The following is a 71,280-nucleotide window of genomic DNA, read 5'->3' as shown; positions in this document are numbered from 1 at the left end:
TCTCCAGTTGATGGACGCTCCTCCTTGACCTTCCCATTTTCTCCTTCACTCCTCCAGTCTCTTCCTTGCCCTGACGAAGAGAGATGGAAAAGGGAGAAGACCTCCATCCAGGGTGGCCTTCTCTCCATTCCAGCCCAAGTCATCTCTCTGGCTTGCATGCCGGACACTCCGTTCTCAGTTCCTCCTCTTCTCTGCCCCACAGCCATTCTTTAATGCTTGCTGCTCCGTCTTCTCTCTTCTCCTGTCCTGCTGTCATACTTGGAAATGTCTCAGCTTACAGCGCTGCTTATGGTGATCGTAAAGATGAGTTTGGGGTGCAAGGAGGGGCCATTTGGTGACACTGGAATGGTTGTAAAAGCATGGAGTTGTGAAACAAGTTTTAATAAGGTAGGGTCTCCTATAGAATCATAGAATGATGGAGTTGGAAGGGGCCCATAAGACCATAGAGTCCAACCCCCTACTCAAGGCAGGAATTCAAATCCAAGCAGATCTGACAATTGGTGGCCCAATTTTCTTTTGAATGCCTCCAGCATTGGAGCGCTCACCACTTCCCAAGGTCATGAGGTCCATCGTCGTACTACTCTAACAGTTAGGAAGTTTTTCATGAAACTTGTGGGGCCAGTTGTCAAAGATGAAGGGTATCTAGTAAGAGTGAGCTTTCCCCTCAACTGCCATTTTTGGAACTGTGGACCTAATCCACCCCACCCACATCAGCCTTAAAACCTATAGCGCTGGAAGGGACCCAAGAATCGACAGTCCAACGTCCTGCTGGTGGAGATGACCACGGCCAAAGTATTCCTGAGAAATGGCCATCTAACCTCTATTTCAAGATTTCTCTTAAGATTTCTGCCATCTTCCAGAGCAGCCAGCTCCACACTGTAACAGCTCTTACCATGAGGAAATTCTTGCTAAGGTCTAGTCATCAACTCCTTTCTTGTCTTTTGATTCCACCGGCTGAGGTTCTATCCTCTGGAGCATCATTGTTCACTGCATACTCCATCAGATATCTGAAGATGGCTATCATATCCCCTCTGCGTCTCCTCTTGCTCTGTGCATTGATGGTTTCAGCCTTGAAGAATAGTGTCTTGCCTCAGAATTTCATGGAGGACATTTCTCCCCTCAACCCGTATTTTGAGATGCTTCCTGTCTCTTAAAATGTACCGTTTGAAAACCACTTTGAGAGGCACCCCAGATAACTAAGTTCCAAAGCATCTAGAAACAGGCCACTCATGTTTTCCAAGCCCTAACAGATTCTGACAACCCCAGTAATGAAACCAAACTAAGATTCTTTGCAGCTTCTCTTCTTATTCTGAACTCATAGGTTAACCAAGATGTGCTCTACTACAAATCCCACCACCTGGCCCTCTGCCGGTTCTCCTGTCCATTTTGTCCATGGTTCAGAAGGACCTGCAGACTCTTCTGCTCCTCTCCAGGGCCTGGAATCTCCTTGGTATGGAATGAGCTGGGGCCGGTATTATGTCTCTCTCCGCGAGAGTGTTAGCAACCCAGCCCGGCTTCAGGTTTCCTCAAGTCTGTTCACTTTCTAGGACAAGACGTCTCTCTTGGAGGAGAAGAATCTGGGACACTAGAGTGTGTAGGGTGGAATGAAAGTCTATGTGTGTGGGGGGGGAAGATCAAGTATTTTAGAGAGATTCAGAAAGCTGTAGTTCAAAAGGATAACTTTTTCAAACTCTGAATATACTGTATTTGCCATCGCTGATCCCCTGCCCGGAAACCTTCCAGCATATTTCTGCCCTGAAATGCTAGGGATACCACATGAGATTTTTGGAATGTTTTGGACTTCCTATCCCATCAGATATCAGCTAGTATTGGGTAGCTTCCTTTCTGCACAGGAAGCTAAACCTATGTGAGGCCTCTGAATCCTTCCCAGCTAGGCCTTTTCTCCAGGTGAGCCAGATTTAGGTGTCTGTAGGAGTAGTTCTGTCCGGTGGAACTTCCAGAATGAAGAATTATGAGATTTATAGTCCAAAAAACCATGCCTTCTTGAGATGCCTTCTAGGATGCCTGTTCTCCTACTGCAAAAAGCTGATGCAAACACACCTGTAACGATCTCCATAACTAATGGCCCAACAAGGCAGTGGCTGCCGTGGGCCCATGAGAACTCTGGGGGCTACAAGATCTGCACAGCAATGACTCTGCCCTGGGTTTTAGCCCAAACTTTAAAGACCCCTGTCCAAGGTGCTGAACTTAGTTGGAGAGTTGGCTTCAGCACCTTGGATAGCTCCTGTGAAATTTAGACACTAATCTGGTGCGTATTCAGTGGCCTGCTGACTGAGAGCCTTGATGATGATGATGATGATGATGATGATATGATGATGATACATAAGGACTAGCATCTTTTTTTGCTTAGCTACCTGCTTCTTGGTATGTGTCTCAATACCCACTTCTCTCCCTGGTTTTGTCCACCATTGACTGCTCCACCTTCCACTCTAGTGGGCACCCACTGCCACGGCATGTGATCGCCATATTGTGAGATGCAGGCATGGGATCCCACAATATCACAATAGCAGCTTTCTTGTTTGTATCGCCCACCGGTTTCCCAACCTTGGGTCCCCAGATGTTCTTGGACTGCAACTCCCAGAATTCTGGGCCAGCGCTGCTCATGGCGAAGGCTTCCGAGAGCTTTTGTCCAAAAACATCTTGGGGACCCAAGGCTGGGAAACCGGTGGGCAATACAAACAAAAAGGTGCTATTGAGCTCATGTCTTGCTGTGAACTTCCAGGATGGCTCTGGTCTACCAGAATGTTGGATTAAATGGGTCTTTGTTCTGATTCAACAGATCATACAGTGGGGTCTTGACTTGAGAACTTAATCCGTATTGGAAGGCGGTTCTCAAGTCAAAAAGTCTGTAAGTCAATTCTCCATTGAAAACCGATTAATCCTGTAACAGGCCATTTTTGTTCCATTTTGGGTTTTTTTCTGGTCTGTAAGTCAAATCCCAGTCTGCAATTCAAACCTAAATTTTGCGGCCAGAGAAGTCTGTAACTCAAAAAGTCTGTAAGTCAAGCCGTCTGTAAGTCAAGGGTCCACTGTACATTCTTCTTACCAGATACAATGCAGATTCTTACTTTTACATATTATTCTATGTTGTTTGCTTTGATTGGAGCATTTTTATTTTTAATTCAAACCATCCCACTTCCTTAACTCTCTTGACTGGGCGATTCTAGAGTTTGCCATCCTTGAAAGGAACTTTTCTGGCTTCAACATTTGACCAGAACCTACTCCTCAAGGTTCAAAGCAACCAGATCTTTCCTCGAGAAGCGACCTGAGATACATTAAGTTTGAAGAAAGTCTCTCCAAGACACCATTGCTGTCTTAAAAAAAACAACACCCAAATGTTACACAAATTGGGGAGTGAATATTTATTTCAAGTACCAAGAGAGCTTCGCTACATCATGTGTTGTCATGACCACTGTTGCTTGTACAGATGTGCATGGCGACAGTCCGGTGTCAAGATCAGAGCCCACGGTGTCTTGCTTCTACTCTTCTCCTGGACAGCAGGAGGGGGAAAGCCCACAGACTCCTTTGCAAGCCGAGCATGGCAGGTGAAGCGAACGACTTTTGCTAATCCTAGCTGGCTCCACGGCTGGCGCTCAGGTTACAGCAACCATGAATGAGATCTATGTTGCAAAATGTCCAAGCTTCCTGGAATTTCAGGCGGACTAGTTATCTGTTCAGCGGCTTAGAAGCAGAATAAGCTGGCATGGAGCAGGTCCAGATTCTGCCAGACGTTGCAGCCTCCTCATAAACATCCTCAGAAGATAGGTGGCTGGCTGAGAGGGAGAGGGGGGAAAAATCCTCAAACTCATATTGCTAACAGGTGGCTTCCTATTGAGAAACGCTTACTAGCACTTCAGCACTAGAGGGGACGTTTAAAATACCCGTAGCAGGTTCACAAGACCATAAGAACTTGAAAAGGGCAGGATTGGCTCAAACTGAAGAGCTATCTAGTCTGGTATTCTGTCCACAATCTGGCCAGTGTGGACAGAATGGGAAGCCACCAGTAGAGACCTGTATTGTCTATCTCATATTCCCAACAACTGATATATAGAGCTGTTCTTGCTGTGATATTGGACATGGTATATAGGCACGCAGACTAACAGTCATTGATGGCTTTAGCCCTCACAAATGTGGCTTCTCCCTTTCTGATTGTAGCCATTGCTATCAGCACTTGGAAAGCAGTTAAATATAATTGGTTACCTACTAACTACTTCCCCTTTTTACCTCCTGGCACCCTGATGATGCAGCTACGCCTGAAGAAGGTTGACGAGGCCATCAGCAGGGAGAAATATTCAGAAATCAAACACTTCCTACTTCCGTCCCACAGCTCCCATGCCTAGCATATAATTCCTTTCATCCCATGGAAGCCATGGGGGCTGTGGGATGAGAGGAGGAAGTCTTTCATTACCAAAAATCACCCTGTACTGATGTCATCATTAGCATTCCACAGGCCTAGTTATGCCAGCTGGATTTCAGACAATAAACGTAACCCATTAATTTTGTTGGTTAACACATATCCACTTTTAGAACTTGGAAAGAACGTCCTAAAATCAACTTGCTTTATGTTAACTCATTTTTGTCTGCTATTAAATAGTGTTAACTATAATCCACGTTTTTCAATTTCCACAGGGAGACTTGGAACCAATTCCCCATGGATACCTGGGTCCAACTGTACCATACAGTATTCCGTGAAGTAGACTGTCCTACATTGTGCGCATCATAGGAAGGCAGGACTCTCTGGAAAAGACAATAATGCTAGGAAAAGTTGAAAGCAGCAGGAAAAGTGGAAGACCAAAGACGAAATGGAGTGACTGCCTAAAGGAAGCCATAGGCTTGAGTTCACAAGAGCTGAGCAAGATAGGGCAGGACCTTTCAGAGACTGCATCTTGGAAATTGTTCATTCATAAGGCCGGCATAATTTGGAGGTGACTTAGCAGCACATACTGTAACAATAACAAGGTCCATGAATACCACCTCATCCGTTTAGTGGGAGCTAAGAAAGAAATGCCAAAGCATGTCTTGTACTTACGAACCTCTTGTTCTTAGAGAAACCAGTTTTCTCTGGTCTGATCAGAGAAGTTTGGGGGAGAAATGTTAACACAAGCATGACAAATGTGCATCACTCAGTAATAGATACTGGAGTGGAGAACAACCCAGATTCAGTTGTCTGAATCTCTGAGCAGAACCAAGAAAACATTCCATTGAAACACCAGCTTGGTCAGTGGGGCAATATTTTCACCTAAGGATGACTGCCCCATGCTTTCTCCCCCAGCCCTCCGTCTTGCAAAAACATACCAAAAGTATTTTTAAAAGGCTATCAGTCAAAACACTGCAGGGGAGGCGCATGGTACCGATATCAACCGCAAAGCTGCTCTGGGTTTTAGTCCAAACACGACGGGACCTTTAAAAGGCCCTGGAAAAACCCTACACTCCAAAAACATTCAGCACATTGGATAGCTCCAGGAATGAGTGGATTAAAATCTAGAGCAGGTTCTCTGGCTTGGTGATTCTGGAGTCCCTGCTCTCAAATCCAGAGCTGGCATGACCCTTAAGCAGAAAGAGTTGGTCACGTTACTCTAGGCCTTCAGGAATGGCTGGTGCACCTCTGCTTTCTTGATCATTGCTATTGAATATTAGAACTAGCTACTACCTGTACGTATGGAAAGCTGCAATGTAGGGAGCCATCGGGAAAAATCACCCCTGCCTTGGCAAATGTGGCTTCCTGGATCTTTCTCATCATAAGGATATCTCCAAGAATAGACACATATGCTTGTGTATAGTTCAAAAAGAGAAGGGAGATCTCACTCTCAATGTCCCTCCAATATCTCACCAGTAGAGGGAGCTGTTGAGCTGTTGTTCCCTGTGCCAAGTGATCCTATGGGACATTGAAAGGCCATAATGCAGGGACAGGCTCAGCGGTCATCAGGTGACATCAAGGAGCCAATGGGATTACCTCTACTTGTATATAAAACCTGAGGCTCCAACTCAGCTGTTCAGTCCAGTCAACCTGTCTGTAGGATGAGCGAGGATGAGTTTCCAGTGAGACAGCCCTGGGAGTCCACCTTTTCCCCCTAATACGCTAGCTTTCTATGTGCAGGAGCTGTTTGGGCTTTTCATATTTGGTCATCTGTCAGCTTGGATTTGATTATTGTTGGAGCTGATTATAATTTGGTTTAGAGATGTCTGGATAGCTCAGCGGTTTAGGTCCATGGCTGCAGAGCCTGAAGTTTGGAGTTTGATTCCCCCTCTATGACTCCAGAGAGAAGAGCCAGCCTGGGTAGCCTTGGGCCAGCTGCACAGTCCCACAGCACCCCTAGTGGAAGGGAAGGGCAAAGCACTGCTGAGTCTTCTCTACCTGGAAAAAAAATCTGGAAAGGTTCACCATAAACCAGAATTGGATTAACACCACATGATTATTCTTTTACTGCATTTTCATTTTTTCTAAATGACCTTTTACAACGTCTGTTTTGTAACTCAGTCAAGCCTCCAGCTGTGGAAACATGTGGTTGTGAAACATACATGATCTCCAGATCTAGTGTAATGAAAGGTGGAAAGAGGAAAAATGACACATGACATGAAGTTGTCAAAATGTCTTGAAGCTGTCCACAATAGAATGTGGAAGCAATGTTAAAATAATGTCATTAATCAATGGCACATTGGTTTAAGGGTAACAACAGGGCGACAGTGTACCCCCAATATTTCAGATTCAAAAGCACAAGCTTTAAGTACAGTAAGACCCACCCACCCCAATTATGGGGAATCATTATCTGTTGGTTCATTTATCTGTTGTCCAAAAATATTAATTAAAAAAACCCAGAAATACCTATTTATATGCATTTCCAGGGTGGATTTACCAGAACTGGCCACTAGAGGGGGCCAAAGGCCATGAAATGAGTAGCATTCAACACTTCTGCATTTTTGGTGCCCATGGGGGCGGGGCTTGGAACTGCTCTCCCACGGATACTGCAGTCGTCCCTTATTAAATAAGATCATTAAAATATAATATAAAAGGTTCCAACTATATGTTATCTACGCAAGTGTTAAGATCAATGTTTCAGAGAGGTAGCTGTGTTAGTCTGTTTTCGCAAAAAGCAAACAATGATCCTTACAATGAGAAAGACGCACAAGGATGGTGGTGGCTTTAAGACTAGTACCATATTTTCCATGTATAAGACGCCCCCATGTATAAGACACCTCCCACTTTTCTAATCCAAAATTAAGAAATCTAAATGGGGCTTAGCAAGTGTAGGGGAAAAGGGATCAAAGCGCTGCAGGATTGCTTTGATCCCTGCTTTCCCCTCCACTTGTTCTCTCCTCAGCTTACCTCCGTGTATAAGACGACCCTCAATATTTAGTCTAAAGATTTTAGACAAAAGTATAGTCTTATACATGGAAAAATACGGTACTTATGTTTCAGTGTGAGTTTTCAGGCACTGCAATCCACTCCCGATTGTTGTTAAATTAGCAGTTGATGTGAACATGCTAACCATTGAGGGTAATGTTCCCAGACTCTACTCAGAGTATACCCTGAGTATATACCTTTCAAGTGCTACCTCTTTGTTTAGATAACTCCTCTGGGTTGTCAGGAGACCAGAGTAGGATTACTCAAGAGAGGAAGGGACCTGAAGTCCATACCTGTGGGCTGCCGTTGAGCGAATGTGGACATACAGATTCGATCAGGGCTATTTGTTCAGTCTTGGAGCAACCGTTGGGCAAGGCAAGGGGCCCCTGGCCCCATACAGTGGAGTGGTACCCCATGGATCTCTTGTGTCCAACCTGGCATTCTCGCGGTCACAAACAGAAAATAAAAGCATGCGCTATGTAAGGAAGGTAAAGGTTCCCCTTGACATTTGTAGTCCAGTCGCGTCCTACTCTAGGGGGCGGTGCGCATCCCCAGCTCCAAGCCATAGAGCCAGCATTTGTCCAAAGACCATTTCCGTGGTCACGTGGCCAGTGCGACTAGACACAGAACACCGTGACCTTCCCACCAAGGTGGTACCTATTTATCGACTCACATTTTTACGTGCTTTCAAACGGCTTCGTTGGCAGAAGCTGGGACAAGTGACGGGAGCTCCCTCCGTCGCCTGGATTCGATCTTACGACGGCGGGTCTTCTGACCCTGCAGCACAGAGGCTTCTGCGGTTCAACCTGCAGCGCCACCCACGTCCCCTCTGTGAGGAAAGGGAACATACAAATTAATAAACGATCAAAGGAAAACTGAGCTGGCTCCAAAGGGGAAGAAAAGTGGCAACTGAAGTTTTCATTCAAGTTGAGACATGAGCAGTTGGTTGGGGTATAATATAGGGCAACGGTTCCGGGGAGGGGGGGTTGTCACCATATTTTTCCGAATGGACCAGACTCCCCTGGTTGCAGTGAGAATTTGGAATGGATGTGTCTTTGACCTCACTTTGTCATATCCCCCCCCACCTTAAATCTCATGTCCTTTTAGTCTTCTCCAGAGAAGCATTTCCAGATCCGTGCTTATCAACAACTGAACCAAAGCAAAATCGCAGCCCTAGGCGTGGGTCCTGATCCTTTCCTAGTCCGCGGAGGACCAGACTTGACTCGTCTGCCGTACCATGGTTACACATCTCTTCTTCCAAGCCTTCGGTCCTCATGTGCTTTTCCTCGTCTCCCACCCCGGAGCCTCGCCCTCTTTACCCCTCTGTCTATTTTGCTGTGACTTGTTCAGGTGAACGGGGGGGGGGGGGGGAGAACTGCTGCAGGTAACATTCCAGGCTGCAAATATTTGTGTAGTGTAGCTATGGGTGGAGGAAGGAGGAGGGGGGGAAGAGGTTGAGCAGGAGAAATACCTTTCTGACTAATTCCATACAAATAGGCTAATATGCTAAGGAATGTCACTATGGAAGGGGGGGTGGAGAACAAAGAGCAAATATTGGAATGTCTACCGTACTGACGACGGGCAGAGACCAAATTACAGGTGAGCAGTGCAAGTCGGTGGACGGTGTTTCCGGGTAAAGCTTTGCACTGGCTCCAAAATACATCCCCAAATTTGGGAGGTTTCAAAAGCAGGACTCAGAAAAGGGACAATGCACCTGGGGCCCTCCCCTGCCAAGATGGGAAACAGAACCATAGAATAACGGAGTTGGATGGGGGCGTAGAATGCCATCGTGTCCAACCCAAGTCAAAGCAGATCTGACAGAGGGTGGTCTGCAGTGATCACGGAGCCCAAGAAAGTAAAATCTGTCACTACCTCCATATCTTCCCCTTCTATTTGCCAGGAGGTGATGGGACCACTAGGGCTTGGAACTAGGGCAAACCAACTGGGGTTTTGCTGCAGGGCAGAAAAAATTAGACTTCACTGAAATCTAAAAGTGAATCTGTACAGAAACTGAATAGCGACATATAAGTGTTTACTTCTTCCACCATTTTTTTTTTGAAAGCATAACTCTCTTCTTGAGGGGACTGGACCACATTCTTCTCTCTCTTGTTCATACCCATGCCTCTGAGACTAATGGACGGGAGACAAAATGGCTAGTTACCAGGGATGGGATCTTTGGATTTTTCTGGACTATAAAATCCCATAATATTCCATTCTGGAAGTTCTACCTAATGGCAAGGCACTTTACAGACAGCTCATTGTGGCTCGCCTGGGAGAAAGGCCTGGATCGGAAGGCTTTGAGGCCCAGCTAGGCCGAGCTCCGTCCAAGGTTTCCTCTCAGAAAGTAAGTTCCCAGCTAGCCCTGGGGCAGGAACAGGAAGCTAAGGTGGATCTAGGCCAAGCTCAGGCTCAAACCCTTCCAGTTTAGCCCTTTTCTTCCAGGTCAGCTAAATTTTTTTTGCTAGCTCAATATAAAGCTTACATAAACATCATAGAACGACTGGTTTGTTGAGGGGTTAAATGGGATGTTTTGAGCTTTTAGAAAGAACACCAACATTACATATGAGAAGCATCTGGCCACATAGGATCCAGACAGGCGAAGGTCCTTTATTCGTAATCGAGGGTTGTACAACTTAAAATTATGGATGTCTATGAAATATAGGCAAAGCTAAAAAGAAATTAAAATGTTGAGACTATTAGGCTATTTTTTTTTTACACTAAAAAGCACTTCGACGGCATTATCTTGGCTGTTTCCTAGATGTTCTGGTGGGCCATACATCGCGTGCGCATGAAGTGCTGCATGGATTGAATTTCTTCAGTCACAGAAAAATTGTCCTGTATCCAAGTAGCGCCATTTTACTCGAGTATTCTCTGATCTTCCTACTTCGCTTGAAGTCTACTAGGTGGCCCAGTTAGACCAGTGGTTCCCAGCTTTGAAACCCTAGATGTTCTTGGATTAAAACTCCCAGAAACCTTCACCATGAGCTGTGCTGACCAAGATTTCTGGGCGCTGTGGTCCAAGAACAGCTGAGGACCGATGGTTGGGCACTACTAAGCTAAAATACTGATCTCACAGCATGGTTGCTAAGATGGGAGTCCCATAGTACCAGCATCACCCCCATGTCTTAAGGCAATGAATGGAGGACCTCCGAGGATTACATCTCTTCTGTTTCCCTTCTCAGCCCCTTCCACTCTTCTGCTCGACGTCCTGGAACCGTCTGCAGGGATCACCCCTGGTGGCCACATCAGCCTGCACGTTGCCTCCAGGGCATCTCCAAAATAGCCTCACGAAGGGTCTTCCTTGACAACAAAGAAGCCGGGCAGACAGATAACAGGCCCGGTTGGAAAACAAGTGTCGCTTTGATCAGCATTTCCTGTTACAACACAGCAGAACCCATATTCCTGCCAGACTCTTCAGGGAGCCAAGACCCAGGTTTTGAAAAACAATGTCGCGTGGGAGAGAGAGAGGGAAAGAAAGAGAGAGAGAGAGAGAGAGACCTTGTCCTGTCTTTTTTTTTTTTCTTTTTCACTCGGCTCTGGCAGCAGCAGCCATAACAGGATGAGCTTCGCTCCCTCATAAATCAGGAGGCAAAAGAGACCAGGTTCCTGGAAGGATGGAGCCCTGAACCATATTTTTTTGCCTGCGGTTCTCTTGAGGCGCATTCCGAATTCTGCTGCACGGAAAACTGTATACTTTTTAAAAAGCCAGGAAACTTTATTCCACTTTGACTACAATTCCAAGACTTCCTAGCCATCAAGGTAGCACCCGGTGTGTATATATTGGCGGCTCAAGGATTCATAGCCCAAAGAAATACATTTCCCACTTCTTAGGAAGACACCCTGTAGACCTGGGATCCCTTAAGTTATTTGAGTTTTGTCACACCTATTTTTTTTAAGCCGGACAGACACTTTAGGAGGTTGAAAAGGGAGAAAACCTTTTTTAAAAGGGGGATGGGGGGAATGAAACTGATAAAATTACTCCTGTGGGAAATTTACTCCCAGACTTTAGAAACTATTTTGAGAGTTGGATACACACACACACACACACACACACACACACTCCTTTTTCTCTTTAAGTTGGCACTGGCTGTCTCAATAACTTACTCTGAGTCAATAGTAAGAGAAAAAGTAAAAGGTTTCATCAATAACAATTGAACAGATCAAGGAGAAAACCAACAAACATAACTGTTTCGGCATGAGAGATCTCAACAGACTGTAGAGAAGGAAAATAGATATAGCAGAGAAGGAGGGCCCTCTTTGAACTCAGAGGCAAAAGGGAGCCATTGGTTAGTTTTGGATAGATTGACAGTCACCCTGGCCCAGAAAGATCCCTCCTGGCCAAACTTGCTAAAGGCAGCATGCGAGGTTGGAAAAACTCCAGCAACTTCTGGATTATGGGAAAAAATTACTTTCTTAGATTACAACTCCCAGAATAAGTTCCAGAAGATGGGGTGTAGTTTGAGAGCTTGGCTGGAATTTTCCAGGTGGGTCATTCCTGAGTTGCCTATACCGGTTGGGGATTTTGGGTATTGTAGTACGAGGGAAATGGAATATTCTCAACACATTGGCCAGGTGAGGGGGGATCACCATGGCCAAAATCCTGTTGCATGGTGTAGTAAGTCACAACTAGAGTAGTCCCATTAAATCAATGGATTTTACAGAGGAGCTGACTCACCAGATTGCTACTGATTCAATAGGCCTGCTGTAATTGGGATTTACTACACTAAGCAACAGGATTTCTGACCAGGGATGATGGAGGGATAGTGATGTTTTAACCCCTGCCTTTCCTCCCTTGCTTTAACAGTGTCTTACTCCAAAGGAGGTCTCCCTGGGCATTCCTGAGGGTGGGACTGACAAAACCCATTGACGTCAGACCTAACTTTCTTCCTAAGCAAACTCTGCCCTGGCTGATGGTCGAGGAGCCAGGGTGCACAGCAAGGAACGTGTTTTTGGCCCATCTTGGAAGACATTGCTAAGCCTTCATATTGGAAAAGAAAGCACCTGAACGGGGGATGAGGATCCCACTGGGAGAAGGGGTGAGTTCGATTAAGACCCTTTTTAGTGAAGCCTCTCTCTCTACAGTGTCTTCAGAACAGCTAGAGAAGAGCTCCAGATTAGCAAATAATCCTGTTAGTCTGAACAAAAGGTGAGCATCACTCATTCTCCGTTCCCCGCATTCTGCTAGGATGGCAGAAACCACAAACCAGACAATAGTTGAGCTCAGCATGGAATCAAGGGGTTCATCACACCCTCAGACCCCCCCCCCAGGTTCCTACAAGTCCTCTGCCACATCAGGCGTACCAGCGCAGGGGTGGAACCTCTTTAGAGAAACAAAGGTGTGATTGGGGAGAAGCCAGGCACACCGAACCTATGCGCACATTTTAAAATGTGTGTAGCTCGTCTTGTAAAACAGGAGGGGGGCGGGAATGCAAACGCACAATTTAGCCTGAGAGGAAGGAGTTGGGCAAGAACTGCTGGTTCGGCAGTTCGTGCCAGTTCATTTATCAGCCAAACAGGTGTTTGCTACTTTCCCACCCTGCCTCCTCCAGCAGGCGCCCATTCAGGGGCAGTGGCTGGGGGAGGCGGGGCATAAATGAACACCGGCAGAAACCGCCAAACTGGTGGTTCTCTAGGTCAAATGTGTAAGTTAGGCAAATAAATGTGTTTGCTGAGGGAGCAAGAGAGGTCCTTCTCTGTGGCGGCACCAAGACTTTGGAACTCCCTCCCACTGGAGGCCAGGCTGGTCTCATCTTTGCTGTCCTTCCGCAAGCAGACAAAGACCTTTCTCTTCAGGCAGCCTTTCCCTCAGTGACTGGCTGACTTGAGTGGGGTTTTTTTGAATGGATGGTTGTTCCTTGTTGCTTAGAATCTGTTTTTGGTGTTGAGTTTGTTTACCCTTTTTCAGAGTGTTTTTTATTCGATCCTTTTTAATATGTGTACACTGACTGTCTTTCGTGTTAAATACTGTCTTTTAAAGATGTACGCCACCTTGGATCCTTCTTAAGGAGGAAGGCAGGGCAACAATATTTTAAATAAATAAATACATCCTGAGATTTTTGAGCCTTAGAAGCCAACTCACGTGGCTAGCTTTAAGGGGTCCTGTCGATCTGAGCTGTCGGAAGGCACCCTTGACAGGGAAATGTTGTGAGCAAATATGTGTACACATGCACACAGACACACACACAGAGAGAGACAGACAGACAGACAGACACATCACTTAACTCAGATTTAGGGATGAGAGACCCCATCACACCACTCTTAGGTCTATTAAGCCACTGTCCCCCAATTCCATGACAAACTAGGTCAGAGCAGGCCATCATTTGTGCTGCTCGGACAAAGCTTTCTCAGCTCCCCAATGACTCATTACCACCCACCGCTGTTTAGTGTCAGCCAGCTGCTCACCCCAGGCTTCACTTGGCAGAAAGATCAAGGCATTTCGTGGGAGGAAGCAAACAATGCCGAGCTGCTGCGGAGGAGAAAGAGGTTCGGGGGACGCCGGAAAAGTGAGGCGGTGCCATCAAGGTTGACTCGGGGCTGCGCTGGAGAAGAATCCAGCTGTGCAAAACAAGGAGAGGTGGGAGTGGGTAGGCCAGACAACCGCCTCAAGAATTGCTTAGGATGTCCAGATTTCAGCTGAATGTGAAGAAAAACTCCTCAACTGTTTGAGCAGTAAGACAATGGAATCCGTGACCTCGGGAAGTGGTGAGCCCTCCAACGCTGGAGGCCTTCAAGAGAACATAGGACCGCCCTCTATCAGATCTGCTTTGATTTCGATCCATGCATTGATCGGGGGTTGGACTTGATGGCCTTATAGGCCCCTTCCAGGTCCATTATTTTATGATTCTATGAAAATACTATTTCTGGACATACTAGGGGATTCTGGGGCTTAAGGTTCAAAAGAAAATGTGACTTTACCAAGCTGTGGCCTTAGGGAAGCTTCTGAGCTGCACTTTTGACAGGCAAATCTACTCCTGTCACATCGTTAGAAGCCCGCCTGTCAGGTCTGCTTTAGCCGTGGATTTCCTGGAGGTTGGGCATGGTGAGCTTTGACATCTCTTCCAGGTCTACAGTTGCAGGATTCGATCACTGCGATCCGAGTCAATCTGGTGTACTGGACAGAGTGAGGGACTCGGGGGATCCTGGGTTCAAACCCCTACTTGGCCATGGGAATTCTCTGAAGAGGTGGTAAAAAGCCTTCCTTAAATATTTCACATATCTTGAAAATGAACAGAACTGTAGCAAGTTGGATGCCACTCAACAACACACAGCAACCGCAAGGATTGTGAAGGAGAAGCATTATATTCATTTTTTCCCCTAACTCCTGCATAACTAATCAGAAAGGGATACCAGTAGCTTGGAAGAATCTGAGTAAATGAGGATCAACGCATTCTGATGGCTAGTTGCTATTGGTGAATGCCCACCTTAGGTACGCAGGTTGGGAGGGGACCAAAAATGGTATTTTGAAGCTATGTGGGAACAAGAAGGATCCTTTGAGGAAATGGATCGGGTTTTTATAAAATTTCACACTTTGCCCCCCCACACACACACACACATACCCCAATGTGTTGGAGTTTTTACAACCTTGCGTGCTACCTTTAGTATGTTGGCTGGGAGGGACCTTTCTGAGTGACTGCCAATCAATCCAGCACTAACCAATGGTTTCCTCCTGCCTCTGAATTCAAGGAGAGGCCCACATCTCTCCTCTGTGCTTTTTTCCCTCTCTAGAGTTGCTGGAATTCAGTGAATCTGTTGACGCCGGTTGCTGAAAGCAGTCATGTCTGTCAGTTTGCTGTTGGATCTGTTCAACTGAAAGTAAGTGAAAACTTTTTTTATTCTTTCTCCTGTTCATGTCTCAAAGCAAGTTATTGAGACTGCAAGCTCCAGCTTCATAAGGGAAAAGGGGTGAACTACTTTGGAGGACTTGAAACTCTTTTGTTCTGTGTATCCCTGCAATTTTGCTCTGAATCTAGTGGGATTTAATGAGACATCCCAATCTCTGCCACCGCATGGGACTCCTCTACCATGCACATCTCTATTTTTTGAACAAACCAACTCTACAAAAAATGGCAAAAGTCTTCAGTACTCCTTGAAAGAAGATTGTGTTTTTAAAAAATACGGATTGGGGACCCTTCTATATTCCAGAGACAAAAGGGATCTGAGGTTGAGTTCTTATTACAGATGGTGATGGGGAGTTCCTTCAACAAGAATGTCAGGTCAGATGGAGGTTGCTTTGAATTTCTCCGAACTGTGGCTCCCTCCATGTGAAAATCTGTTTGGCTGCTGCAACCTACCAGCTGAATCAAATGATGATCTCCATGTGACCACAAATCTGTTCTTTTTTTTTTAAACCAAACCAAAAGAAAAACAAAACAGGGATAACAAAACAGTTCTTGCAATGTAAAGCCATTTAGCGCTGAAATTTAAAGCAATTTTATTGGACCCGGACAAGCTTTCAAATAGAGGGAGGCTTCAGTCTTTAATCAAAATGGAGAACGTAACGAAGGAATCGAAAGGAGATTGAGACTTGGGTGGTGTGGCATGAAAGAAATAGAAAAGATTCTTAAGAATAAGGATTTGTCATCGGAGACCAAGGTGAAGATCAGTGGTTCCCCACCTTGGGTCCTCCAGATGTTCTTAGACGAAAACTCCCAGATGCCTTCGCTACTTGCTGTGCTGGCCGGGATTTCTGAGAATGGTAGTCCAAGAACATCTGGGGACCCAAGGTGGGGAAGCCCCAATCAAGATGGGTTCCGACAATGGGTCTTGTCTGATGACAAGAGATGGATGTGAGATGGCTGATTGGGATCGACACACTGACTCTAATACAGCTGAAATGTATTAAAGAAATGTCAGCTGCACACCCCTCCCCCCCCCATGATTTTCCACGGTTGAGTGGGGAATCGAACCCTTGACTTCCTAGTCCGTCACCGTTTGAGGCATCTGGCTGCAGTCCCAATGGTTGGCAGCTCAATTCCCCACTGTGCTCCCTTGACAGGGGCTGGACCCAGTGATTGCAAGATGATGGCGTTGGCCTTCTCTTTAAATTAGCCTTCATTTCTGAATTGGAATCTAGATGTGTAAATCTCCATGTGCATTTTTAATGCAAAATCAAGTCCCCTGTTGTTGCTGTCTTCATAAGGCATTTCTCTCTCTCTCTCTCTCTCTCTCTCTCTTTCTCACTCACTCACTTCCTTCATTCCCCCAGCCCGCCCCCTCCAACAAACGAATGGCAACTGCAGTCCGAAAGCAACCCTTACCTCAGTAGGCGCCTGAAGCGCAAGAATGAACACATTTGTCAGCTTGGCTTTCTCCCATTCTCATTTACTTAAACGTTTCCATCTCGGCGCGGCAGAAATTAGCCGATCTGATTAAGTGCTTATCTGATTATCTTCTCCTAATCGGAAGAAAAGGAAAGCTGAAGAACTATAGAAACCCTACCCTAGAGGGGAAGGGTTGAGATGGGCGTGAATTGCCGGTTCAGCAGTTCGTGGCAGTTCGCTTAGCGGCCGAACAGGTGTTTGGCACTTCGAAGTCCCACCTCCTCTAGCAGGCACCCACTCCGAGGTGGCGCCCCAGCTTCCCTGCCCTGCCTCCTCTGTGCTCTGCCTCTAAGTGGACACCTGTGAGAGGAGGCAGGGTTTGGAAGCACCAAATATCGGTTTGGCCGCTAAACGAACCAGCACAAACTGCCAAGCTAGGAATGTTTCCTCAGAAGCAAGACCTACCAGGCTCTCACGAGGCTTGCTCTCAAATAAGTACATACTGGGCCATGGTAGAAGTGACACGAACCTGCTCTGAAAAACCTTTGTTTTTAAAGGATTCGGCCAGACCAAAGATCTCTGCCCCACCGAAAACACGGCTCAATGCATGATGCAAAGAAGTTCATAAGATAGTGGCGTTGGAAGAGGCCCCGAGGGTTGTCAATTCAAACACAACATCCACAGCTGAAGTATCCCTAGCAAGTAGCCTTCTGAACCCTCTTTAGAAATCTCTGCGGAAGCTGAACCAAGCAGAGTCCACCAGAATGTGGTCCATTCCACTGCAAACATCTGAATTCTTCCTCATGTTCAGTCACAAGCTTCTCTCTTCTAATTTGGAAACACTGGCTTGGGACCGACCTCCAGAAATGGAGAAGAAATTCTGGGCACCCTTTCCATAAGAAAGACCTCCATAGATCTGGGTGGCTACCCTGTTGTCTTTCAATCTTCAGTCTTCTTGCAACTATTTCTATAGGGCCCGGCTTCCTGTCCTTCTCTCACCTTGTTGGCCTCCTCTGGGCGTGCTCCATCTTCTTAACATCCTATTTAAGCAGTGATACCACACCTGGGCACCACATCACAAGTCAGCTCTGCCCAAGGCAAAACTGAAGGGTACTATTACTTCTTAGGACCTGAACTTATGTCTCTTGATGCAGATCAGAATTGCATTGGGCTTTTTCTGCGGCTGTATCAAAGTGTTGGGTCATGTTTAGCTTGAGGTCTAAAGCCCCTGATCCCGAAAGAGCCTTTTCATATGTACTACTGCCATGCTGGTGGTTAACCGTCCTGCATTTGTGAGTTGGGCCTAATCCGAGATATAGTTTTGAGCTCCATCTATGAAGCAACCCACCCACTCACCCGATCCTCCCAGGGTTCAACATGGAATTGTTTGCGCTCGGCAAGTTCAAGGCACTTTGCTGGAATGCGGCTTTCTCTTTTACAATAAATAAATAAATCAACAAGGAGAACAGCCGGATTGCAAAGAGGAAACGTTGAGATAAAAACCCAAGAAAGATGGAGAGAGGGACGAGGATTAACAACTCGGGAAAACAACGTCTTCCTTTTATATAATCATCTTAGAATGGCAGAGCTGGAAGGGGCTCTCTGGATCATCAGATTCAACCCCCTCCCCCCCCCCCCCGTTAAGAAGGCACAAGTGGGGAATCGAACTCCCAACCTTTGGCTCCATAGCCAGAGATCTAAACCACTCAACGACCCAGAAGTTCTCTAATCCTAGAATAGCAGAGCTAGAAGGGAATCCTATAGATCAGTGGTCCCCAACCTTGGGCCTCCAGATGTTCTTGAACTACAACTCCCAGAAGCCTTCACCACCATCTCTGCTGGCCAGGATTTCTGGGAGTTGAAGTCCAAGAACATCTGGAGGCCCAAGGCTGGGGACCACTGCTATAGATCACAGAGTCCAGCCCCGGTCAAGGAGGCCCAATGGAGGGAATCGAACTCCCAACCTCTGACTCTACAGGCAGAGACCTCAACCATCGAGTTATCCAGCACAGAATGTCTAGAGACCAGAACCCTTGCAGCGTAGAAACAGGCACAAAGCGTTTTAAAAATGACTTTTCATGGAAAACCATTCCCAAAATATTCCAGAGCCATCCTTCCTAAGTGGCTCAAAGCTTGTTCAGACTACATACTCCAGCATCCCCCTACGTTATATGCTCAGCGTGGCTCATCATTGGAGGGAACGGAGAAACCGCGATCTGGGGGGGGGGGGAAGGACCTTTCTCGTCTCCTGCAGAATTGGTGGCTGGTCGGTGTCTCGGCCATCCGTGCGCCAAAGGAGGGTGGCCTCTCTCCCCCCCCCCACGATCCCACAAAGTCAAGTATCAAAGGAAGGGCACAGCTGGGATGAGAGAGGGCTGTTTGGGGACCCACGAAGGGTGGGGTCTTGTTCGGAAGGATTAAGCCTCAGCCCTGGATGAGTGCGAGCGCCTTAGCTCATGGCTGCTGCCCAACGAGCAGACGGACCCTTTGCCGCCACCTGTTTCTGATAAGCTGGCTAATCCCACTCCATAATTATTCTTTATTAATGGACGCCCCTGTCTTCATTACATGCCTTAATTAGTGTTTGGTGAGCAAATACAAAAGGGGAGAGCAGCGTGTCACATTTTCCAAAGAGGAAAGTTTACGCAGCGCTACCAAAATAACTTTGTCTGGGAAGTCGAAGTTCCTGTTTCATGTCGCACCTCCCCACCCACCCCCACCACCCCTGCGCTCTCTACATCCCCCCCCCCTCAAACACGGGCCGCAGTTGTGAGAAGCGATCCGACTTAATCCTTCCAGCCGGGCGAGGGAGACTGGTGCGCACGGCTGGCCCGAGGATCTCCCGCCCTTCCCCTGGAGTCCTTGAGCTCAGCAACGCATTTCTGTCGTGCATAGACTTGAAATGAGGTTTGCTCATGGCGAGCGACAGAGAGCGAGCCACGCCGGCTGCGAAGACACGGCCTCCTCCCGGCTTTGCATGACTTCACCTGCCAGGTCGGCCTCCGCATCGAGGTGTGATGCCATCACAAAATATGCGGTGTCTGCCCGGCTCTCACCGTCTTGCCTACAGCTGGTTGGGGGCGTGAGAGAGATTCAAGAGCATTTTGAACTCCTAACCGGCTGCCACCCTAACACCCCATCGCCATGTTACACTTGAGCTCACATATCTATGTCATAGACCCCAGTCAATCTGATTTATACCATGGCAGGCCTTTGTCCGGCCTACAGCTCTCGCTTATTTTGAAATAAGTCAATTTCTGAGATGGCAGACGTTACTGTTTGGGGCCAGTAGCTACTCACCTCCCCTGCCAGTCTGCCTTCTGGGGGTTGTGGTCCAAGAAAGAAACAGCTCCCATCACTGACCATTATTTATTACTACCTAAAGGACCTCCTCCCAGTAAGACAAAATTTAGAGTCTACGCTTCACAACGGTGGGGGGAGACTGCTGTTTTCAAAGAGGCTGGTATGTGCCATTCTTCTGTTCTCCTAACCTTTCTTCTTCCGTTCTGTCCAATTTATGACAACCGTGGTAAGGTTTAAGGATGGGAGTTTTGGGGTTTTCTGAACTACAAACACCATCCTTCTTCATTCCAAGAGTTCTACCTCCCAGACAGGTGCCATGGGATTCGCCATGAAAGAAAACCTAAATTTAAAGGCTTTAAGGATGAGCTAGGCCAACTTCCGCCCAAGTATCCCGGTCAGAAAGAAAGCTCCCAGCTAGCATTGGGGCAGGAAGAGGAAGTCTGGGCACAGCTAGGCCTAGCTCAGCCTCAAAGCCTTCTGATTTAGGCCTTTCTCCCAGGTGACTATAAGCTAGGGAAAATGCCCAGAATGGAGAATTATAGTACAGTGGTGCCTCGCTTAACGACAGTAATCCGTTCCAGGAAAATCGTCATTAAATGAAAACATCATAAAGTGAAAATAAAAACCCAATTGAAACTCATTGAAACTCATTCAATGCGTTCCAATGGGGTAAAAACTCACTTTCCAGCGAAGATCCTCTATATGGCAGCCATTTTCGCTGCCTGTATAGCGAGGAATCCGTCCCTAAACACAGCGAGGAGCCATTTTAATCACCCAGCGACCATTTTGAAACCGCCGATCAGCTGTTCAAAAAACGTCGTTTTGAGAAGAATCGGTTCCCGAAGCAGGGAACCAATCATCGCAAAGTGAAATTCCCCCATTCAGACCATCATTTTGCAATCGCAATTGCGATCGCAAAAAGATCGTCATTAAGCAGTTTTGTCGTAATGCGGGGCAATTGTAAAGTGAGGCACCACTGTATTTGTTCTTCAAAAAAGAAAATCCCTAGTAGAATTCTGGGGTATATCAGATGTCCAAAGAGTAACTTACTCTTGCCACTGGTTTACATGAACAATCAGAGGGCTGAATCCAGGTGTCTTGAGTTGTAGCCTGGCAATTCATCTCCTATGCCACACCAGATCTAAAAATAGGGGGGTTTGAGGTCTGTGAGAGGTTCAAGGAATAGTTAAGCGTTGCCACCCTCAGTGTGCTACCATGGCTGAATGGGGATTTGAACACAGGTATCCTGAATCCTAGTCGGACACGCTGCCCACTGGCTCATCACCTCCCATTGAGAGTATGAAAAAACCGCCCTGCACTTCAAGATTACGTCTTCACGCCCCATGATTGTAATCCTGCTTTTTCAATTCAGTCAAGTGAGCCTCGTTTCATCACCTTTTATCCTCAGTTCTGGGAAGAAGAAGAAGAAGCGGGTGGAACTCCCATGAAGTGCCCTTCTGACCTGTCCTGGATAAAAGGTTGCCCGAGGCATGAGGGGGAAAGCTCATGAAGAAAAGAGAGGCACTAGATTGGCGAAGCTGGGCGCAGCACGAGACTTTTCTCCCTCCCGCCGTTAATGATTGCAAGTCTTCACAGACGGTTCCAGCCTGCTGCCCGCTGAGAAAAGGCAATTAATTCAAGACTAACAGGATTTCACTGTTGAGGCAGCCTAGAGGGACTCAATGGGCGAAAAAGGATGGGATTTATTAAATATAAGAGAGCAGGGGAATGGGAGATTCTGGGTGGCTTCCGGAGCAAGGAAGAGGAGCACACCGGTGTTGATGGCACATAGAACAACGCCACCAAACCCTCACTCATCCATGCGTCTTCCTTATATGTTTGTCCAACGGTAGTTATGGGATGTCTGATGCAGCCATGGCCGTCTTTGCTTTGGATCAAATCCATCCTCTCTTGCATTGTGATCCTGCACCGTGGCTCTGTTGTTTTCAAGGAAAGCAACAAGAGGTCTTGCAGAGGCTTAAGGGCTCACAAGTTGCATTGGGTGTAAGCCTCCATGGACTTACTCCCACTCTTCCAGATGGGAAAAAGAAAGGTTTCTTGGAAGGGATCCCCCTACTCCATTTTCTTCTTTGAAGATGGAAGAAATCTGTTTGAAGGCCAAAAATATTCTCAAAATAATGGTCAGTGGGAGGTATAATTGAACGAATCAGCCAGACAGACAATTAAAAAATCTCGTAGAACCACAGAATAATGGAGTTGGAAGGGGCCTATAAGGCCACTGAGTCCAACATCCAGCTCAGTGCAGGAATCCACATCACAGCAGAGGGTTGTCCAAATTTCTCTTGAATGCCTCCAACGTTGGAGTGCTCACCACCTTCTGAGGTCATTGGTTCCCTTGTTGTACTGCACTAATAATTAGGACGTTTTCCTGATATTTCTCCAATACTATTTTTGAGAGATCCACAGACCTCCCCAGAGTTAATGCTTTTCCTAGTTCACATCCCCCTTCAAAACACAGGGGGATAGTGTCTTTAAAACAGTGATTCCCCACCTTAGGTCCCCAGATGTTCTTGAACTAAAACTCCCAGAAGCCTTCGCCACTACTTGTGCTGGCCAGGATTTCTGGGAGTCGTAGAAGTCCAAGAACATCTGAGGACCCAAGGTTGGAAACCATTGCTTTAAAATCTAAGAGAATCGTGTTTCCTCTATAAAACAAGCCATCCTTGTTCCTTGACTCCAAGACAATATATGATCTAACCTTCTGAAACCTCAATTCCTGCTTCTAGGAAGATCCATAGGGTCCCTTCCAACTCTGCAGTGCTAAGATGACGGCTGTTTGGGTGTCTGTAAGGTATCCATGTGTCAAGTAGAACTTCCAGAATGAAGAACTTTTGTAGTCTATAAAATTCCAAAAAATCCCACCCCTACACTCCGTCACTGAACTATGAGCTTTCTCTGAGAAAGCAAGGGTTATTTGGAGATAGAGGAGTCAAGTACACATCAACAAAGGACCCCAGGGTCTTCTCCTCCTTCTCCCTCCTAAATAAACATGTCCATGTTCAGCCTGGCATTGAGTTGCCTTCCCAGACGACCCATTCATCCTTGCGGCCTTCAGGAACCGACAGCTATGCCAGTGAATGGAGCAGCTTTTTCATCCATATTCTTCATTCCTTTCTCCTATGACCTCGGCAAAGTAGGGGAGGTTTCCCACTCTCTGTTCCAGCACTTTCCCCTGAGCTCCCGAATTATCCAGAGTCTCCATCATTTCTCCCCTCAGCTACAAACTCAATGGAAAGAACACCCTTGCTCTTTCGCATGCTCTCCGTACAAAATCTTCCTTGCACCCCTAGGAAGCTTTGCAAGCAATGGGAGAGTGATGACGATGATGACGACGATGACGATGACGATGACGATGACGATGACGATGACGATGACGATGATGATGATGATGATGATGATGATGATTATTATTATTATTATTATTATTATTATTATTATTATTATTATTATTATTATTATTATTATTATTATTATTATTATTATTATTATTATTATTACTTAGATGGAGGGAGGCTGGCAGAAGTCTTTCCAAGACAAGGCAAGACATTGTGTTGGGTTTCAAATACTCGGAGGGTGTTCAGGGCCCCTCCCTCCTGGATGGAGCCTTTGTTTTGGAAGGCAAATACATGAAAAGGAACCCCAACAGGGGAGGGTTTGGCTTTTCGGAACCCCAAAGATGCTGTCGAGCTTGGTTTTTGCAAGACAGAAGGTTAAGAGATACACAGAAGTGAAGCAAAGAAAAAAAAAGGATGCCCCCTACTTACCCCCAGACACATTCCAATTTCAGTAAAAGTTTCATAAGTGCCTCCTAAGCTAATGTTGCTGTGTTTTTGTCACCAGCCGGATGTTTTCATTTTGTTGACCGTCCTAACTGGCTTCATGATAGGGATCAACTAGCTTCATTCCTGTCGTTCGGGAGTTAATGACTGCTCTGGACAGCAAGATTTTATTTCTTATTTTGGGGTTGTTACATTTATTTATTCATTTATTTATTTACAATATTTTTTAGCCGCACCATTGCCAGTGGCTTCTGGGCGGCGTACATCTGTACTGCCCATTTGACAAGACACGTGTGTTCTTACAATGCTGTGTCATATTGTTTAATTCTGATTTTGATCTATTTGTAGGATAAACTACAATCCCTAGAGAAATCAGGCATTTAATGGAGTTTCTACAACCTCGTATGCTGCCTCTAAGTAGGTGTGGCTGAAGGAACTGTCAATCTATGCAGCACTAACCAATCGTTCCTTCCTGCCTCTACATTCAAAGGCAGCCCCACCTCTCTGCTGAGTCCTCCTTTCCCTCTCTTAAGTCTGTTGAAATTTGTTGAAGCAGTCTAGTCGTTTTTCAGTTTGCTGTTGGATCTGTTCAATTATAAGTAATGAAACCTTTTATTCTATTCCTATGGAGGGATTTAAGCCAAAATTCAAAACTGTGCAACAGCACCTGCCCAGATCTTAAAATCACCCCACACAATAAAACCAAACCCTCTCCTCCTCCAGTGATTACACTTGTCTCCTTGGAGATCTGCGAAGGCAACCCAGTTTCATGAAACTTCAGCCAACGCCCTAAGATCTGACTCCTCTCCTCACTCACACATGCGGCATCCCTTCAATCTGATGGTGAGCCTTCCAGCCTGCTCCAGCCTTTCAAGCCAGATGGGAGTCTCCACTCTTCAAGGGTCCCAATGACGAGGCTCCCAAACTTGACTTCCCCAGATGTTCTTAGACTGCCAGTCCCAGAAGCCTTCATCACTAGCTGTGCTGGCCAGGAATTCTGGGAGTGGTAGTCCAAGAACATCTGGAGGCCCAAGGTTGGGACCCACTGCTTTAACTCCCAGAAATCCTGACCAGTGAGGAAGGCTTCTGGAAGTTGTAGTCCAAGAACATCTGGGGACCAAGGTTGGAAAGCCCTGGGTAGGTGCACCTCATCCGTTTCACTCAGGTGCACCTCATCCATTTCAAACTGTAGGGAAGAAAAAATAATAATAATAATGAACGTGGGAGGCAAACAAAATCTATCCACCTGGTTTTTGAGAGGCAGGCTTTGGGCAATCACGTGACCTTCCCAATCAGGTGACATTCTTGCACGGGCTGTTAAGAAATAAGAAAGGGTTCGTCGCTCTGGCCATGTAGGCGGATGGCGTTTCGTTTGGTTTCCTTGTGTTTTATTTCTGCCGGCTTCCTGTTATTTTACAAACATCCTCTCCACCCTCAAGTTCAGGATGTCGCAAAGCGTGCCTCAGCCGTGGGGCAGAAAAAACCTAAATGGGTCCCATTTTCAGGCCCTCTCCCACCCCCGACCCACTCCACCCCTGGACATTCCGGTTTTGGTCTTTGTTGCTGATGGAATAATTTTTGTACGCTCCTCCCACCGCTTGGGGGGGCGGTCTGGAGCGCAGTCTCTCTTTTTTATCCAAAGCTCTCACAAAGGTTTCCGAGCAATGATTAATCTCGCCATCAAGTTGTGAGATCCCTATGACTCCTTCTCTGTTTCGTGGGGGAGAGTGACCTGCTGATGGTCTCCAAACCTCTCCGTTTCCTCCTCTCGTTTTTCAATTCCTCGTGTGTTCGTAGCATCGAGATGGTCAAGTACAGTCTGCACAGCGTATGCATCTCCTGGTGGACATAGCCTGTTGTTAGGGACTATCATCGCCCCTGACCTATGGTGACCCCGTAAATGATCAATCTCCCCAATGTCCTGTCCTCAACAGCTCTTGTGACCTCAAGCCTGTGGCTTCTTTGAGGGAGTCAATCCATCTTGTATTGGGTCTTCCTCTTTTCCTGCTGTCTCTCCCCCATAACTGGGTTATTGAGACCTTATGTGCCAGTGAATGAGAAAGGGGTGGACTACATGGGGAACTTGAAGCTATTCTCCTCTGTCACAGAAGTTTGGTAGACCTTCATAATAGAGAAGTTTTGGTATTTCCATCCCAGGAAATCCAAAGATTCCCACCCCAGCTTACAGACTGCCATACGTTGGAGGTGATTGGAAAGCAACCATAAAACTACCAGCTCAAAACCTAGGCAAGTCCACCCCCAGCTTCTTTTTTGCTAATCTCCTACCAAAGGCCAAACATCCTCATGGCTGTTCTGACCTCCCTCAACCAAGATGAGCTCCCAAAACTCCTCAGATGATCCGCTGTAACAATCTTCGCCGGTCCTTTTCCTTGGCAGGCCCAAAGTACCTGAAGCTTTCTGCCCTGTGCCGGGTTCAAATGACGTCTTAGGCCTTGAGGTGTTTGTTCTCAGCTGGGTGCAAGTCGCTTCCCAAAAATCAAGGATGCTGGCAAGCCTTCTGGTCCGAGTGCGAGTCTTTCGTACCAAGTACCAAGTCTGAATCAAGCTTTTTTTCCCCCCAGAAAAAAAAGGAGGGGTGGGTGGTTCCCCAGTCGAATCTGAGTCATGGGGGGGGGGGAAAGGAAAACGAAGTCCAGTCGCTGGTGCGAGTCCTGAGTCTCAAGTCCCCACCACTGGCAAAAAGCCGTTTCCTTCTCAGCTCTGAGTAACCGTGCCATCTTCTACATTCCTACTTGGGAGTAAATCCCAATGGCGCTCCCTCCCAGAAGACTTGGTTTGAGCCTGTGACGTATTCGATTCTTAGCAAGGAAGCATGTCCAGATGCTCTGCAAACATATATTTTCCTCTTCCTCCTCCTCCTCCTCCTCCTCCTCCTCTTCCTCCTCCTCCTCCTATTATTATTATTATTATTATTATTATTATTATTATTATTATTATTATTATTATTATTATTATTATTATTATTATTATTATTATTATTATTATTATTATTATTATTATTATTATTATTATTATTATTGCTGCTGCTACTGTTGTTGTTGTTACTGTTATTGTTATTGTTGTTGTTGTTACTACTACTACTCCTCCTCAAGCTGAAGAGCTTGAAAACCTGGTGATCGTGATCCGATTTCCTCGCCTTACTCTCTCCTTCTCCCCCCCCACACACACACACTTCCAACCTACTGAAGCAGCCTCTTGCTCCCCACCCAAACTATTTTGGGAGACTTTTAATAGCGGCGATGTGTTTATGGACACAGTAAACAGCCCATGTGGGCCGAGGCCTGAGCGAGGGTATCTGCGGCCGGCAGAAAAAGCTAATTGGGCCGGTCGCCATCTGGAGAGAGGACAGCGCCCCTGGAAAGCTGTGTGAGCATCTCTTTTCCAGAGGTTACAGATGTGTGCAGGACATTATGGGAGCAGTCTTTTTTCTCTGGGTAGTTCTTTATTTTTTTATTTTATTTTTTTTAAAACAAGAGTAATTGGTTTATTCCTGAGGTAAGCTATATAAATAGGAGGGGAGAAAATGTTTCCTGTTCCAAGGCAAATAGCGAACTGGCAGTCGCTTGGCCTCGGTCCAGCGAAAAGTGAAAAAGGCCAAGAAGGAAGAGCAAACGTTCGCTCTTCCTTCGCCTCTTGCTGGCTGGCGGCAGGACAGAGCCTTCGGTGACTATAGGCTCCAGCATGCCCAGACTAATAGGATCGCCAGCTGGCGGAACTTGGGTTTTGTACTCTTTTTTTAAAAAATAGATAAATTTGGTGTTTTTTCCCTTCAGCTTCTAGAGTCACCAGAGTTCCACCCATTCAAGGCCAGCGTCCGAAAGCTGGAGAGGTCCCCGGGGACTTCAAGGAAAGTCGATCTAGGGGGTGCGCTCTTCCGTATTTCTAGACAGTAGCTGCCAGGATCCTCCGAGACTTCCCCAGGCAGAACCCTGAGAATTGTCGTCCAACAATATCCAACCTGAAGACCTCTGCATTTGACACCTTAGAAAAGAACCATGTGGTCATCTGCTTCCAGTTCTCACTTTATTTCCTTCCGCTGCCCCCTTTCCTGCTGTGATACTTCCTGGGAGTTCTAGCACTTTGAGAAGCATCCTCGACAACACCTAATGGGCTGTGACTCCCAATGCCTAAGAGACTCAAGCTACAGGGCGCCAGATTTCAGCAGAATATCAGGAAGAACGTCCTGACTGTTAGAGCAGTATGACAACGGAACCGGTGACATCAAGAGGTGGTGAGTGCTCCAATGCTGGAGGCATTCAGGAGAAAATTGGACAACCCTCTGTCAGTTCTGCTTTGACCTGAATTCCTGCATTAATTAGGGGGTTGGACTCAATGACCATTCCAACTCAATTATTCTCTTATTCCATGACTCTCCTTAAATATCTCACTTACCTTGGAAGATCCATTTTAAGCTGGTCCCAAGGCCAATCACAACAATAGCTTCCATTAGAATACTAATATTGCAGGTTTTGGAGGCTCCGTTGACACTATTTCTGGAATCTGCAACTGCTTATAACACAGTGTGAAATGATATTGTTCCTAATGGGCTTTGGGAACAATATCATCCACATGATATTGTGTGTTTCATCCACAAGCGAGATGTTCTGATTGCCAGGTCTCCGTATTAAGTTATGCACCTCAAAAAGGCCTGTGTCCATGGAGGGGAGGATGATGATAGTTTTTTTCCAATTCTTTATTTCCAACTCTGGCATCCCCTGGAATTGCAACGTCAACGATCCAGACCTTTCTTCGTCCTATTACTACGATGTCTGGTGTGTGATGTTCAAGGTGTCTGTCCGTTTGCATCCGGAAATCCCACAGGATCTTGATTTTGTCATTTTCTGACACCTTCTCTACCTGGTGCTCCCATGGGTTCCTGGAGGCTGGCTATGAGGACGATGATCACGATGACGACGACCTGCTGGATAGCTCAGTGGTTTAGCTGTAGCCAGAGGTTGGGAGTTTGATTCCCCACAGTGCCTATTCGAGAATCCATAGGGTGCCTTTCCACTCTCCCGCTCTGAGAAATTAAAATTATTTGGGATGCACGTTTGTTTTTTAAACAATCTGTGCATTATTTAAGACATACTTTCTCTCTGCACCTCCTTCCCTGGAGGGAAGGCGGGCTGGTGTGTCTACAACAGAGGGAATGCAGATCTTCTCCAGGTGGACTTAAGATTGTCTACGAAAGTGCAGAGAGCCGCCACTGCGAGCGCCAACTGGGGAAAAGGATTGGGCTGTAGGACAGGTCATGGCCTGCCTCGTATTCCAGCCCGCACCAGTTTCTTGTTCTACCTCCGGCTATACCCAGCTTAGCTGAATCCTGCTTCTTTTGCATAAACTGCTGATCCGGCTGATCTCGGCTGGGCTGGGCCACAAAACTATTCTGTCTGAACTCTGGCATGTTCAAGAAGCATTTCTGAGTTTGCATTTTATGCCCTGCATGTACTTGCAAATCTTTTTTTAAAAAAATTAAACTTTGGGGGGGGGCTCAGGAGGACTAGAAACTTGGTACAGAAATAAATACATCACTCGATAAGGATTTATTCTCAGGCCAACAATGCTAGAATACCCGAAATTTTAACAGCTGGTTGTAGCAGCAGCCGAGGTGTGGCAGACCCTAAAGGTCACCTCAAGGATTCTGATGCCAGATGTCTTTCTAAGAGCTTTCTGGACCTCTAAGGGAAAAAAATCAGAAGCTTGTATTCCTCACAGGTGACAGAGGGAAGCCGGTTTGAATTCCATCTCTGGCTAGAGAAATATATATACACATGCACACACATCTATAAACATATCGATACATAGATGTATATGCAGTATAATATCATCTTAAAACTGCAGAACCAGAGGGGACCCTTTGGATCATCTAGTCCAGCCCCTGTCAAGGAGGCCCAGTGGGGGAATCGAACTCCCAACCTCTGGCTCTGTAAGCTAGAGACTTCAACCATGGAGCTGTCCAGCAGTTTTTATATACATATATATAGATGCAGATATAGATGTATGTTATACACACACACACCCTCTCTCTCCATAAATACATAAATAAAGAGAGAAGGAGACCTCTAAATCTTTATCTCTGGCTTTACCTTTGTGGCTTGGGGCAAATATGTCTATATGTGTGTGTATACACAAATCTATATATCTATATCTATCTGTCCGCACACTTATACACCCAAATAAACGTGTGTGTGTTATATATACATACAAATGTACATATTCATATGCATTTACAGATGGATGGACACACGTACAACATTTATATATATATTGTTGTTTAGTCATTTAGTCCGTGTCGGACTCTTCGTGACCCCATGGACCAGAGCACGCCAGGCCCTCCTGTCTTCCACTGCCTCCCGGAGTTGGGTCAGATTCATGTTGGTCTTTTCGATGACCCTGTCCATCCATCTCGTCCTCTGTCGTCCCCCTCTCCTCTTGCCCTCACACTTTCCCAACATCAGGGGCTTTTCCAGGGAGTGTATATATATAAGCATTTGGGTTTTTTAATATATATATTTAAAAACCCGATGCTTGCTCCCGAATTAGGTGCGCCTAGGCTCCCAGCCTCAGTTGTGGGGAGGAACTCGGAGGGGCGCAGGGTTTGGACCAGACCCACTTCGAACCGTCCTCCCAGGGGACCTCCTTCCCAGCCGCAAGAGCTTCAGGCGCGCGTGGTGGGATTTAAAGAGAGAAAAAGACACGAGCCCCACTTCCACCTGGCCAAGGGACGCGGCCAGCGAGAGCGCAGGCTGGGCCACCTTCCCAAGCTCCGGAGAGGAGCCGGGGAGGTTTGCCTCCGGGGATGCGCGTCTCCTCGGAGGTAGGGGGTTTGGGGTCGGGCGGGGCTGGCTGGGGCAGAAGAGGCCGTCCTCCCCCCCTTGGCCGCCCGAAGCGCGGCGCTTCTACTCGCGAGCAAGCGGCGAGGCTGCCTTTCCCCCCCCCCCCCCGTCCCCGGAGGCAGGTCCCCTCCTCTTGGGCGCGCAGCTGGGGGGGCGCACGGGGGAGAGGTGGCAAGGGCTGGGGGGAGGGAGGGGAAGGAGACGTTTACTCGGGAGTAAGCAAGGCGGGGGGGAAGGCCCGCCGGGCTTCCTCGCGAGCAAACTCCCCGGGATCGAGCAGGGAGGCGGAGGGGGGCGGCCGGCGGGGGCGGCCGTGCGCGCTCCGCCTCCGGGGTGTCCCCGTCCCGCCCCGCGAGCCGCCTCCCGGGGGCCGCCCGCGCTCCGCCCGGCCGCTCCTCGGGCTGCCTCCCGGCAGTGCGGCTCGGCAGCAGCTGCGGGCCGGCCGGGCCGAGCCGAGCGGAGCGGAGCGGGGGAGCCCGCCCTGCCAGCGCCGCCCGGGGGCCGGGGCCGCGCCGTCCACGATGAGCCCGCGCTACTTCCTCCGCTCCCTCCTGCTGCTCATCTTCGCCGCCTTCTCGGCCAACGCCAGCAACTGGCTGTGAGTGCGGGCGGGCGGCAGGGAGGGGAAGCCCGGCACCCAGGCGGGCGGGCGATCGGGCAGGCGATCGAGCAGGCAGGCAGGGCGCGCGTCCGGGGCTGGAGCGGCCACTGCCGCCGCCCGCCGGCCCGCCTCTCCAGCAGGTGCCCCGGCGCAGCAGCTGAGCGCCTCCAGATCGCCGCCTCTCTCCTTCGCTTCCTCTCCCGGAGGCTTGGAAGAAGGGCAGATCGGGAGGCGATCAAGGCAGCCACCGCTCCAGGCGAAGCGTCCTGTGGCACCCGGAAGGCGAAGGCGTTGGAGCTCGGCTGTCCGGGCGGCTGGGGCGCTCGATGGCTGCCCCTTTTGGCCCCCTTCGGTGGGGGCAAGGGGGACTGGCAACGTGGGAACGGCCGGGGGGGGGGGGGGCGGCGAGCCAACGCGTTGGTCCTGCAGGTGCCACAAGGTTCTTCGGCGTGGCGCGCATACGCGTCACTTTTTAAAGGGATGCTGGAAGGGGGGGGGGTGTTGGGGAAAATCATCCCCACGGCTCTCAGGTTTTTAAGCCCTGCTTCCTTCCTCTCCCCTCCGAGGCGTTCTGTTGGTTGGCGAGGCGGCAGTCGGCGCGAGCTTTCTGCACACGCTCCACGGCACGCTTGTGCGAGACCTCGCCTTGTGCCCGCATTGGGTTCTTAGCTTCCAACGCCCTGTCTCGGGTCGAGGTTTTGTGTCTCCGATAAAAGCTGCGGAGTGGTTTTTTTTTCTGGCTGTTTTTTTTTTTGGGGGGGGTGCATTTTCCTGGGAGTAAGCCTTTCTGAATTCAGCGGGGTTTACATCAGAGTAGACACCTCCGGAGGAGAGGAGCTGGTGTCTCCCAGTCTGGCCTACCTCCTGGGGCTGTTGTGAAGCTGAAATGGAAGTATTCCTGGTTCTAAGTTTCTTAGGGAAAGTACAAAGAGTTGAGAAATACATTCTGAAAACCACAGAGCATAGATTCTGATGCCCTTGGGTACAGATGGGGGGGGTCATACACTTTTCTCTCTTTTTAGTTATTACAGAGTGAAGCCTACAAAGGAAAGATGTGATTTTCTGGCAGATTTGGTCTCCCTCCCCTTCCCCACCCTTGAAAAGAGAATTCATATAATTATACAGTATATCTGATTAACATTGATACTTTTCTTTATGTGCTGCTTTGAGTGGTCGCTGAGACAAAAATGTATTAATTTTGTGCTGGGATCTGAGTTTTTTTGTTTTTGTTTTTGTGTTTTTTTGAACTAACATTGGGTCTGAAAAGTCAAGATATCAATTTTACGTCATTGTTCGCTTTGTGATTAGGACAAAGTTTAGAATCACAGTCTTTTGAATCCAGAGCACCCTGAAATAAGGTTTTGAGCGTATGACATTTTGGTTTGGCTGTGGCAGTTTTTCCCAGATATACCAAGATCTGTGAACTTAGCACATCCAAATTTGTGGTTATTATTATTATCTATACTTTGGTAACAAGATCTGCATGGACTAGAAGCATGAGAGGTCTGATTTGGTGCACTGGATGGTTCTAAACTCGGCACAAGTGTGTGGTTTTAATCATCGTGCTTGTGGCGTGCACATAAAACGGTGAAGCCATGCGCGCTCAAACCTGCAGGCCTTCGCCTTGCTCAAAATATTGCGTGATTGCTGCGTTGAGCCCTCGGCCCAACTTTAGAACACCCACGATGCATGATTTTGCCAGATGGAAATAAATTCCGCTGGCGATCAGCATGTTGTCGCATTGATGTGTGGGGAGGACTTGGCTGGACGCATGGGGCGCATTGCTTCACCGCCTTGGGGTTTCCAGAGGGAGGGACACCTCGGTCCCAAAATGTCCAAGGAGAACTTACGGGGAACATTGGCGGGGTGAGTTTCTTGGACTACAAATCCTTGGAATCTCTCCAGCAGCACGGGCGTTGTAGTCCAAAAGCAGGCATTGGCTGGCATCTTCGGAGTCGTGCCACTTGCCCAGATACTAAAGGTTTCATTATACAGGGGTGCCCCGCATAGCGACGATAATCTGTGCAGCAAAAATTGTCACTATGCGGATTTGTCATTAAGCGGGGCGCCCGTTAAGTGAGGCACCACTATATAGAGTTTTGGCGGAGGCGGTGATGAAACTCTTCGGATGAGTTCCTCTTCCCTCTTCGAGTCAAGTTGATTTGGTTTATCGGGTTAAACCTCTGATCCCAGGCAACAGAGCAGAACTTTAACAAAAACATTAGACTATCCGAAATGTAGCTTTATTTTTGTTTTGTTCCTTTGGGGGAGAAGCCCAGGATGGCAGCTGGAGGGGGCCCAGGCAGAGAAAGTGGCCAGATGCTCATACCTGCTGAGTCCCTTCGCTCATCTTTGGCTCCGATCACCAGAAGATGCTCAGTCATGCGCTAGCTTGAAGCCACTTCCCACTCTCACCTGGAGAGACAGTGTAGCGTAATGGTTAGTAACATGGAGCAGGATTTGGGGGAAGCCCGGGTTCAAAACTGGTTCTGAAACTCACGTTGTTGGTCTGACCTACCTCAGAGGAGTGATGCGGCAATACAGCAGTGGGAGAGGATTCCCCCCCCCCCCAATGCTGCCTTTAGCTTGTGGGAGGATCTGCATAATATAAATGCAACTGATGAATAAATCAGCTGGCTGGATAGTTCAGTGAGTTAGGTTTCTGGCTGTGGCGCCAGAGGTTGGGAGTTCGATTCCCCCCACTGTGCATTCCAGAAGAGCCAGCCTGGGTAACCTTGGGCCAGCTGCACAGTCCCAGGGATCCCCCACAGAAGGGAATGGGATACGACTTCTGTGTATTCTCTACCTGGAAAACCTTGAAAAGCATCGTCATAGGTCCGAATTGACTTGGCAGAGCATGATGACGATGATTAAGAGTGGTCTTAACCGACCAGATAGGCGGGATATAAAATAAATAAGTAACTAAATAAAAATAAATAATGAATAAATCAGAGCAGACCTGTTGCTGAATGATAAATCAGTGCTTACAGAAGTCCTATTGGTTTGATGAGTTGGCTGCATTTGGGGCTATCATTGGGATTTGGAACATAAAATGGAATTATCAGCTCTGTGTGATTGACAAAGCGCAACTAATCTCCATTGCTACCTGGAGAGGAGATTCCTTCCCCCCCACCCCCAAGTTAATAATGTGCTTGGCCATCCATGACACTTGGCCCTGAAGCTCAGCTAAGAAGTGTGAAAAAACCCAGCTTTTCTGGGGCTGAATCCATATTTGTGGGGACTGCACAGAAACATCAGGTATCCCTCCACATTTCCCTCACAGAGCATGTCACGGTTTGCCGTGGTACAAGCGCCGCTTTCCGCCCCCCCAGCTTTCATTTTAAAAACAGCAGTCAAGTTTCTAGCCCTTATGCTTAAGAGTGCAAGGCCAGGAACAGAGCCTGAGAAGGTTGCTTTTGGGGGGGGGGGGAATGCCAAAGCCCAGAATCCCCACCCAGGAAGGATTTTTAGTCCCACAGAGCTGTTTTTCTAAGCTCTGGGCAGGAACCTGGAGTCGAGAAATAAGCTTTCCAGGAATGAGGGAGAGTGGTTTGGACGTATGTTGGCGTTTCTTGCTTCTTCACAGGGCTGGCACAAATATAAAAAGTATTTTATTTGGTGTATTTTACACATCTTGCAGGCTTGGTGGTGTGCTTGGTTGTTTTAAACGTATTTTAGTCATGATTTTATTTTCCACTTTTTATATAATACTTTTTTTTAAAAAAAAAAAAAGAATATTCCTGTACTTAACTGTTTTTAGCTTTTAAATATTGTTGCTTTTAAGGAGAAAGGTGGGATTAAAATATTTTAAATAAATAAGACATCAATGGATGTTGCATTTAACTTGCATAATTTACACAGGTTACAGAATTAATCTGTTGACCTTAATCTTGCACTTAATGATTATTTATTTATTTGTTTATTTATTTGATTGATTGATTTATACCCCACCCATCTGGTATATTCTACCACTCTGACTTATGACAAACCTTTTCAGGTTTTTCCAGGTAAAGAGTCCTCAGAAGGGGTTTCCCGTCCCCTTCTTCTGGGGGTGCCCTGGGACTATGCAGCTGGCCCAAGGCCACCCAGGCTGGCTTTTATGGGATGCACTGGGGGAGGGAGGGATTTGAACTCCCAGCCTCTGGCTTTGCACCCAGATACTGTACCTAAACCACTGAGCTATCTAGCCAGCTAACGTGCACTTAGTATTTTTTAAAATCTGTTCTCTTGAGACAGAACTTCCTCTTCTACTTTGCTCTGAATCTTCTCTGTACTACATAGCCCATGTGGAGCTCTGTACTATCCCATAGAATAACCCGCTGAAAGAAAAAAATTGAGTCAGACCTAAGGACTCTTCCATTTCAGTATATTTTTTCCTTATTTGGAGTCACTGTGGTGTGTTTAGTGAACGATGCAGTTTTAATTGCTGGTTGTATCTTTTGCTTGATGGTCTTTGAGTGGGACCAACCCATAGATATACATTTTTATGTATCACTGCCTGTGTGTTTTTGTGCATGCCCTTCTGTGTATGTGTGTGAGAGCCAACGGCTGGGGCTCAGAGGACCTGGGTTCGAATCCCTGCTCAGCCTCAGAATTTCATTATGAGGTTGGTGGCAGGGATAAACCGTCCCTTGAACATCCCATATACTTTTTTTTAAAGACGATTACAGTTGTAATTCAGAAGCAACTTCTAATACCTCACATTTTTTTCTCTGCCACTACATTTGACCATGTCAATTTGGTGTAGAAAGGTAGAGTCTAAATCTTGATGGTCATCCATAGTACAGGTCTCCATATTTATATCTTTCAATTAAAATTCAACTGAAATAGAATTCTAAAATTACAAATCAACCTGCTGCTAATCAGTAATAATGCTCGGCTTGTTTCGGTCGTGGTGCGAGAATGTGGATGGGGTATCGCCTATCCCGTATCTATCACCTTTCCTCACCCCCTGGGAAAATAAGCTTTGTGTGGGAAATCTAGCAGGCATAAAGCAGCTTCTGTGCTTACGTTCATCTCCTTCAGTCACTTGGGACCTCTTTCCATCCCCATAACTGCTTTTCCATACTTTCCAAGCAAGGAATTGCCTTTCCGAACGTGATTTTGGAACCTTGCAGCCGTGGGTTTTTCTTACAGAGCAGTGGGTTAAGCACACAATCCCATTCTCTGCTCTAGTCCCTTCTCTTGGTGCTTTCCATCAAGATCATGCCGTACCCACTTGCCACCTTTGCTGGTTTTCTCCGGGCTCTCCTATCCTGTGGATTGAAGCTCGCCTCCGTCATGTGTGTCACGGTAGATCCTTTGGGATCAGCCAGGGGCTTAGGTAAATTGCAATGAACGAACATCAGTCCCATTGATTTCAAAACTAATCAAGACAAAGGTTAAGTCCCACCGATTTAAGAGGCTCTCTCCGATGCCCGTATCTGGATCAGAACTGGGAAAAGTTCCTTTTGCTTGAAAGGAAGGGCTCTTCGTGGTTTGTCAAAAGTGTCGCAGGAGAACATGGGAGTGGAGTTGAAAGATCTTGGCAGGGTTATAAGTTAGTTAGCTATTCTAATTAAGAACTGCTGGACAGCTCAGTGGTGGTCTCTGGCTGTGGAGCCAGAGGTTGAGAGTTCGATTCCCCCCACTGGGCCTCCTTGACAGGGGCTGGACTGGATGGCCCCATAGGGTCCCTTCCAGCGGTGCAGTTCTAAGATGAATGTGATCGTTGTAAAGTGAGAAGCCAATATAAGAAATTGTTGTTGGGTCTGTCGAGGTCTCGCTGAAGGTCATTTGGGTGAAGCTAGTATTCCGAGTCAAAGGCTGTCCTCTGAGTGTCCAAAAACATAGGTTTCCTGTCCTGGCTGTCCTTGGACGCTCTTTTGAAGGGATTCCCCCCAAAAGTTGCCAGCTCCAGTCTTTTGCATTTGACCTTTAAAAAAAAAAAAAACTGGTGAGGAGGTAGACAGCATTTGCCTATACATCTCAGCATGGCATTTTCCTTCCATGGTTAAATGCCTGACTTGTTCTTTGGACCCGGCTGGATCTGTTGCGCCTCGCGGTGCAGGGGTTAAACAGCAGTACTGCAGTCAAGACTCTGCCCGGGAGCCGAGTTTGACCCGAAGGGCTCAGGTAGCCAGCTCCGGGGTTGACTCTGCCTTCCATCCTTCTGAGGCCGTTCAACTGAGCACCCCGCTTGCTGGGAGCGAGGGCAAGGTGTAGTCTGTGTCATTAAAAAAAAAAAAGTTGAGTGCCTTAACAACAAGAAGAAGGCTGTAGTAATGAAGCTGGTCTTTAAGGTCCACCCGCAATGATGTTAACTCTTTTTAACCCTCCTGCACCAGAACAGGATCAGAGCCATGCTCAAGATGCTTTTATGAGGCACTTCTGCCAGGATGCTTTCTGGTGCATGGAGAGTTTTGCTGGATAGGGCAAATGCCCCAGAGTTGGCCTTTTTTTGTACTTAGTTCCAAATCACCCTCTGCCTGGGAAACGTAAACTCTCAATGTGGAGAGTTGCCCGGCGTTCTCGTACAAAGGCACTCTGCTCTAGCTCAGAAGTGCTCTTTTCCCTTTTAAAATTGAGCTCTGTTCCATTTCACAACGCCTTCAACTTATGGTGACCCTCTAAATGAGCCATCTCCAAAATGTCATATCCTCAATTGCCCGGCTCAGCTCCTGCAAACTCAACCCCGTGGCTTCCTTTAGGGAGTTGGATTAGTCCAACTCATCTTTGGGCTTCCTCTTTTCCTGCTGCCTTCCACTTTTCTCAGCATTCTGGTCTTTTCCAGAGAATCCTGCCTTTCTCGTGAAGTGCCCAAAGTAGGTCACCCTCAGCTTCAACATTTTGGCCCACAGAGATCGTTCAGGCTTAATTTGATCTAGGACCCACTTGCTCATCTTTCTGGCTGTCTAGGGCATCTGCAAAGCTTTCCTCCAGCACCACACTTCCAACAAATCAATTTTTTCCCCTGTCAGATTCCTTTACTGTCCAGCTTTCACACCCGATCGGTAATGGAAAGAGTGTGGATGATCTTGATCTTGGTATCCAGTGACACACCCTTCTACTGTGATAATTTTTTCTCTAATTCCTTCCTGGCTACCCTTCCAAATCTCAGTCTTTTCCTGATTTCTTGGCTGCAGTCTCCCTTTGGATTGATGATAAGCCAAGGTGTGTATTTAAAACATTTTCACTCATTCAGTTTTTCTCATGGTCAGTGTTCAAGTTACATAGTTCCTCTGGAGCCATGATTTTTGTATTCTTAATGTTCAACTCCAGTCCGGCTTTGCCACTTTCTTCTTTGCTTTTCACTAACCGTTGTTTCAGAAGCTTGCTATTCTCTGCCAGTAAGATCAGGGAATAAGAAAAACATATTTCCACTAAACCTAACTCTGTCCCCTTGAATATGTTGGAATCCCACTGGGATCAGATAATACTGCACAACTAGTTCAGTATATACAATAATCTGGGGCATGAAGGTTCAGGAAGAGAAAGGCGTCACAGAAGCAAGAGTGTTTGCATGTGAGTAGAGCAGAGACAAAATCATAGAGAGAGAGAATTTCACCCACTGGGTGGGATCCCATAAGACGGGTGGCACTTCCCTTACAATTAGAATTAGACTTACTTTGCAATTAGCCTAACCTAGCTTTAAAACTCCAGCCTCAGGGTGGGGCAACAGGGGTGGAGCACCGAGATTGGGGGGGGGCAGCGCCTGCATACCAGCCGCATTACCATGTAGGTAAATGTTGTGACTCGTCCTGGGTGTAAAGTTGAAGGGAAATGCTCCCCAGGCATCTCTCATCTCTGTCTTCTCCGTCTAGCTCCTTGATGCTTTAGGAGGAGCAGGGAGGGGAAGGGTACAAAGCCTGTGCTGGTAGGTTGGTTTTTTTTTGGGGGGGGCTCATGGGCTGCATTTCTCAGGGCAGAGAAGAGCAGGCGCTGCTCTGCCACGCCACTGAGAACGAAAAGACAGGATGTGACACAAAGAGGCATCATCGACACCATCTTTCTTCTTCTCCCACGTGACCACCTGATGGAGAACTCGTTGGCTGAGGTCTACCGGCTGCAAAGCCAGAGGTTGAGAGTTTGAGTCCATCCCTGGGCCTCCTTAACAGGGGCTGGACTGGATGATCTATAGGGTCCCTTCCAGCTCTGCTGTTCTAACTTGCTGTTGTGCTGATGTTGAGTTGCCCACAAGTCATGGCGACCCCCCATTAAGGCATGACCTCCAAAATGCCCAGCTCTCACAAACTCAAGGCGGTGGCTTCCGCGATGGAGCCAATCCATCTCTGCTGGGCAATGCTGGGTCGTTCAGTGACTTGGGTACCAGAGGCTGTGGGTTCAATTCCCCACTGTGCCTCCTTTCTCGACTATCTTTTCCAGGGTTATGCTCCAAGTACAACAGCCTCAGTTTCGTCCTTTTTGCTTCTAGAGAGAATTTGGGCTTGATTTGATCTAGGACACACTAGCCAGGTCGGTTGCGGCGGACGGGAGTTGGTGTCCAGTGCTTTAGGGGGTGGGACTAGCCATGTTCGCACGGCATGGTATTTCCGTGAGAAACAGAGAAAGTGGGCCAAATTTATTTTGCCCATCCCTGCTCTGGGGGGAAGACATGCCCTCTTCAGCTAGGGTCCTTGTCTGCTGTGATAGTCCATGAAGGTCAAGGTTTTTGACCATTTCTCCAAGCCCTTTGTACCTGGTGACCCTTACACCTTGAGATCTATGAGTCTGAATTTTTGGCTCGTCTTGACCAAGCTCTCCCATCCTGTAGAGTTTAAGAGGTCAGAAGACTAGATAGATCCCTCGCACTCCTCTTTCTCTTCCTCCACCCCATCTAGGAGAGACTCCAGCCGTGAGCGTCAGTGAGATGTCTTTCAAGAGATACTTAAATACTTGAGAAGCTTCTCTGCTGGAATGCGTCTTGTCCTGTTGCATATTTTCTCCCCTCCACCTGCCGCTTTGCTCGGCATCCCCATAGGCCAGGACAGGCCACGTGGGGAGGTCCACGGCCATGCCCAAGCACTGCCTTTGGCCCAGTTCCTGCTTCTGGGGTGCCCAAGTGCCTGGGGCACTCTTCGTGGCTTGAAGCTGGCAGACAGGCGTGGGCTTTCTCAGCAAACAGCTCGGTGGAGTTTGACTAACTGGCCGGATTAGCGGTTTAAGCGGAGGCAGCCTTTCACAAGAAGGCAAGAGGGCGTTTGGGGTTTTACCCCTCCTGTTTCTTTCATTCTTTCTATCTCTCCCTGCCGCCACCACCACCGCCACCTTTCGAAAACATTTCTTTAGCCTGCCGCAACTTGCATCGCTCGGGAGAACTCAAACATGGATGAGAACATTCCGCCACTCTCCAGCCCAGCGATATGTTCAGGGCAGCTGTCAGCTTTGTTCTCCGTTGCCGCCACCATCCGCATCCTCTCTTTTTTGGTTTTTTCCTTAAGGAAAGCATCCTCTGAGTTACAGAGATCACAAGGGATTAAGAAGGATTTTCTTATCCTTTTCTCTTCTGTTGGTCTGAATATCCCTCTTTTCTTTTCTCTCTCTTTTTAAAATCATCTCCATTCTCGGGAGGAAAAAGTTATTGGGACTGCCATTTCCATGTGTGCAACCCAACACGTCTTCAGAACCTACGGGAGAGGCAGCCATCAAACAGATTTGTTCATGAAGTAGTGTGAGCAGCAGCTACAGCCCTGACTAGCAATCTGGGTCTTCGCTGCCTGTTAGATCCACTTGGGTTATGTAAGACTGCAATACACAGGCCAAGGACAGAAGAACGGGGACCAAGGATGTGATCAGACATCAAGAAAGATGAGCATCTGATTGCATCACAGAGGGTCATTTTGCTTGGGAGCCCTTCTCCCTTAAAGTGACTCTTCCACCCAGGTGGGAATCACTCCTAACCCAGCCCTCCCAAAAAGAGATCCACTGGGCATGGATCCATGGGACCACTAGGAAATAGCTTGTACCCAACTGCATCACAAGCAATTCAGGATGTGCAGGTTTCCTAATTGCACCATGCATGTGCAAGAGCCATATTGCTTTCACACTGAGCCAACCTGATTTTTTGGGCTCAAACCGCATGAAGCCAGATTTAGGCTGAAGATCAGGGAAAGACTTCCTAACTGTTAGAACAGTACGACAATGAAATCCATGACCTCAAGAAATGATGAGTGCCCCAATGCTGGAGGCATTCAAGAGAAAACTGGAGAACCCTCTGGTTTGATTTGGATTCCTCCCTTGAGCAGGGGGTTGGATTCCATGGCCTTATAGGACCCATCCAACTCCATTATTATAAGATTCTGGGGATCTGTAGTTTTGTGAAGACAGTAGCAGATGCAGATGGTCAGCCTCCTGTTCACCTGGAAGGCGAAATAATTTCCTCTGTGCATGTCTTCATGGACAACAGCTCTGGACACTAGAGGCAGAATCCCAGAACATCTTAACAATGCACTCCATGAAAACGTGTGCCAAATGAGATGTGTTTGTCTCTAAGGTGTCAAAGGGCACTGTGTTCTTATTTGCGAAGGCACCAAGCCATTGATCGTCATGTTCACATTTGCGTGCCAGCGCTGGAAACCGAGTGGAGTAATACCTTTATTAAGGGTACAAGCGTGGCTGACTCTTGAATTCTTCAGAAGACCACCTCGGGGTAGGAAATATTTTTAAAAACAAAACGGGGTGGGAGAAGAAATGAGAGTTTCAAAAAAAAAATGGTCCAGACATTGTACCAACAGATGATCAGCAGCAAGAATATCTAATTAAGTAGTAATGAGTGTTGACCTTACCTGGAGTATCAATCCCCATTGCCAGGAAGTCAGTGGTGGATATCTTTTCCCAGCCTACTCTTCCTCTCTTTGGTGAGGGCTCTTCATCTTTAAATCAGACTTTCAAGAGTCTGTGGAGGGCTCAAATGTTAAACCCTGTTTAGCTCCCATAAACAAAGATGCAGGAAGACCAGCAGCCTAGGGTTGTATAGTTGGGAAGAGAAGGGTGTAGATAGGTGTCTTCGTACAAGTCCCAAATGTCCTGTGGTTTTGGACTACAAGCACCAGGTGTTGTAGTCTAAACCACAGCATCCCATGGATAATGTAATATATAATTGCAGTCATTCTGACCCTCCTGATGGACCACATGAATTGAATATGAATTTAGAGCAGCATACTTCTCCTTGGGAATAATGGAGCAATAAAGGACATCTGTCCAAACAAAAGATAGTGTTATTTTGGAAGGGTTATGGGGCATGATCATTAAAACTTTGGAGGAAATCTATCTCTGCTGGCACACTAATTTTAGATATATATTTTGAGATGTATTAAGATATGTGTATTTTTTTCCTCTTTTCTTCTTTGCTAGTTTTGTCCTGTGTTATTTATTATAATATTTAAAGAAAGAAAGAAGAATGGAACTTAGCAGGCTTTTCTCCAGAGTAAAGAAGCATAGAGTTTGGCTATTGTTATCTCCCAACAACAGCAAATGTTTATAGCTCCCTGGTTCCCTCTACTGACCAGTTTTGATACTGCACTTAGGAAAGATAAAAGTGAGACATTCTGAAAGCTACTGAGGTAACATTGGTGATGAGTTTTAATATTATTACTGTTATAGAGTCAAATTACTTATTTCAAAAGTCACTGTGGACAGGCAGAAAGACAAGGGGAAAAAATCAGCACGGATGGTAACAATAGTCATCACCATCTTCTCCAGTCTTTAATTCTAACGAAAACTGGCCATTCTACACCGTGACTTTAAATATTCATATCTTCCTCTCGTTTTTTGGAGGGAGGGGTTACTTTAAGGCAATATCCACAGGATGTTAAAATGCAGGTTAAAAACTACACAACAAAATCACAGAGAAGGCAAAATAAATAGAAAAGAGAAGATAAAATCGCTGGTAAAATTTAAAGAAAAGATGACGGAGCCAAGAAAAGTTAAAGGAAAACCCAGATGAAAACAGATTTAGAACAGCAGGTGATTGGAAGAGGCCAAGCACCATTAAAAACCGGTATTTCTTTGCTCCATCCATGCATTTATTAATTGGTAACCAAGGAATTTCTTTAGATATTTATTTTCCCAACTCATAGCTTTATGCTAATAATTTTAATACTCTGGGTGGCCATCAAATGACCACAGTGCTTTGTCTTCTTGTAGTTTTTTCAATGCAAAAATCAAACCAATGTTCGTATTTGTGCATTGCAGTTCGGAAGCTAGGAGTGTGTTCCCCCTTACCCCCCCCCCCGGATACAGGGGTCAGGAACATTGGCTCTGGGGCCAGATGTGGCCATCCTGGAGTTGTAGTATGGCCTTTTGTGTTTCCCTAGATGGCCACACCCCTTTTCTCGTTCCACTGTAATTGGGTGGCTTTCCAACTTCTGTTCATCTGCCTTCCCTCTCTTCTAAAACTTTGACATGTCTCTCCTAAAACTTAGTAATGAACAGTTATGAGTGCTAAGATGTGGCCCTGCGCTTTTCATTTGCCTTATCCACCACTGCACCGGGGTCCCCAGAAAGTTCTCTGAAACAGAATTCAACTACTGAGCAAAAGTATCTTAATAAATATTTCCAAACTGCAGTATCGAAATTGGCCACTAGTGGGAACCAGGGAGCATTCCCATGAATTTTGTGGCCGGTTATTAATGACAGTGCAACACTTTACTAGGACAAATTACTTGCACAATCAGAGTAACTGAAATGGCAACCTGACTTGAGCCAGGGTTGGATTTGATTCCTGAGACTTCCTGGGGCCACATTTTCAAAAGCCAGTTGGCCCGAATGCCAGCATATTTGAGCTTCCTGCTGGAAACTTAAGTCTTAGAAGAGGCAGTCTAACTTCTCAGAAATGGTGGGAAAACACCGTGGCTCTAAAACTGTCGAACTGTGCCATCAAGGAGAAGAGGTAGAGCTCTCCAGGGAAGTTCAGCGGGCCAGATTTGCACCTAGGAAGGGCCAGATCCGGTCCCAGGGCTTTCAGTTTTCTAGGCTCTGTTGTTAAGACCATCAATATGTAACCTGTTCAACCGAAGCTTACCCTTCTTCTCTGCTCAGGTGTTTTCCGACTTCCCGGAGGGGAACGCAGGACACCTACGTGCTGAGCAGGGTTCACAACACATCCAGTCGGATCAGGGCACAGCGCCAACCGTTGTTCCCACCTCATATTTATGAGGTGGGAACGTGTGCGGCGACCCAACCCTCAGGGTGAAGGGATGCCTTTGAAAAGGTGTTTTTTGGTTGCTAAGTGGATGGGAAGTGTTTTGTGTGTCAACGTTTCTATATCCCTTCCAGTTGCCTCAGGAAGGTGTCTGCGTTGCAGGGATAAAAAGTGAATTCAAGGCTTCCTGGCCCAGAATTTTCTTTGAGCTTGCTCAGGCAGTGAGTTAAGGCTCCATGTTCTTCCTTCAGCTACACCCAAGGGGAAAGGAAAGCTTTGCATGTGATGCGTGTACATGGGGATAACCTGTTGGCCCTTTCCAAAAATCAGAAGTCAGGAAGTGAGGTGCTTCCAATAACAGAAATCCTGTTGGGTTTGGCATAGCTATGCCTGCGTAATTTTGCAAGGAATTAATGTTCAGGGAGCATGCCTCTTCGATTATGCAGCTGTGTGTGCAATGAACTGGCCACACGGCTCATCACTCAGTAACCCCCACAACCCACTGGGCCTTTTTTGTCTACGGAGTTGCTTCCTTCACATCCACCTTCATGCAGCTTTTATTTCAGTTTACATAGGCATAGCTATGCAATAGGATTATGGCCACCCGAATCAGATGGTTGGCCCACCTCATCCACTATTTCCAACTCGGACGGTGTGCCAAAGTTGCAAGAAGGATCTGTTCCAAGCCCTACCAGGAGGTCACTGGTGGTCTCTCATCCATATCCTAACCAGACATGGCTCTTCTTAGTTTCCAAAATCAGTCAGGATCTAGGAATTTCAAGGTGGGATGATGGGTATAAAGAACATAGGACCCTGCTTTATTCTTGAGTCACATTCTTGGCTCATGAGGACCAGTGTTGTCCATCTTGATGAGGAGCTACAGTTCTCCAGGGCTTCTGCAGCATCTTTTCCTCACTGGCCATTCCTGGTTTCCCCTTGTGGTCTTCCATTCAAGCCTGTAACAGACCTGATCCACTTAGCTTCCAAAATGAGACGAGACTGGATGTATTTATGGGATCTGGGCGAGCAATAAGGCAGTTTTCTATCATGAGTTAGTTCCTTCCTCGCTTGTTTGATAACAAAAGTGGTAACCGAGTTAACATTCCAAAAAAAAAGGACATCACAAGCTGGAATATTATTTGTGGGTTTTTAATTGGAGGATGTAACTAAGGTATTGGTTGTTGTAGTTTTTTTTTAGGCTGTTTGGCCATGTTCTTAAGGTTTTTCTTCTTAACGTTTCACCAGTCTCTGTGGCCGGCATCTTCAGAGGACAGGAGTCAGAACTCTGTCTGTGAACATCTCACATGTTTTGAAGAACTGGTCGGGGTCACCTTGAGTCAAAAAGAAAAAAAAGGAAAAGAAAAACCTTAAGAACACGGCCAGGCAGCCCGAAAAACCTACAACAACCATCAGATCCCGGCCATGAAAGCTTTCAAGAATATACTAAGGTATTCTTCGAAAAGTTGTTTTAAAGGTATTTCAGGGACATTTTGCCAGGAGTTTTTCCAAGCGCTGAGCTCATAGAGTCATTGAGTGGGAAGGGGCCTCGAAGACCATCTAGTCCAACCCCCCTGCTCAAGGCAGGAATCCAAATCAAAGCAGATCTGACAGAAGGTTGTCCCATTTTCTCTTGAAGGCCTCCAGCGCTGGATGGCTCACCTCCTTGTGAGGAATTGGTTCCATTGTTGTACTGCTCTAACAGTTACAAAGTTTCTTCTGTTATTCAGCCAAAATCCTGCCGCTTGAGCCCATTATTACATGTCCTGCACTCTGGGATGATTGAGAACAGATTCTGACCCTCCTTTGTATGACAGTCTTTCAGTCCTTGAAGAGTGCTATCCTGTCTTCTCTCAGTCTTCTTCTTTCATGGATAAATACAGTATGCCCAATTCTTTTAGTCATTGCTCCTAGGGCTTAGTTTCCAGTCCCCTGATCATCCTCATTGCCCTCCTCTGAACTTGTCCCAATTTGTCAGCATATTTCTTGTTATTTCACGAGGTCTCTTCTTGTTGGGCGCCTAAGTAGAGGTTTTGACTCAAGGTGACCCTAACCGGTTCTTCAAAACATGTGAGATGTTCAAGGAGGGGGGGGGTACCACTGCCACCCACCAGCCAAACCGGGATTTGAACCCAGATCTCCTGAGTCCTGCTCTATAACAACTCTGGCTGTGAAGGTCAGTTTAGTCCCAAGTAGGTCTCCTCTCGTTGGGTCAAAAATGGAATGAAGCCCCATATATTCAGAAGCTGCTCCTGAAATATGTTGAGACTGGAACTAATAACAACAAACATAATAAGAAAGATTATAATAATAGAAGATGAACAGGCTGGATCTATTGAGTTCATGGAGAAAGGTGTCTTGGGTCATTCACTCCTCTCTTAAAATACTGTATTTCAGAGTACATATACATTTATTTATTTATTTATTTAAAATTAATGCTTACCCAGAGACACTCTTTTTCAGCTGTACGCTACCGTGGATTTCTACTTGAACTGTTCTGCATCTCTGGGCGAAGGTGCTTAGTGCTGTATCGGCCTCCTAATGAATAACCCAAGCGTGTCGGCTTCTTAAGAGTAGTGTTAGTTTATGTGGTATTTTGAAAAGAATTCCCCCCCCCCCGCCCCGTCAATCTTTCACTTGAGGCCCTTCACTGCAGAGTTACAAAAAGCAAGCGCCAGGATGTGCGAATCTCGGACTCAAGGGGAGGCCGTGCAGCTTTTGTGTTGTCTTGGACCATGTTCTTTAGTATGGGTAAGGACGGGTTTTTCTGACTGCTTGGACTACAAGCCCCATCATTCTCCACTCTGGGAGTTCTACCTAACAGGCACTTTACAGTCACCTAAATGTGGCTCACCTGGGAGAAAGGTCTAAAGCGGAAGGCTTTGAGGCCCAGCTAGGCCGAGCTCTGCCTAAGCTTCCTGTTCCAAGTGCTAGCTGAGATCTTTCTTGCTGAACCGGAAGCTAAACCCTGAACCGAACAATCGCAGGGTCTGTGGTTCAAGTTTTTGTTCCCTGTTGTGAGATCTCGGGAAAAGACTCTTATCAATTTAACTGGTTGCTTTTCTTAAATATGTGCACAATTTAATGATTATTTTATTATAGTGTTCTTATTGTTGCAGCATTTTAAGTTGGTTCTGTCACCACATAATAAAGAGAGAGGGAGCTTAGCTAGGCCTAGCTTTGCTTGAACTTCCTGTTCCTGCCCCAGTGCGAGCTGGGATCTTTCTCTCCGAGTAGAAATCTATGCGGAGCTAGGCCTAGTTAAGCATCAAAGCCTAACAGGTGAGGCCCAGTCATCCAGGTGAACCACATTTAGGTGTGTGTCTGTTAGGTAGAACTCACAAAATGGGGAATTATGGGATTTGCAGTCTGCGAAATGGGAAAAAACCCACATTGAGTCCTGATCCTGATCTATGCAGGTGGCAACCTATGCCAGTGCCCCTGCCCTTTAGCAGTGAAGGGAGACAGGCACACCTGCTGTTGACCTCTTGCGAGAGAGGGATGTTTTCTTTTTCATATGTGTGTGTGTGTGTGTGTGTAGTGCTCCTTCGTACCTGAGAAACCGCAGCCGTTTGTTTGTTTTTCCTATAAGCGAAGGGGAGGCAAATCTGTCAAACTGTCAGCAAAGTAGAAAGCTCAAGGGACATGTTCCTACTGGCGTGATCTCCAAATTGTCTCCCGTGCATTCTGCCTAGAGGGGAACTCACTGGCTTAGCTCTCAAAACAATGATTCCCTGGGCGATGAAGAGGGAGGGACAAGTGGTGTGATTTATTTATTTCTGCTCTCTCCAAGGCAACTTTGAACTGAGCTGGCATGTCTGGGGATGATGGGGACCGTAGTGAAACACATCCAGAAGGTGCTGGATCAGGGTGTGTATGTGTGACTGTAATGCTATTAACCAGGGATATTGGCAAGTCTTTGGGTTTGGGATTTTGGGGGTTGTGGTCCAAAAAAAAATAAATAACTTTTCCAAGCTCTGCTGCCAGAACTTCAACAACAGTGTGGCAACCTCTTCGTTTTGGGGCCACAGCTTGGAAATAACTGGTTATATGCAAAATGTGATTGGTTACATTGGGGTTAATGTGTAAGATATCAAATAGTAACAAAATTAATCTTTAGATGTACTGGGTAACACCTAGTTATTTTCAATTGTTACGTTGTAAGGCATTTTTGCCAGGACGTTTCATAGTTTATACCACTGTTCTGTCAATCTTAATTGTCAAGGGAAGTATTCTTTGGTTTCGACTTTCCTATTTTTATATTTCCTAGGGTCACTATCAAAACCCACCACTAGAGTGTGCCAGAGAGTATTCCCCTTTATTTTCCCAGCCTGGTTGGGGGTGACAATGCACCACCTCCATAAAGTGATGCCCAAATTTTTTTGAGTTGCAGCTCCTTTAACTTTGCCCTGGAGCCTCCACCATGTAAAAAGAGTGCCACCACTACTTCTGACTCTTTATCTGCACAGCCCGGCATCCGGGGGAGAGGTTTGTAGCTCACCTTGAGGTCTGCACCTGGCCACATGTGTCAAGCATAATCCCGAACAGCACACAGGGACACCTGCTAGCCAAGGAGAGGGAGGTTGTAGCTGCAGCGCCCCTGGCTGGGTTTGGCAGTTTGAGAAGCAGTGCTTTTCCAACATGTGTTGCCACTAATTACTTAACATGGTTGGAGCAATGATAAGGATAGCAAAACCTGGCTGCTTAGGAGTAATGAGCAGAGCACAGAGTTCCCTTTAAAGGTAATATTCCAAATTCTGTTCGCACCATGCCCTGCAGCACCCTCCAAGATCTATTTAGAAAGTGTTGTGCAGCAGAAATTGTCCGTAAGGGAAGCCAGGCATCCTGCTCGATGGAACATGTCAGGAGCTGCAGGAAAAGGGCAGCTGGCGAATTTGTTTCCAGAACTTGTTGCTCTAGTCCCATGATACTGCGTGCAATCGTTGAAATGACAGATTCATCTTCTTTAATTAAATAATGCTACTCCTCAAAGAGTAAGAAGTATTTCTTTTCGGGAGAGCACTTATCGGGAGCATCAGCTTGGAAAGGTTTCAAAGGAATCCGTGGAGAGCGCCCGACTCCCTCTCCACTTTTTCCTCTACAGGATGCTCCCATCACCTGGAAAGATCTGGGAAACAGCCTTCGGTCTTTCATCCCGGTGTCAAATGGAAACTCTCCCATGCTCGGCTGGGAATAGGCGGATTGGTGCTGCTGTAGTTGCAGATCTTCTGGTGATGGTCTACTTTGTGTGCAGTAATGACTCAGGATACAGGCTGGAGAGGTAATCACGGGTGTCTCCCTTAGCCTTCAAGACTGGGCAACAGAAAAGTGAGGACTGAAAGACTTCCCAACCAGATGTGGCCATACTAGGAGTCCCAGGTTGTGACTATGTGCATTTTCTCCCATGACCTACACTCCTTAACAAACAAACAAAAACACGCAGTTCTTTAATGCAACCAAAAAAGTACTTGCGCCCTCTAGTGGCTGATTTTTCACACACCCCAAAAATGTGTGGGAATATTGGAGGGCCACCCCAGTTGTAAACAACAGCCGCTCAAAAACATAATGCGTTTCTGGGGCGTATCGGCTTAAAATAAGTGAAAATTAAAATTCAAGTGTTCCTCGACACACCGGTGTTTTCATTTTTCATGCATCCAATTCGGTGCAAGAGGACGTAATCTGTATTGTCAGTCCATAAAAAATATTTTTGAGAAATCCTCGCGGCAGTAACCTGTACACAGTTGTCTGTTTTATTTTTCCGTGTCTCGTTTGCCTCTGACAAAGGAATCTCAGCCTTTCCCAAAATGCATCGGGCACTGCCAAATCATAAATACGGAGGCTTTGAAAAATGTGGTTTCTCTTGGTTTTCATGCTTGTTTTCGGCATCTACCCTTCGCTCGTTTATTTCTCACTATCCTGGTTTTCATTTGACTCCGAGGAGCCCCACGGCATGTTTGGACTGGCAACGAGGAGGCTGGCAGTTTTTGCAAACACAATTTTTTTTAAAAAAAAAATTGAAATGAGGGAGGCAGAGATGCCTTCCTTCCCTTGAAGGGGTTTTCGTCCCGTGTTTTCGAACTGCAACTCCCAGAATGCCTTAGCCAACATGGACGCTTGATGGGAACCTGGAAGATAGACTTGGAACTTCCAACTCCATGAGCAGAAACGGACCTCTGTTTTGTGAAATAAGAAAATTTGCACAATATATTCATCTCCCAGAAGTCCATTCCTTAGCACGGCACAATATGCTGGTTGTGTTTTTCTGAGGGGTGGGTATACTCTTAAAACGCAAGGTTTCCAAATTGTACGCAGATGTTTTTCCCAACTGGAGAATCTGGAAATCTTAGTCCGGAAAAAGGAACTTTATGAAGCTCTGCTTCCTTTCTTTTGACGGTCGCTTCTGTGTCTGAAACCCATGGCTTTTGGCTACAATGAATGGTGGAGGTTCCCTTTCTGTCATTTCCCCCCCCCATCCCCTGGGGTTTCTTCCATGGCTTGTCTGGACGTGGGAGCGAGAAAGCAACGTGAACGTCCTGAATTTGCCACAGCGCTGTGGGATCCCAGAAGACGTGCCAAGTTATTTTGGCGGTGGGTGGGGAGCCATCTGAAGGGGGGGGAAGAATAACCCATGTCTGTCTGTTCCTCTCTCTTTGTTGCTGTGAGTTCCCAGAGCCTGAAAGGGCCCCGCTCCGTGGAGAGAAAGGGGCAGCCAGGAAAAGCTCCGCGCGCGGCCTTCGGGAGGGAAGTGGTTTCAGAGGGAGCCTCGGCTGATCCGAGCCCAGCCTGTGCCGAGGGAGCTTTGTGGCAGCCGGCGTTGGCAAGCGGGGCTCTTGTTCTGCTGACTTTGGCTGGCTCTTGACCACTTTGGCTTCTGCTAATGGCCCGTGGATACACTGGAACTCCTCAGTCCTGGAAGCGCAAAGCCCAGCCCAGTCCATTCTGGGGAGACAAAGGAGGGCTGTTGAGCTGCTCAGGCAAAGTCTTGGAGGGTGGGGTGCCCAGGAATGTTGGAAAGGGCCTTCTAAGGATGAGATGTCCAGATTTTCTGGACCACAGACCCCCTTAAATTCTCCATTCTGGGAGTTTTTCCTGCCTTACAGTAAGTACACCTTCCAAACTTCATGGGAGAAAGCCCCAAAGTGGAAGACTTCGCTCGGCCCAGCTCGGCCTAGCTTCCTGTTCAGAAAGAAAGCTCCCAGCTAGCACTGGGGCAGGAACAGGAAGTTTGGACAGAGCTAGGCCTAGCTCAGCCTCAGAGGCTTCTGATTTAGGCCTTTCTCCCACAGTTAGATGTTTATAATGTGTCTGTTAGGTAGGCAGAACTCCCAGAATGAAGAATTATGGTATCTATAGTCCCTCCCAAAATCCCAGGCCCAATTCTGCTTAGCTTCTGTTATCAGATCACAGCAACATGTTCAGGGGGAATATAACAATACCTTTACAAACCACCAAACGTTCCATTTGTGGTAAGCTCAGTGGTGGAGGTCTCTGGCTGTGGAGCTAGAGGCTGAGAGTTCAATTCCCCACTGGGTCCACTTAATAGGGGCTGAACTCGATGATCCGTAGGGTCCCTTCCAGCTTTCCAATTCTAAGATGATGTTGATGATTTCCTAAATATTTTTAGCCAGCATGAACACTGGTCTTGGTAGATAGTTCTCTGAGTTGTCATTTTAAAATACACAAGAGTTTCAAAAGTCTGATATAGTAGCATTTCTGAACAAGGATGCTTGACCTGGTCTCCCATCCCTGGGAATCCAATTCTAGGACATTATGCAGCTATTTGATTTTCCATAAGAGATTTTGCTCATGAGGTCAAAGGCTCAAGATTATTATTACATGTCCCTGAGAGAAGGCTGGTGTGCTGATCTGTAGATTCATACAGTAGAGTCAATGAATTGAAAATCTAATGATGTCAAGCATTCAGTGATGTTCCTGTGCCAATGGTAGCCCCCTATGTTTAATTAGCTTGATCTTTTCGTTAGTCAGCAGACTAGAGGGCAGCTTTCCACTCCCAAATGCCCATACGCATCTGGGACAAACGCAGGGATATAGCAAAATTTCTTCTTGCTAGCTAATGCCAAAGATTGTGCCTAGCCTTTGCAACTCCCTCCCACTGGAGGCCAGGCTGGTCCCATCTTTGCTGCCCTTCTGCAGGCAGGCAAAGACCTTTCTTTTTAGGCAAGCTTTCCTCTTGTATGGGAAAGGTTTTTAATTGGATTACTTGTTCCTTTGAATGCGTTTTTGATGTTGCTTTTGTTTACTCTCTTTTACAGTGGTATCTGTTTGATCCTTTTTAGTATTTGTTTACTTACTGTTTTTAGCTTTCAGTATTGCCTTCTAAGGATCGAAGCAGGTCCTTGTTAAGGAGAAAGTAGGGTTTAAAATATTCTAAATACATAAATAAATAAAAATACAGTGGTTACAGCAGGGTGAGTAACTCCAAAGGATCAGGGCCGTTGTCTACCTCTCTCTGACTCATAGGATCAGGGCCGTTGTCTACCTCTCTCTCACACCAAACTTTTCTAGTGAGATTAGAAGCTACAAGAAGGTCATGTCTAGATTTTAGAAAATGTTGCACTTGTTTGCTTTGCTGAAAATAAGTGTGTGTGTTTAGGGTCATGCTTTAAAAGCTCCCGGAGGCTTCTTTTCCTGCTTTTGAAATATGATTCAGTGTGGTGGATACAGTGATGGACTATGACTCTGGAGAAGAGAGTTCGAATCCTTGCTCAGCCATGAAAACTCACTAGGGGAGTGGAACTTGGAAAACCACTCCTTAAATAGCTCACTTACCTTGAAATCCCTATTAGGGTTCGATGTGTTGGTGTCAGGGCTTTTAAAAAAACCTTGATCCCTCTTGAACATATGACTTCTTAGCTGATATGTAAACACATGTGCACTATGCAACTTTATAGAAATTTGTTTGGTTGATGTCTTGAAAAGGGTAAAATGGAAGAAGCCAATCTTCCTTCCACCTCATTTTCGGGGACCAAAGAAAATGGGGGGTAGCCACTATGTTCTGGGATCAGCAACTTCTCTTTTTAGGATAATTTTGAGAAGTTCCATACCTCTCACTGGAGTGAGTGTGGAGTCCCAGATGGATTACGCTGCCTTCAAAGAATAAAGACAGACATTTGCAACCTTGGAATAGATGCAAGCATTTGCTATGAGAGGCATCTGTACATTTAAGGGACAGTTTTAAAAACGTTGATAGCATTCGCTGAGATGGGAGGAGGAGAGGCCTTTCCTGCGACTGCAGCAGGCATGGAAGAATCTTTTAACTCTTTCCTGTCCCACTGTGGTCTGCAGGGAAAAGCCTGCCTCTGAGATCAGATCCATTGACCTTAGCAGCCAGTGGGTGGGTCCTTCTCCACCTCCAGCAAAAATCGCATACAGCAAAGGTGAAAAAGATTCACTAGGGATGGTTGCAATCAGTAGAAGCTAATGATTCAGGGCTTTTTTTGGGGGGGGGGGAGGTCCACTTGAGTGTTTGACCCAACTTTCCATGTGCTTTCCAAGGCATTGAATCTCTTTGCCCTAATAGGTTTTACACCTTCTATGATTCCTTTTTAAGTTCGGACTAGAAACCCAGGCAGACTCACCACTTAGCCCTGACAATCTAGACTCAAGTCTCCCTCCTTTTCACTGTTTTTTTTTTCCGGGGTGGTGGTGAACATGTTGCTATCACCCTTACAGGTACTTAGCAAAGCTCTCGTCGGTGGGCAGCATCTCGGAAGAAGAGACCTGCGAGAAGCTGAAGGGCCTGATCCAGCGCCAGGTCCACATGTGCAAACGGAACCTGGAAGTCATGGATTCGGTGCGCCGGGGCGCCCAGCTGGCCATCGAGGAATGCCAGTTTCAGTTTCGCAACCGCCGCTGGAACTGCTCTACCTTGGACAGCCTGCCGGTCTTTGGCAAAGTGGTGACTCAAGGTAACGTCCACTTGCCTTCCGATCGGGGGCAACCCGTGTACGGTATCTTTTCTCCGAAGGGAAGTAGGCTGATGGGGGAAGAGAAAGCTTAATTTCTCCTATGACAAGGGAAAAAAAACACACAACCAAATATTGCCATGTGGGAAGAATCCTGCTCAGGGTTCTGGTTAGTCAGCCAGCCAGTTAGATCTGACCCCTTGCAGGCTACCCCATGCCATCCTCCCTACACATTTCTCTGCACCTTCTCTTTTTCCGATTCTTCCAAAATAAGCATAGATGATCTACAGTAATGTAGAACAGCCCGTTGAGCTTGGCGGCACCCACAAACTGGACTATTCACTCCTCTGACATTTGCACCAGCACCCACCATTTTTATTTTTAGATGCTTTTTAAATGTTTTTGCAAGCCTCACCCCTATAGCAGTCCAAGCTTCCAGGTATTTCATGGCCAATGTATGCTTGGAATGTTCAATTTCATAGGTTCCGCATTGAATTCAATGTGTTCCATAGATTGCTAGTGTTGTATACTGCTTTGACGTCTTTGGATCTAAGCGGGTTACAAATGCTAGTAAACAATAAACTAATAGATGAATAAAACGTCAATGAGTGTTCTTGGCCTGTAATTTTGTCATTGGGCTCCTTTAAGGTTCCTATTGTTAAATGTTTTTTTAGTTTTGATTATTTTTCTTACTTTTGCAAACTTTGGCCTCAGTTCGGTCACTGCTGCCAGCTAGAGTAAATCCAGTGCATTGGTGGGACTTGAATTAATCATAACTAGCAATGGGCACAAACCGAACTACGAACCAGAAAAATCAACGAATGGGGCTGGTTCGTAGTTCGGTTCGTGGAACCTGTTTTGCCAAAGCAGAACGAAATGCTAACGCCTTCCCACTGCCCTCATCGCCTTCCCTACCTGGTCCTGCTGCTGCCACCATCATCCTCGGGCAGGCAGGCTGGCTCCAGGAAGGGAAGCGATCCCGCTATCTTGATGATGGTGGAGGAAGAGAAAGAGTCAGCGCCAGGACCAAATAGTGAGGCGACAGGGGCAATAGATCATTCCCTCCCCCCGCCAGCACGAACCTGAAAAATGAACCACATACCCGTTCGTTTGAGGGTTTGTGTGATTGTTCGTGGGTAGACCTGAACCACGAACCACTGTTTTTCCGGTTCGTGCCCATCTTTAGTCATGACCTCCTTTAACTGTCAATTTAGTGGGTCTACCCTGGTTAGGACTGGCAACCGGATTAAATAGTTTGGGTTTCCCCCAAGCTTGCTAAAACTTCTCCCTCTTGCCTTTTGCAAGGACAGGATCTTGGAAAAACAGGAGTCTGCTGATGCTCAAGGATGATAGAACTGGTAGTCCCATGATGTCTACAAAGCCATCACTACCCATGAGTAACAGCTTGTCATCCAAGGTCCATTTTCTTCCCTGGATAGGCATGAGGTGGCGGTAGGCAGTTCTGGTGGACCCGGAGGCCAGATTTTGCTCTGGCCCCCCAGGGGTGACGTGTCGGCGCCTGGCCCACCCCAGCATAAGGACACCAGAACGCCGCACAAGGACTGCGATCGGTTTTGTTGCCCACTTGAGATTCTCCTTCTTCACAATCACACACACCCCTCTGAAAAAAGGACACCCACAAACCTCTGCTGCTTCTTCTAAGTGTATGCTCACCGAGCCCTGGGCATTTCAAAAAGTACCAGGAAACTGGAGTTGTTCCTTCTCATGGGCAGCCGCCGAGCACAACCGACTTTAACGTTAGCCTGCTATTAACCTCGATTAACTCAGAGGCCGTACAGTTGCTGCCCCAGCGGGGGGGGGGGGGGGGGGCGACAACGACGACGAGCGGGCCAGGCGCTCCCAAGACGCTCCGGCTGTCTCGGAACAGCAGCCGGCTGTGGGAACCGAGGAGCAGCCTCAGTTTGGCTTCTGCCCAGATCCTCCGAGAAAGAGAGAGAGAGAGAGAGAGAGATTGAGAGAGACAGAGAGAGAGAGAGAGAGAAGGGTCTGTTCCACTCTGACCGCCCTTGGCAAGAACAAGAGGGATTCAGGGTTTCACCCGGGAACCGCTAAACCAATATCCCTCATTGGATTTGCGCACACACACCACCCACAATGCTTCTGCCAAGATGAGAACAGTTTGATCGGGGAAGAGGTGTGCTAAAAGGAGGCTTGCAAAGGGAGAGAGAGAGAGAGAGATGGGGCATATGTCCCAGTCTAAGCCACAGTTCCCATGTTGGTAGGATCCTGGGGAAAACATTCCAAGCTTAAGAACAGAGCTAAAAAAGCAAACTGTGTCCTTTGTGCACTGCCATGTGCCTTGGAGAATTTCTACTTTTGACTCCATGTCCCACACTCCTTCAACTAGTACGTAGTCCAATTCCCCCACCCCAAAAAAATCCACACTATTATATACTCAGAAGGGTTTTGAATATGGAAGATTGTGTGTGTATGTATATGTGTTGTTGCTGTAGCTGCTGCTGTTTAGCTTGTGAGTGCAGAGTCTGAAGTCCATTCTTAAGTGGGAACAAACCAGGGTAGAAAAGGAAAAACTGGGAGCTAATTCAAAGAAGTGCAAAAGATATCTCCATGTACAAACAAAGAGCTTCTCCAATCCCTTCTTTAGGGGAGACAAATTGTGTGTATCGGGCAATAATAGAGAATTTATTTAGGGAAGAACAGTTTGGAATTTTCATTCCTGTTGGACTACAGTCTCCATAATCCACCTATCAGCCAGGGGGATTCTGGGTGGTGAAGGCCAAAAATGAAATTTCCACAGTGCTGAAGGTATGGTGGATTGAGGAAGCCTCAAATGTTCTAGAAGCACTTTTTAAAAATTAAGGAGAGAGGGAAAAAAGGAAGAAATCCAGCACAACCTTTAGGAATGAAATATGGGAAATGATGGAGACCAGGAGGGGGGGAAAAGAACCAGGATGGAAGAGAACCAGAATGGAGTGTCGTAGGAAAGGGGCTGGCGGGTGGGTGGAGTAGCTCTGCTCTGCATTACAAGAACTGCTGGAGAGCTCTGTGGTTTAGGTCTCTGGCTGTGGAGCCAGAGGTTAGGAGTTCGATTCCCCACTGGGCCTTCTCCTCCTCCTTCTTATTCTCATCATCATTATTATTAGTAGTAGTAGTCTGATTAATCTTTAGAAGTTTTTGAGACAGTTAGCCTTGGCTGCTGTTTCTATTGGGAGGCGGGCAGTGATTTAAAAGCAAGGTGATCTGATTTAAATCATATTTAAACCCCTAACCAAGCAGGCAAACTGTTTGCAAGGGGCAGCAAGATTTTATGCCACCTAGGTTTCAACCGCGCATCTGTCTTCTTTCCCAATTCTGCCAGGGACCCGGGAGGCAGCCTTTGTCTATGCAATTTCCTCCGCCGGCGTCGCTTTTGCCGTGACAAGGGCGTGCAGCAGCGGCGAACTCGACAAATGTGGCTGTGATCGCACCGTGCACGGGGTTAGTCCTCAAGGTCAGTAGAGCTGGAGGAATGGGAGAAAAGGAAGCACCACGAGATCCAGGTCAACGGTGGGTGGAGGACAGCCTGTGGGAGGGTCCGCAAAGCCTGTTTTTGTAGTCTTCAGACTGTTAGGGAGTTGGTTCATCCTGTATTGGGTCTTCCTCTTTTCCTGCTGCTTTCAACTTTTCCTAGCGTTATTGTCTTTTCTACAGAATCCTGCTTTCTCATGAGGGACCCAAAGTAGGACAGCATCAGTTTCAACGTTTTTGCTTCCAGAGAAAAATTCAGGCTCAATTTGATGTAGGATCCACTTATTCATCTTTCTGGCAAACCAATCCACAAAGCTCTCCTCCAGCACCACTTTTCAAACAAATCATTTTTTCCCCAGTGTCCGGCTTTCACACCCATACATGGTTGTCGGCAAGATGAGAGCGTGGATTAACTCAGTCTTGGTATCCAGTGAGACCTTCTTATACTTGGTGTAATAATTTACAGAGATGGGATTTACAGAGGTGGTGCCTTAACAAGAGCCATTCAGACAATGGATGTCACTCTAGTTGGGATAAGCCGCTGGATTTAGCACAAAGACAGTGTGTTTTCCCTTCCTGGCTTCTTCTATACATGTTTACTCCTTTCAGCGGCCGATTTAAAAACGGTGCAACGGATCAAACTAAAGGTTTCTCTGAACCGAGTGGCGTGTGGCCTCATCATGTTCAGCGCCGAGAAGCGAGCGAGTGAGGTGGGCACGCACCAGCCGGGACTCAAAACCTGGCCTGCCAACTTGGCAAGCCCGCCTAAGGGTCTCTTCTCCTGTGCCAGCAGAACAGCTGTTGTGTCCCGGCAGTGGAGCCACTCCACGTGGGTGTAAAGGGAGCACAATTAAACTCTGTTGCTGAAACCTGGCACAGCCCCGACCACCTTGGGGCAGCTGTTAGGCTCCTGGCTTTCCAGCAGGGTCTGCTTCATGCTTTTACTTTGCCCTTGTTTCGTTTTTTTTTAAAGAGAAACACAAAAACCAAATTTAAGACATGCCAATTCCAGGTGGCCACCATCTTTATTTTTGACAGTGCCCTGGAAGGTCGTTAATCTCTGGGAACCTTGTGGAAGGGAACAGGGGAACATGGCTAATGGCACATGGTTGATGTTGGCTTTCTTTCCTTTTCAAAAATCCTTTCTCCTTTTTCTTTTCTCATACAATGCCCTGAAAGCCAACTCGGCTTCTAAACAGAACAGGAGAAAAAATGTGCCAAAGGGACAGAGGGCCAAACTGTGTTAGACGGCAGCTTTGTAACTGGAAAGTGATAAGATCTCCATCAGAGATGCATTCCTGCAAGGCGGGCATGGTCGGTCAAATGACTGCCTCCTGAGGCCAGTTGCCAAACGAAAACAAGCTCAATGGCAACGTCTGGACTCCTGGAGCTGCGGAAACCTCATAGGAGGAAAACCTAACATCCTTTATCTCTTAAGGAAGCGCCACTTCTAACTGCAAAGCTCATATGCTATTAGAGGGGTAAGCTTAGAACTTACCCTTCTGGATAGCAGCTTCCAGAACTACCGCCACCACCACCACCTCTCCAGTGGCCATGCTGATTGGGGATGTCTTAAGAGCCATCAGCCCAAATGGTCATGTTTCTGAGATTTGAGTTCAAACTCCCAGAAACCTAAGTACATAGTCTCGATCCCAGCAAAGTCAGTTTCGAGACAACCCTTCCTCAAGACCTTAAGAAGAAGGAAGCAACTGCCGCCACTTTTATTCACCGTTGGGTTGCAGTTCCGTAGAGGCCAATGTCAGTGACATCACGCACCACCTTTCTATTCCTTGCCCAAACCTAGGCTTCCAGTGGTCCGGCTGTTCCGACAACATTGCCTATGGGGTGGCCTTTTCACAGTCATTCGTCGACGTGAGGGAAAGGAGCAAAGGGGCCTCCTCCAGCCGAGCGCTCATGAACCTTCATAACAACGAAGCTGGGAGGAAGGTAACGGTAGCACCCCTTCTGTGTTTGCCTTCAGATTGCAGATTTTGTTTCTGGAGGAGACTGGCTCACCTATTAATTATGATTTAAACGGGATGCTTTGAGCTTTTAGAAAGAACACCAACATCACATACGAGAAGCATCTGGCCACATAGGATCCAGACAGGCAAAGGTCCTTCATCTGTATCGGAGGGTTGCACAATTTAAAATTATGGATGTATATGATATATAGGCAAAGTTAAAAAGAAATTTAAATGTTGAGATTATTAGGATGGTTTTTACACAAAAAGGTACTTCAATGGCATTATCTTGGCTGTTTGCTAGATCTTCTGGTGGGCCATACATTGCGTGCACATTAAGTGCTGCATGGATTGAATTTCTTCAGTCACAGAAAAATTGTCCTGTATCAAAGTAGTGCCATTTTACTTGACTATTCTCTGATCTTCCTACTTTGCTTGAAATCTATTAGGTGGCCCAGTTAGACCAGTGCGTCCCAACCTTAGGTCCCCAGATGTTCTTGGACTCAAACTCCCAGAAGCCTTCACCACTAGCTGCGCTGGCCAGGATTTCTGGGAGTTGCAGTCCAAGAACATCTGGGGACCCAAGGTTGGGAGCCACTGAGCTAGAGGGAGGTCCTTTAGAAAGGTGACCAGTTCTCTGCCTCTCCTCCTTGCTGCTGTGTTCTCTGCTCTGACATCATTTCCGCCGGAGTTTGGAAGCAAATAAGACTTCCTTGGAGTGCAATTAGAACTCCCCATCCAGTATCACTAGATGGGTGCAAAGAGCAGGCCAAATCTGGCCCATCAGTACTGTTTTTAGGTTTAACATCTATGCCAAGCCCAAGATCAGAGGTTGGAAAAGATGCTTAGAATCTTAGAACTGCAGACATAGAAGGGATCCTCTAGATCACAAAGTCTAGCAGGATAGTTTAGTGGTTTAGGCATCTGGCTGCAACGTCAAGGGTTGCGAGTCCGTTTCCCCATGGGGCCTCCTCGACAAGGACTGACTCAAGGATGCCTATGGTCCCTTCTCTCTTTGCAATTCTAAGATGATTAAGATTCAGGACCTCAGCCGCTCCTGCTATGTCTCTTCCAGGCCATCCTCAACAACATGCGGGTGGAGTGCAAATGCCACGGGGTGTCGGGCTCCTGCGAGGTGAAGACCTGCTGGAAAGCCATGCCGCCGTTCCGCAAAGTGGGCAACGTCTTGAAGGAGAAGTTCGACGGGGCCACGGAAGTGGAGCAACGCAAGGTGGGCTCCACCAAAGTGCTGGTGCCCAAGAATTCCCAGTTCAAGCCCCACACGGACGAGGACCTGGTCTACCTGGACTCCAGCCCCGACTTCTGCGACCACGACTTAAAGAACGGCGTGCTGGGCACCAGTGGGCGCCACTGCAACAAGACCTCCAAGGCCATAGACGGTTGCGAGCTCATGTGCTGTGGGCGGGGCTTCCACACGGACGAGGTGGAAGTGGTGGAGCGCTGTAGCTGCAAATTCCACTGGTGCTGCTTTGTCAAGTGTAAACAGTGCCACCGGGTCGTGGAGATGCACACGTGCCGGTGACATGGGACACCGGAGTCTCCGTCTGGAGAGGGACACCCCCACCAAGGACCACGCGGGAGAGGGAGACCGGGAAGGAGATCACGGCCAAAAGAAACAGATTTCTTTTTTTTTTAAGAAAGGGAAAAAATATTTAAAGCTCCCGTCGTGATCGTGTTATTATTATTTTTTTCTCTCCCTTCGTTGCTGTCATCCTTCTTGGTCTGCTTTATTTATTGGCCTAACTGGACATTTTCTGGATCGGGCCCGTCTCATTCCGTGGTGTTGTGGTGGCAAAAGGACCTCAAAAGGGATGCTCAAGTCCTGCCTAACAGTGAAAGCAGGTTCCTGGGACAGCGGTGTGGAAAGCAGTGCCAATCCCAGAAAGAAAGAAGCTTTTTAAACAATACAGTAGGATCTCCATATTTGCGGGGGATTGGTTCTGAGCCCCCTCATGGATGCTGAAAATCCTGGATCATAGTGAACACTATAGATGGCATGGCCAAAGGGGGGGGGGGAATCCAGATATATATATTTCACCATTTATTTCCAGAAATGGCCACTAGAAGGAGCCAGAAATCATGCTATACAACAAGAACATAGCATGGTCTCTGGCTCCTTCTAGTGGCCAGTTCTGAAAAATACACGTGAAAATACATATTTCTAGGTTTTTTTTCTTTTGATATCTTTAATGTTTTCAGACTGTGGAAAAGTGTAATTGCAGATATGAGGATTCTACTGTAATATTATTCTCAAATTTTGGTGTAACAGAAGAAGGCAAGCTGTGTATTCCAGGAATGGAATCAGAAAATGGCAACAGGTGATATATTAATTGGGTCACCAAAATGTCGCAATAGTCAGCTGTGGGGTCAACTGGTGAAGACTCCTCAAGGATTCCAAAGCTTGCTTTTATTAAAATATCCTGGTGCCCCAATCCATGTATTTTCCATTTGTATCACGAAATTATTTCAGACGTGACTGATTTTTCTAGCAGCAAGACAGTGGGAAATGGTGACACTCATCAGCCAGTTGGCAATGCCTCCTACCATCCCTCACATCCTACATGCTAGGTCCAATCCACCAGCTTATTGACATGAACTGAGCTCTATTGCGTAGCTTTGGTTTTGCTTCCATGGGTCTTGCTGTATTGTAGGTTATGTTTCCATGACCCCTGATCTTTCTTGCCAGTTCTCTTCAGGATGCTAAAGTATTTCCCGGTGCTCAAGTGGGGCAGGATAGTATCCACACTATACATATCAATGGTTCCCAACCTCGGGTCCCCAGATGTTCTTGGACCACAACTCCCAGAAGCTTTCACCAACTAGCCGTGGGGGCCAGGATTTCTGGGAACTGTAGTCCAAGAACATCTGGGAACCCAAGGTCAGGAGGCACTGTTGACACCCCTTTGCTGTGTCTGCATCCTAAGGAATCCTGAGGTCTGTAGTCTGTTGTGAAGGATTTAAAGCTCCATTGGGTTTTCCCCCACCTCTTCTCCGCCCCATGGCAAAAAGGCCTCTCTGCAGATTTAAAGGTGCCTGGGGGGCACTGTGATGCAACATTAGGGAACCACTGACTTTTCATCTAGGGAAGGGCTGGACAATGTATGGCTTGGCAAGAGGTGTGTTTTTTTACTGCAGCTCCCATGATTCGTCACTGATGCTTGCCAAAAGAGATCGGAGTCATAGTCTAAACAACATCTCGAGGGATGTATTGGGCTGACACGGGCCTCCAGAATAGTCCATCAGTCCTGGGGGTCTGAAAAGACCTGTCGGAATATCTGCAGAGCCATGGTTAGCCCATGGAGAGAAGAAGCCCCGTGGATCAAAACTTTGACTCTTTCTCCTGTTCTGCAAGGCCTCGGGGAGGATTGATTGGTAGAAGAACAAAGAAGTCTTCCTCTTTTTCTTCTTCCTCTGAAGGTTTTTCATCATCCTAACTGGGAGGGGGGGGGAATTAGGCAGCCCGGTGGGATGAAGGAAGGACACAGCCACACATCCCAAGACTACTCCTGCACCAACAATGATGGGAGAGGGAGAGGGAATGTGGTCGCTGGAAGAGGCTCCAGATAAGGTCCGGCTGGAACTTTTTGGCCGGGAACAAGACCGTCCCGGTGACTGGAAGATCACATATTGCGGGGGGGGGGGGGGAAGCTGAGCTGTTTGCCCTGAAGGGGCCCCCTTGATGTAAACCTTGCTAGGAGAAAGCAGGAACATGCTAGGGGGCTCCTGTTCTCTCCTCCTGTCTTGTGGGAAGAAGTGGCCACAGGTCTTCCGACAGGCTGATGAAAAATGCAGTTTGGCAAAGATTTTCTTCTGAATGACAGCTCCCAGTATATTCAAGCTAGCATGGCTGATGGATCCAGTGGTCCTGTACTAGATGACTCACAACTAGATTTCACCATCATCTTAGAACTGCAGGTCTGGAAAGGACCCTATGATCATTGAGTTTAAGCCAATGAGCCTTGCGGACTCTCTGAAAACCAAATAGAGGGTATTCTGACTTATAGTATGCTTTCGGCACGCCATGGAAAGACAAGACTCACTTGAAAAGGCAACGACACTGGGGAAAGTTGAAGGCAGGACAAGAGGAGAAAGACGAAAGATGGGATGGAGTGACTTTATAAAGGAAGCCACCGCTTTTCCTTTGCCAGACCTGACCAGGGCTGTAAATGACAGGACCTTTTGGAGGTCACTGATTCATCATAGAGTCACCCTAGCTGACAGCACATTCACTAAATCTAGTGGTTCTCAGCCATGGGTCCCCAGATGTTCTTGGACTACAACTCCCAGAAATCCTGGCCAGCATAACAAGTGGTGAAGGCTTTGGGGAAATGCAGACCAAGAACCACCTGGGGACCCCAGTTTGAGGATCACTGGATCCACAAACTCATTTATGAGCACAATCGCTAGAGCCACATTTTGAGCGTCCAAAATGGAGATCCAACAGCAATATGCCCAAAAAATGCTGTTAGCAGGGAAATTTCAAACTACCAAGGTTCATCTGGCTCACGTTTTTTTAGGTTGTGACCCATTTCGTCAAATGCAAAGTTGCTTACAAGACACATAAACTGTATTTTTAAGGTGTCCTATTGATGTGTAGGAGATTGGTGTGTCTGAGCAAGAGAAGGTGAGCACAGGAAGATCAGTTAAATGTGCACCCATTGCCTCATCTGATTTATAGCAACAGAGCAGTGGAAGATGTCAGCTTTTTAAAAACTGCATATCCTGAACATCATGGGTTTAGTGCTGCTACTCTGAAAATTATGTTGCGGCTCCTTCTGTAAGAACACATACTTAAAAAAGGAAAGGGACACTCTTTCGCAATGTGAAAAATGCTACAATCCACAGCAATGTTAACATCCTTTTTAGGTCAGTTCAGAGGTCACCAGAAATGTGGCAATTTTTGAGATCAGATGTTACAAAAATACATGCAAGGCCAGGAGGCTGGCGATGCTGAAATCATGAAACTGTCATGGTACTACAGTACAGTAGTTCTCTTTACAGCTACCTGTTTTCCCGAAAATAAGACAGGGTCTTATAGTAATTTTTTGCTCAAAAAAACACATTAGGGCTTATTTTCAGGGGATGTTTTATTTTACAGTCATATCTTCTGGTTGCTGCACAATGCTACACAATGGTGGAGGGTGGGGTTTCACTTCATTGGGGCTTATTTTTGGGTTAGGGCTTATATGACAAGCATCCTGAAAAATCATACTAGGGCTTATTTTCAGGCTAGGTCTTATTTTTGGGGAAACAAGGTACTATCATCATAAAGCAGTGGTTCCCAATCTTGGTCCCCAGAGATTGGACTGCAATTCCCAGAAGCCTTTGCCGGAACAGCTAGTGGTGAAGGCTTCTGGGAGATGTAGTCCAAGAATATCTGGGGACCCAAGGTTGGGAACCAATGGCATGCCATAGAGCTTTTATGATCAGTAAGGCACCTAGTTTGTTTTTATTTGACGAAGCCTTGTTGAGAACCAGTATAGTACAGTGGATGGTGTGTCAGATCAGGAACCTGGTTCAAATCCATGCTTCGTTTGGAAATGAAGTGGGAGGTGGGGATGATAAACCACTCCTTGAGCATCGTGCACATCTTGAAAACCCAACTGGGGTCACCATAGGTCAGAATTGACTCGATGGCACATAGTAAGAATAAACAAAACCTGTGGAGGAGCATTTCAATTGTTAAAGAGGCAAATAATAATAATAAGCAGCTGGGAACCACCAAATAGTGTTGCGATGCAGTATGGTCATTTGGAGAACTTCAGAGATCAGGACTGGATTCGGCCCCTGGTGCTGGCAACACTGAGCGACATGGCCCAGTGCTCTGAATCAGGAGAAGGCAGCTTTTCATCAAACAATTTTCACTGAATCACTGCCCCTTTTCCAGCATCCCTTCTAACCCATGCTTGGAATGGCATCTTCTAATTATATTTCGACTGGGTTGGATAGCTCAGAGAGTTAAGTATCTGGCTGCAGAGTCAGAAGTTGGGAGTTCAATTCCTTTCCTGGGTGGCCTTGGGCAAGCTGTACACAGTCCCAGGACACTCTCAGAAGAAGGGGATGATGAACCACTTCTGAGGACTCTCTACCTAGAAAACCCTGAAAAGGGCCTCACCATAAATCAGGATTGGCTCGACAGCACATAACTACAGTATTATTAACTGTATTTTGGGATTATTTCTCTTTTGGGCTACATAGGGTTATATATACTCTGGTTCCCTACTTGAACCTTCCTTTTCGGGCTAGTTTGAGAGGACACGTCCTCAAGGTCGGGCTTTCTCGAGGCACATCTTGCAGTTTTCGGCTCTGGGGCCAAGAGAGGCTGCTGCCAGCAGGACACTTGTGTGGCTTCCTGCACATGGCCATCTCGGCCAAGAGCCAGAAGAGCCACTGAGAACAAACAGCATGTGCATTTGGAATTCCTGGACGCAGCACTTTGGGGCTGACCCTTGTAAATGTCAGCTTGGCCCAGATTTGCTTTTGCTTTTATTTATGTTGACAGTTAAAAGCGTTCCAAGCTAAATTAACTTTCAGCTTCCTTTTCTGTTTTCTTTTCTTCTCTTTTTTTGACATGAAGCAGAATAAGCGCTGGGCCTCACACTCATCATATTTGCAGCTCAACAAATGGGTCCAGCTCGCCTCTAAAATTAGCAGATTTCCTCCAACACTGCTTGAATCAGTGATCTTCTGGTTGCTTAATTTTGAAACCTCAAAGATCCTACATCACTTCTCAATACATGTGACAGCTGGATAGCTCAGTGGCTTAGGTCTCTGGCTGTGTCTTCTGGGAGAAGAGCTAGCCCGTGTAGCCTTGGGCAAGCTGCAGAGTCTCAGGGTGCCCCCAGAAGAAGGGAATGTGAATCCACTTCTGAATACTCTCCGTCTAGAAAAACGTGCGTGTAGAGTTGCATCAGCCAGAATTGATTTGACAGCACGTTACTATTATTATTAACACAGGCATCTACAGGTAGACCTTTCCATAAAAAGTGGGCAAACTGCAACCCTCCAGATGTTGGCTCCAAGAACCCGTCTCATCTAGTATGACCAAAGCTCAGGGCTGTTAGGAGCTACAGTCTAAAAACACCTGGAAACCACAGGTTTCCTGCTTTACACACATCAGGGACTAACAGCACCTTGAAGTTATAGCAAATTGTCTATCTAGCATGGCTTACTTTGAGATGATTTTGCAAGAATTTTATCTGGCGTCTGTATAGCCATCAACAACACTGAGTTATTCAAGAAATATTACAAATAGATCCTGTTGTTGAAGCTCTTTCCTATGTCACCCAGCCAACATGGGCCATGATCCATGAGAAATGTTGGACAGTTCAGTAATTTAGGTCTTTGCCTGAGGAGCTAGAAGTTGGGAGTTCTTACCCGCCATGTTTCCTTGAGAGGAGCTGGACTGGATGATGCTTACAGGCCCTTCCTGCTTGGAGTTCAGCAGTTTTGAGAAGGAAATTTCACCTGGCATCTATATACACAGCAGTAATAAATATAGGATACAAATCCATGCAGATGTGTTCCAACCCAGGTTCTGCAGTTATAAACAGGTGCTGCCCCTGAAGAGCAAGACTGAGAATTTTTTTCTCAGTGATGGGTGATGGCAAGAGGAAGCTGATTAATTAACCAAGTCCCCCAGGGCACAAAAAGCAGAGTTAGAATAGTGAAATGGGTCTTCCCCAGCTGGCAATGCAAGAGGTGTCAAAAAAGAGGGATAAACCCCTCTCTTCTCCCTTCCCCACTGCATTTGATGCAAAGAAACCACACAGCTGAGCTGTCCCACCAGCTGAGCAACACAAGAGAAAAAAGAGTCTATGCAGCCTCCCATTGAGCTGTTCTTGCTTGCTGGAAGACCTCTGGCGCTCAGTTTTGCAATCTGCAGCTCTAGCACAGAGCCGACCTTGGCTTGTGACAAGACAAAGCCATCCATCATCGGCAGGCTCTGAACCTTGGTAAGAGCTGGCCTTGGAGTCTGAACTGTTGCTTAGGCAGTTTTGATGAAGTGACACTGCGACCCTCTCTTGGGATCAACGCTCGGAGTTGAGGGCTACGCTTTGCACACAGAAGGACCCAGAATCAATCCCCAGGGTCCCAAGGAGGTGATGAGACAAAAAAACCTTGAAAGACCTAGGGAAATGGCTGCCTGTCACTGATGAACCTGCAATGGATGAAGAGATTGCTTGATTTCATAGAAAGCATCAACCCACATCCTGAAAATGTAGGTCTATCTCTGACAGGAGTTCAGTGGTTTAGGTGTCTGGCTGGGGAGGCAGAGGTTGGGAGTTCGATTCCCCACTGGGACTCCCTAAGAGGGGCTGGACTTGATGACCTCAGCTTTTCTGTAAAGAAGGTTCTAATGCTTGAGGCGATTTTAGAAAAAAAAATTAGAATTGCATGCGCTTGCAGATAGAGGTGTCCTCTCTCATAATAAGAGAACCCAGGACCACCCGCTTGAAACTGAATGATAGGAGGTTCAAGACCGATAAAGAAAGCACTCTGTACAGCTTCCAGTCAAAACTGGCATTCATGGCCACATAATGCATTTGTGGCTACCGGTTTAAAAGAGGATTAGATGAATTAATGGACGTTAGGACTATCAATGGCTAGTAGTCAGGGTGCTTTCTCACCACCTCTAGTATCAGAAGCACTATGGTTCTACATCAGTTGCTGGAGAAAATGCATTGGCTGGTCCCAGTGTGAGCTTAATGCTGGATTAGGTACAATCTTGGCTTGACCCATAAGAGCTTATAACTCTTCACCACTGCCTGCGTCAGCAAGAACTCATGGGAGCTGTGAGCCAAAACTACCTGGTGGTCCACAAATGCTTGACACTGTATCTCTAACGTTTCTGAAGTTGTATGGCTGTTAACGACAAGCTGAGGGCTGATTAATGCACCTAGCTCGTTTATTCCTGCTCTACAAAAAGGATCCTCATTTGGACATGAACAGAATAAGGTATCAACTTATAGTGAGCATTTTCAGGTAGAGAGTCCTTGGAAGTGGTTTTGCATTCCTTTCTTCTGGGGTGCCCTGGGACTTTGCAGCTTGCCCAAGGCTACCCAGGCTGGCTCTACTCACAGGAGGCACAAACTCACGGTGCACGGCTCTGCACTTTGGGAGCTCCATCTCTTCTAGTTCCTGGTTCTTCCAGAAGCACAGGAAAAGTTCCTGATTTGGACTCCCAACTTACTTCTCCTAGAACGCCACTGCCAATGTGGGCAACGTCTGGCTTTCCTAACCCATGGAGGGGGGAAGCAGCATGGAATGGCTTCAAACTAGTACTTCTGGTATTTTCTTCTGAATCCGATTTTGGATGCTTTAACATCCAGTCTCCATTAGCAAGGAAGAAGCCAAGGCTAACCACTTCCCTTGTATGTTTCCTTGTGGTACAATATTTATGTTGCTGTTGTTATTATGCTGGGTGGTAACAAGGTTTTAGATGCTGCTGTTCCAAAGCATGAGATGTTTCGCTTCTCATTTTTGAACCTTGTTTTTCTACTGGCTGCAACACTTCCATCCGGCAGCTTACCTAACATTTTAGTGGCATTTCTGTTTCTTTAAAAAAAAAAAAAGAGGGAAAAAGAAGTTTCTTTAATTCTAGCAGCAACTACGTCTTCTGCTCATTTCTAGTTCTTCCGAATTGGAGAACCGCTCTCCTCCTCTTGAGCCAAGAAAGGAAAGACAAAGTCGTGCATTACCAACATTTAACAAGTACTGTGGCATTTGTTTCACACCTCCATGACTGGAAGAACATTGTTCTCTCTCTCTCTCTCTCTCTCTGTGTGTGTGTGTGTGCTTTTAAAGTAGTGCTTCCCAAAATTCAGAGACTTCTCTTAAAACGGGAAAAAAACTTGACATGAGCAGTATGACAATGGAACTAATGACTTTGAAAAGTGGTGAGTACTCCAAGACTGGAGGCATTCAAGAGATACAGTACTTAGATAACCACCTCGCAGATCTGCTTTGAGTTGTATTCCTGCATCGAGCAGGGGGCTGGACTTGATGACCTTATAGGCCCCTTCTACCTTCACCATTCTATGAACTCTGAACTAGCAAGGTGGCACTAGTCCCTTTGGTTTTAGACAGACAGCAGGGGATGACCCAGGACAAGCTTCCAGTAACAACTAAAGCCTCTAGCCACTAGGTATGCTGTTTACTGTTGGCATTTGTTGCCTTCAATAGCCATTGCAAGAAACAGCACATCAGACCCCTGTAACAGACAGTGCAAGAGCTGTATTAAGAGAGCCTACAGGCATCCTTGGCCAAATGCAGTCATTTCCTGGTGACAGAGCTTGGCAGCTTCCCCTTGCAGCTGGGAAGGGAAGAGGGCAGAATGAAAAACAAACAGCCAAGCCAGAGAGAAAGGCAAGATCTGAAAGGATCTCTCCAAGCAGGAGGGACCGATAACAAAACAAAAGCAAACACCCTTTCAGGCAATTTAAGTGTCAAGCGATACACACGGGCAAGGAATACACTGATCGGGGTGGAGTTGGCAAATATTTGCATGGAAAAGGAATGCTGGGTCTTGTAGACAGAGTAATGACAGTTGTACGACCACTATGGAGGTGGGGAAGAGAGAGCAAAAGCTGTATTGGGGATCCGTTTAAGCACTGCAGTTCTAAAATGAGGATGATATGAAGCAATCTATAAAGTGAAACCATTGCCATTATACAAATATGTTACCCCCCCCAAAAAAACTTTGTGAACAGTGAAGATCACTACATCTCTCCTGCCTTCCCCCCCCCAATCATTTAAAGATACTGAAGGTTTAATCATAGAGCTATGGAGTTGGAAAGGGTCTACAGGGTCATTGAGTCCAATCCCCTGCTCAATGCAGGAATCTAAATCAAAACTCACTACCTCCCAAGATTATGGGTTCCACACCGTTGTACTGCTCTAACAGTTCAGATGTTTTTCCTGATAGTCAGCTGAAGTCTGGTTTGCTGTAGCTGAAGCCCATTGTTATATGTCCTGATCCCTCCTCTCCTCTCCTCTGTATGACTACTATGCTTGTCTATTTCAAGTACAGTATTTGGAAATATGCTATCACCTCTCTCCACAGTCTTCTTTTCTTGATTACTGAAAATAATCAGGGAGCTGAAGCAACTCCTCTCTGAGAAAAGGCAACATGAGTTGTGGACTTTCTAAAAAAAATAAATAGTAAGGATAAGAGTGTGGCCGTCTAGATGCTGTTTGGCTGTGACTTCCAGCACTACCCACCGTTGACTTATGCCGGTGAGGGCTGATGGGATTTGCAGTCCAAGACCATCTGCAGGGCCACATCTTTCCCACCCTTGGTTTTTAAGAAAATGACAAGTAAGGTGGGTTGTAGGATGAAATTATGTTTAGTGTGGAAAACAAGCAGTGAGAGGAAGGTTCTGTTTCACCACCTTACAGGAAAAAGCAGATCCAAGGACCGATCAGTATGAGATTCTGGAAGATACTAATGAAAGGACTTCATCACCCAAGATACGGTGAGCTTCTGGAACATCGCACCACAAAGCTAAGGTTGCACTACTTTAGATGGACTTGGAAAGAGGTAAGACAAATTCATGGGGGGAGAAAGCTATGTCGTT

General features: G+C 46.8%; 1 protein-coding gene across 3 annotated transcripts; it reads left to right on the top strand.

The window, feature by feature from the left end:
- Positions 1-30,807: 30,807 nt before the first annotated feature.
- WNT4 (Wnt family member 4) lies at positions 30,808-62,133 on the top strand. 3 transcript variants are annotated; one of them, XM_078379118.1, is made up of 6 exons: positions 30,808-31,181; positions 45,550-48,171; positions 53,995-54,230; positions 57,568-57,699; positions 59,521-59,663; positions 60,756-62,133. In XM_078379118.1, the coding sequence occupies exons 2-6, from the start codon at positions 48,116-48,118 to the stop codon at positions 61,221-61,223; spliced, it is 1,035 nt and encodes a 344-aa protein (XP_078235244.1). In that variant the 5' UTR covers positions 30,808-31,181; positions 45,550-48,115; the 3' UTR covers positions 61,224-62,133. The 3 variants fall into 3 exon arrangements, with proteins under 3 accessions (XP_078235244.1, XP_078235245.1, XP_072833789.2); XM_078379119.1 differs by having other exon boundaries at positions 30,809-31,181; positions 45,550-45,752; XM_072977688.2 differs by lacking the exon at positions 45,550-48,171 and having other exon boundaries at positions 30,809-31,181.
- The last annotated feature ends 9,147 nt before the right edge of the window (positions 62,134-71,280 follow it).

This window comes from Pogona vitticeps, chromosome 7 (assembly GCF_051106095.1).
Source record: "Pogona vitticeps strain Pit_001003342236 chromosome 7, PviZW2.1, whole genome shotgun sequence".
NCBI classification, from domain to species: domain Eukaryota; kingdom Metazoa; phylum Chordata; class Lepidosauria; order Squamata; family Agamidae; genus Pogona; species Pogona vitticeps.
Note: the sequence above shows the minus strand (reverse complement) of the source record. Positions and strands in the feature narration are given on the sequence as shown.

Coding starts and splice junctions, on each gene's coding strand:
- WNT4 (XM_072977688.2), top strand. CDS start 31,105: ATGAGCCCGCGCTACTTCCTCCGCTCCCTCCTGCTGCTCATCTTCGCC. Junction 54,231..57,567: donor TGGCAAAGTGGTGACTCAAG/GTAACGTCCACT, acceptor CAATTCTGCCAG/GGACCCGGGAGGCAGCCTTT. Junction 57,700..59,520: donor GCACGGGGTTAGTCCTCAAG/GTCAGTAGAGCT, acceptor GCCCAAACCTAG/GCTTCCAGTGGTCCGGCTGT.